At 34.1% G+C, this 72,089-nt stretch overlaps 1 protein-coding gene, 2 long non-coding RNA genes and 2 pseudogenes across 6 annotated transcripts; 2 read left to right on the forward strand and 3 right to left on the reverse strand.

The window, feature by feature from the left end:
• Positions 1-7,903: 7,903 nt before the first annotated feature.
• LOC143530219 (uncharacterized) lies at positions 7,904-12,279 on the reverse strand. The gene is made up of 6 exons (XM_077025823.1): positions 12,181-12,279; positions 11,965-12,056; positions 11,525-11,624; positions 10,567-11,428; positions 9,603-9,736; positions 7,904-8,841 (listed from the first exon to the last, which is right to left on the reverse strand). Exons 1-6 carry the CDS (start codon positions 12,258-12,260, stop codon positions 8,070-8,072), a joined length of 2,040 nt encoding a protein of 679 aa, XP_076881938.1. The 5' UTR covers positions 12,261-12,279; the 3' UTR covers positions 7,904-8,069.
• Positions 12,280-16,491: 4,212 nt separating this feature from the next.
• On the forward strand, positions 16,492-17,874 carry LOC143530208 (NADH dehydrogenase [ubiquinone] flavoprotein 1, mitochondrial pseudogene; annotated as a pseudogene).
• An 8,516-nt stretch (positions 17,875-26,390) lies between these two features.
• On the reverse strand, positions 26,391-28,209 carry LOC143530209 (uncharacterized). Of its 4 annotated transcripts, XR_013134812.1 has the most exons (6): positions 27,974-28,209; positions 27,797-27,861; positions 27,564-27,631; positions 27,244-27,487; positions 26,908-27,006; positions 26,391-26,800 (listed from the first exon to the last, which is right to left on the reverse strand). It is a non-coding gene; the product is annotated as an uncharacterized LOC143530209 (long non-coding RNA). The 4 variants fall into 4 exon arrangements; XR_013134813.1 differs by having other exon boundaries at positions 27,198-27,487; positions 27,797-28,058; XR_013134814.1 differs by having other exon boundaries at positions 27,595-27,631; positions 27,797-28,054.
• A 1,779-nt stretch (positions 28,210-29,988) lies between these two features.
• Positions 29,989-33,560, forward strand: LOC143530210 (uncharacterized). Its single transcript, XR_013134815.1, has 4 exons — positions 29,989-30,034; positions 30,110-30,185; positions 30,371-31,396; positions 33,024-33,560. It is a non-coding gene; the product is annotated as an uncharacterized LOC143530210 (long non-coding RNA).
• Positions 33,561-65,196: 31,636 nt separating this feature from the next.
• Positions 65,197-67,598, reverse strand: LOC143530215 (protein FAR1-RELATED SEQUENCE 5-like; annotated as a pseudogene).
• Positions 67,599-72,089: the final 4,491 nt, after the last annotated feature.

The following is a 72,089-nucleotide window of genomic DNA, read 5'->3' on the forward strand; positions in this document are numbered from 1 at the left end:
CCCAACTATATTCATCTACCCACTCCACTTACAAATTAGTGAAATTACTATTCAACACGACGCATCTTTGATTCTTTTCACAAGAATGAGACAATAATATAATATTAATTTTAATGTTCTCTTTTAACTTTATACACACACATATATATATATATATATATATATATATATATATATATATATATATTATCACAATACTATTATTTATCGTATTTTCCATCTAGCTAACTTTTATTATTGTATACTTATGCATAAACAAAACCAAAGTTTAAGCACGTTTTCGTTTCACTTACTCACAGCTTTATAAAATTAATGGTATTAATAACAAAACCCTCATCGTGCTTTAAGGAGTTGTTTACTTAAAAGTTTAAACCATCCCAAATAAGAAAACCCTAAAAAATCTAAGAATGTTCCTACTCAACTACCATATAAAAATGTTTATCCTTTAGAGCATTCATAATGAATTATCTATATCTTATTTGTCTTTAAATCTTAAAGAAGTATTTAGAAAAACCGGTAAAATTAATACTACATTAAGATTTCTAAAATAGAAAACAACTAGTTTTATACTTTATTGTCATGATAACATAATAATTTTTCTTTGTATTATACATAAAGCATTATTTGTTTAAAAATGGCTAGAATGTGTAAATACATGATAATATTAAAAACAAATACATAAAATTTGATCATAGTTTTAAACCAGTTTAATGTATGTCATTTAAAAGTGAAATTGAAAGCACCTTTCTCATATTAACAAAAAAAATTGTCACAAAATAATAAGTATCCAACTCTTTTTAGAACACAAATGGGTTGCTGTAAAAGCATTTTGATAATACACAATCCACTTCCCAAATCTAAAACCGAAGCACAAGATCATTTCATGTTTGCGTAATGTTACATAAAAGATTTCAAATAAAAAAACTCAAATCCCTCAACAAAATTGTCAAGCACCAAAACAAAGATGACACTAACAATAGTAAAAAAGACTTAAACATTGAGTTATAACACTTCTAGAGATTGTATGCATTGAAAATCTACTTTGAGATGATTTTCAACTCGTTCGCCTTTTAGCTAATTGCACAGCCAAAATTACAAGGAGATGGGCCAAATTTTCTACATCTATAAAAAACCATGAAGAAAAGAAAACCAACTACAATACTTGAATTTCAAAAGCCCAATCAGGTGATCACTGCCACATAAACTGCATTTAGGTATATTGTCTTTTATCGATCGACCCTTAAAATGGGCCACAATGGTTTATGACTAGATGATCTGCCACAATAACAAAACAAATATTAGCCCACATGGATATGTCATATTTTCTTAAACTAAAAAGTTTGCTTTTCATTTAAAGATTGTTTTATAAAAAAATAAAAACAGTACATATCACAAAGATTGCCATGACTATTCATACCGTCAAATAGATAATGTACTTTATTCCAAATCTAAAACACAATACATTAAAACAGAACAGATGATGAAAATTGTTACAATTATATATAGGAAAAAGACTAATTCGGGTTGACTAATAACAAAAATGAAATATAGATATTAAGACTGCTACTTAGAGATGTCTCTCATAAAGAGTCACGCTAGCATAAGATTACTGAAATCCATAAAATAAAGAACCAAAAGCATAAGATTTGTCTAATATATGAGACTAATACTTGAGGGCCACGGGATCGAATTAAACGAACAATAATACGTAAATAACAACAATTAACATAAACGAATCTTGTATTATTGATTTGTAATTGAAACGGATGATTTACAATGATGGTGGTCGGAGGTATTTATACCCACCGGCGGTTACAATATACCGTCACGATGGTTTGTATAAACGACGCAACCTTCGTTTATTTTCTAACTAATTACAACAATATACACCAACTATTAACTAATTACACTTTGTACCCTAACTATACTAACTGAATATTCTAACAGAGTTTATCTATTAATAATAAACTAACGAACTATTTTAACGGAACTTTAACGAGATCGATGATTAACCAATAATACTCACTTAAAAATAAGAACAATAATGGTTTATTTGTATAGTCTTTCATAGCGATTCCTTGATCATTGATGAAAACACTTGTTCATCAATATCTTTGTGAGACATGCACAAATTAAGATAATATTAGGGCTCAATTCTCGGCACGATCAGCCAACCAAGCAGTCGATCTTGGATATGATATTTTCAGTGAAGACCAAATAGCGGGAAGGTTCCCTAAGATTCGAAGACATCATTAAGAAGCAGCCGAAACAACAAATTCAAAAATAGTAAAGCTTACCGAAGAACCACCTGGTGCCGGCCTTAGCCAATGAGACTCAATCAACATCTTTCCTAAGCTAAGATCAATCCTCTCTCAGATCCATTGGCGGACATTTTTTCTTGAACGAAATTGAAGAAGAAACACTAAATAATAGGAAAAAAAAAAAGAATAAAGAACTACTATTTAATTGAATAGATAGATAAAGATATAGAGAATAAGATGTAAGAAGTTTTTAGAAGATGAATAAATTACAGGGAAGTGTTGCTTTTATCAAATTATAAAAAAATATATATATAGAAGCTAAAGTGAATACTTTTATAAACTCATCTAATAAAGAAATCCGGAAAAAAAATCTAAATAACATATTGACACTGTCAAATACAAAGTGTCAAGAAAACTGACAATTAACAGGTTAAGATGTCATTACGTCAAATAGAATATTTTAAGAACAAATAATGATGACACAATTATGTAAATAGTCCCTAATGTTTTTCTAAAGTAACAAGATTGAGACTTAAGGTTTAAAAGTCACATGTATATGTACTAAGGTTCTAATTTTGTAACAATATTATGTACTAACTTTAATTTCATTAATGTTAACAGAAATGATCGGCATATGTAAAAAACCGAGGGCATTATTGTCATTACACTTTCTCACTCAAATTGTCATACTAATCAGAACGTGAAATTGCTATACTATATATTTAGGACTGATATGTCGTGAAACTTAAATGCGAACATTGTAAAGTAAGAATGGTTTTTATCCATTTGTATTCTGAATATGACACTTTTTTCATATTGTATGTTGTACCGATTGCGAATAACGTACTGGTATCGTGATGAACATACATGATACTGACTGAACAACATTATACCATTATTGTTATTTTCGAAATCGGTACCAATATTCGTTTGTATAGTTTTTGATCAATTTAAAACACATTTTTATGGGTTCTTACTTACGTCAAGTAATGCTAATTTGATAAAATCGTTGAAAATAAACATTTTTAGCGTAAACAATATCACGTACAAGTACGTAACCCACGAGTTGTGTTCGAAATAATGAATTGTTTTTGGCTCGTAAACTATGCCAATTGCCAACGACAATGAATCAAGTAGAACTGATACTAACCGAACAATGTCGATATCGGTATTATTGGAACCAGTGCCATATTTGTTTTGTTTTTTATGGTTTCTGATTGAAGTGACAAATTTGATTTTTTTATATATAATGTTTAATAAAATTCAAAATAAATATTATTTTACTCTAAGTTTCGATATAAATTTTATTCAAAACCGAACCAACTTAGCGTACGGGCGTAACATACTCATTGAGAGTAAATGTTTAAATTAGGTTTTCTTGTTTTTAAAATAAAAACCAAATTAAATATATCTAAATTATTATTTACTAAGGTATTTTGATTGCAAAAAAGAAACCTTCAAATATATTTTTATTTAAAAAGAGTTTTAACATAAACAAACATATGTTTGACACAATTTTTTTTACTTTTAAAGATAAAACGACATTGTTTTTAACTCTCGTGATGTCCTTTTATTTTTGTTTTGGAATATTATGTCAAAAAACACAATAGATGATTATATACATGTAACACCGTGAAAATTTCGAGTTCAAAGTATCAACTTTCCAAAATTTAGGGACTAAAATTGCCAAATTCCAAACTTGAGGGTTAAAAACAAAAAATCTGATTTCTTGTCCTATCGCGCTACGCGATGGACAAAAGAATAAGCCCATCACGTACCGCGATGGGGCTTCTGACAAGTTGTGACACGTGTGTCACGTGGCACACGGTGGCACTAGGTGCTGCCACGTGTCACCACGTGGCAACACTGCTGACATGTGTCGCCACGTGGAGCGGGGACTGCCACGTGTCGACACATGGCAGGCCTATATGGGTGACTCACCTGGGCTACACCGCGGTACGCGATGGGTGCCTAGAAGCCCATCGCGTACCGCGATGGGATCCGATTTTTCGTCTATAAATAGCAAGGTCCGGATTCTCATTTTCCACACACCAAACTGAGTTCTCAACTCTCTCTCTCTAACATCTCACTAAAATCCCAAGTTCATATTAACGATCTGCCTCGATAAACGTGTCCTTAGCCCTCGTTTGTGTACCACCGTTTCCTCGAAGTTCGTGCCACCCTCCACCCTCATTCATCAAGAAGGTGTTGCTATAATGGCGAGGAATCTCGAGAATCGTCCCCTCAAGTGTTGAAGGTTTGGCGTTCCTCGAATAGCGTGTCGAGCAAAGTAAAGCGACGTTGGAGTGTTGCTCAAGTCCCTAGGAATTTCGGTACGCCACTAAGGTTAGGCGTAATATCGAATTCAATATAATTTAATATTATATTCAAGGCTTAGGCCTTAAGTCGAGGTTATACTTGATACCTCGATAAAAGAAAAGAAAAGAAAACATAACAAAGAAATGAATGAAAAAGTGAATGTTGAATATGTGATAACATATATATGTGTGTAAGTATATATATATATATATATATATATATATATATATATATATATATATTCGTTGTTATGAAAATATTATTTAATGAATAAAGAGTATTCTTAAATAATAAAAGATTACGTTTCTTGGAGAAGAAGAAACGTCGGGTTTTGAATATAAACTAAAGGTTTATAATTTACTTTTAAACAAGAGGTTTTCAAGTAAATAAAAATTTAACTAGAGGTTCAATCGAGGATTGAGATATAAGACTAAAGGTCTTAAGCCAGATCGTGTATCCGACTAACAAATATTTATACTCGTAACTATAGGTTCGAGATAAAGAAGGGGAAAGGCCCTTGGACGGTGAGTGAAGCCGATCCTAAAGAGATAAGGTGAATACGCCCCCAAACTTTTAAACTTGTTTTCAAAAGAGTCAACTTGTTATATGAAATTGTTTACAAGGAACTATGTGTTCCTAAAACCGTTATAACTATGGGTATAAACCTAGCCCTCAGGCTGTGGTATACATATGTCTGGATCCTTACATAGGTGGTACTATGCGATGTATGGGCATGATCGCACCACCCTTGGTCGTAGGACGCTCTCCTGCAGGGAGTACGACCGTATGTGTATATTTACGGGTACTTAATAAAGTCAAACGCTGCGGTGTTTGTGAGGTGACCTAGCGTAGAGGCTCTAGTCTATAATGTGTTATTTGACTTGATTATTCCTAAGCCACGTTGGGCCGAGGTAGACGTAGCCTCGAGGGTAATTAAGTAAAAGAAAGTATTTTTGCGTTAGCGTGTTCACCAGCATTCGTTGCTGACGTATTTTATTACATTTTGCATGTGAACAAGATTAGCACTTGGAATGTCGAAGTGCTATTGATATATCCAATGGCTTGGATTTCTTTTGTAAACTTAAATATATGGTGGTTTATAAAACATAAACAAGTAATCTTTTGTACAACTTAACGGGTGTATCTATAACTCCATCTTTTGATTGTAAATATAAATATTACATTTTCGATCCTAAAGTTTATAAGTCTTCCGCAATTAAACGTAACTCTGATTTATTTACAATCACGATACCAACTTATGGGTCATACTCCTAGGCCCTAGACGGGGGTGTGACAATACACTTCCTTCTAGGGGTGAGCAATTTAACCGTCATAACCGTTAATCGAACCATAACCGTCATAATCGAACCGATTTTAACCGATAACCGTCATAACCGGCGGGTCGGTTTTAATGAAGTTTAGAAAACCGCCAAATGCGGGTCGGTGTTGGTTATAGATACTTCCAAACCCGCCATAACCGAACCGACCCATTTATTTAACCAACAATATGTTTAGGATTTATTTTCAACAAACATATTGTCGGATTATACTATTTTGATGTGTTTGGTTCAACTTTTGTTATCAAATTAACTTAATTTTCATTGTTAGATTATATAATGTCATTTTTTCAACATTTGATATTAATATTATGGATTATATATTTTGTTGAATTATGTCAAGTCATTTTTTTTAATATTTGGTATCAAACTTTTAGGCCCAATTATGTTGTTTTGGTTACGGTTAACCAACCCATAACCGACTCGCTTTAATCTTCAAAACCGATTAACCGTAACCGTCATAACAAATCGTTTATGGTTTTGGTTATCCATTAACCGACATATCGGTTATGGTTATGGGTTTGGCTCAAAACCGCTTCAAACCGACCCATGCACACCCTTACTTCCTTCCATTCACTGTATGGAATTATATGGCAATTTCATGTTTTGATTAGTATCACAATTGTAAGAATGTGTAATGGCGGTAATGCTCATGCCTAACAACTATGTTAGCATTTAACGGAAGTTAAAGTTAGTGCCTAACATTGTTACAAAATTAAAACCTTAGTACACATATATGTGACTTTTAAGTCTCAATACCCAATCTTATTATTTTAGGAAAACTTTAGGGATTAATTACGGGTAATTGTTCAAAATGATTATTAAAAAAGTTGATGAGTTAACAAAAGTAGAGTTTTAATAGAACAAATTAAACTTTTTAAAGATTTTTATAAAAATATTTCTTCAAAGTCTGTGTTGTGTTTGTAAAGTACTTTACCAATTGCAAGTAATATGAAAAAACAAATAGAATAAATATTTATAAAATCAACTAATAACTTTACAAATAATGTTTTTATAAAGCAATTTAAACGCTTTAATGATTTTAGTAAACAAATCGAAAGTTTATGAAATTCTCTAAACATTTGCAAATTCCTTCATATTTTCATATATTAAGGGGTGTTTGGGATTTGCTTATTTCACCAACTTATAACTTATAAACTTTTTAAGAAGTAATAAGGTGTTTGGGATTGTTTAAATTGTGAGAGGAAAAGTTCCATAAGTTACACTTTTACAACTTATAAACTTAATGAAAAGTTATAAACAAGTAAAATAAAGAATCCCAAACATCCCCTAAAGTGTCTAGAGAAAGTGATAAACTTTTATAAATCCCTTCATACTTTCAAGTTTCAAGTAACTTAAATGATTCGATGAAATTGATTTTACTATAAACATTCAAGAAAACTCTTATGTAACAGTAACCAAGAACCTTTTATGAATTGATTGTTTAACTGTACGCTTTTGCCAACAATCCGACAGTTGGACCATACGTAACACCACTATCATCTTGTAAAAGATAAATACAGTAACTATGCACTCTGGAGTGCTTTTATTCTTTCTTTCATCTTAGACTGAGCTTGATTGTAAAACTATTAAACAAACATTTGTGCCGGTCATTACTACCATATTAACGAGATGGCAAAGGGTAGTCGACGTTGATATCTACCGATTTATGGATACCTTGGCACGACAGTGAAGAAACTCTTCACCGGGATTCAAAATTAACTTCAATAAGAGCAAAGTATATGGCGTTGGAGTTGACACGGAAGAAATCAACAGCAGTATGACATATATCAAAATTGTCCTTGTAAAAAGTGAAGATGTACTCGTTCGGTAGCAGGGTAACACCTGCAAAACCAGTATTGGGAAGCAATCCAGTATACTTGCTATCATCACAGTGAGGCCCTAAGTCATTGAAACATTGGGGAAGAAATGACACAAAATTAAACATCTGTTGGATATCAACGGATAAACCCACTAGTTATGGTATTAAAATAAAACCGACACGACTTGTATTGGTTTCATCTAAACCTGTTAAGTCTGTTGCCGTTCATTATCTATTATACAATCAAGTTCTTTGGGATCACAAACACGTCTTAATGAAGAAAGATGATACAAAGACAAACAAGTTCTAACCTTCTTCATTGAACAAAATCTAACAAGTATGTAACAAAATGTAAACACACAAAACCCAACAAGGAAGATGAACCATGCATATATAGATATAAGTGGCACTATTCCATGCCCATAAAGACTCCACCCAATACCAAAACTCAGCCAAACTAAACCCCTTTTCAAACTCAAACACGCTTTTCACCAGAAAAAATGTAACACCCGGAAACCCGACTACCAACAAACCTAAATTCAAAGCCGACTGAATTTTACGCGCCACCCGAAACGGTTTAACCATCAAACACGTTGGAACCAACAATAACGCCCCAATTTCAGCAGTTGCAAAGTTTATAACCGACATCAAACACAGCCCGATAAACGCAGCTGATACCGTGACTGATTTCAAAAGAGCCCAATGAATGGACAGGGCTTTAAAAAAGGAACCCAAAACAGTTAGGATAAAGACTGAGACGGAAGCCCAAATAAGAAGGCGAGATGTCGGTTGAGAGACTGGAATTTGATATATTAAATATGGGAGTAACGAGACGATGGCTCCCCACAAATGAACGAGAAACACGGTTTTTGTTGGGTAAACCCATTTCCATGATTTAAATTGTTCATTATTTTCGGATTTATTGGCATCGGAAAATAAAGAAGCAGCAAGAACGGGAAGAGGTGCAACAAGCAATAAAAAGGCGATCATGTAGACTCCAACGGATACGAATTTGTTCGATGATGTTAATAAGTATAAGAAAAAGGATTGGTGAAACTTTTCTAGTAGGTTATTAACCGATCGTATAACTCCTTCAATTAGCCTGCATTTAAGTAAAAAATTAGAAATAAGAGTCATGAACTTTCCATGATGTTTTCAACAAATATTATATTTCATGCAACTATTTTATCGCACAAACAGTCCTACATTTCACATATCGTTACCATCGTTTACATTAATGAATAACGTATTATGTATATATACATTATTCGTGAATAGTATGTTCCTGTGTCTATACTTGTACTTTTAGACGGGGCTCATTGAAAACATAAACGTAAACTAAATTAGTTATTAAGATAAATAATGTTGTTAAGAAAGTAAATGTAAAATATGGTAATCACTAGGCCTGCCAAACTGGGTGGGCAGGTGGGTTCGGATAACGGTTCAGAACAGGTTCTAAACAAAATAAGTTCGGGTCAAAACGAGTTTTAAGCAAAATGACTTCGGGTCAAAACAGGTCGTTTTAAAAAAAAATGGGGTTGAATTGAGTTTGTTTTAGAAAAAAAACATATATAAATATACAAGTGTTTAACATTTTTGCTTGATCATGTAATACTATTATACTCTATTTAGAATAAAACTGTGAATGTTAGTATTTTGTATCTCATGTTCTTTTATTTTGTATTTTGCATTTTGTGTTCAACCTTTTGTTCAATGAACTAAAAATGCAGGGATTCTGCCAATTTGTGAAAATATTGGCGTGTATGTATGTTTTATTCCATGTTCACTTCTATATGATTTGTTTAGAATTTAAAATGGTGTCAACTAAAAAGCAATTTTGTATGGCATAATAAAGACGCGCACCTGCCACTTCGAAACAAAATCTCTGTTTGTCTGCCTTTATTAGTAGAAAAAAGTTTGGATGAAATCTCCATAGTAATTGCATCAATTTGATAATCACGGAACGCACCATGGGAACCAGTCGGGACACCTAACGCCTAACACAACAAACCAAGAATAAGTTAAATCGAACAAAACTATTTATTTGTGTTATGCATTCATTTTATTTTCTTTCTTCATATGTTCAATGAACCGTTGGTGAACTTATCAGCGGGAAGTTCGTTTACATAATTAATGAACGAACTTGAACAAAAGTTCCTTTGGTTAAACGAACAAACATGAATGCATGTTCATTCGGTCATTTATGTTCGTGAACGTTCGTTCATTTAAATTCGTTTTATGTTCATTTATTTTCGTTACTTTACGTCTGTTTAAGTTCATTAATATGATAACTAAAATTTTTAGGTCTGTTACAATTTAGAATAGTTTTAATATATTTTGGGCCCAAAACATTGCTGTTCACAATAGCTTCTAATTAATTTTAGTTAGTTATGCCCATTCATGAACCGCTCGTTTATGTTGTTAACGAACGAGCATAAACGAACACAAACATGTTCATTTTCTAAACAAACGAACATGAACAGGAAAACCCTGCTCGTTTAATTGTTCATGTCCGATCGCTTGTGCGGTTAAAGTTAAACGATCATAAACAAACACGTTCATTTTCTTAACGAATGAACGTGAACAGAAAACTACTTTCATTTAACTGTTTGTGTTCGATTAAAGTTAAACGAACATGAGCACGTTCATTTTCTTCATGAGGAGCATGAACAGGAAACTCCATTCATTTAAATGTTAGCATTTGATTGTTTGTACAGCTAAAGTTAAACGAACCATCACGAACATGCTCCGTTCAGGTTCGTTCAGTTCGTTTACAAGCTGAAACTTGTTCTTTGTGTTAATATAGAAAGCGGACTCAAAAACTAACCTGGTTATAGAGTGAACTAAAAAGGGTAGCACTGCCTTCAACATACTCATTTACAGAAATACCAAATTTCCATTGAGGATTCAAGCTTCTAGAAACTTTCCCAACTGTCTCAAACACCTCACCAATAAAATTCAGCCACCTGGCATCAAGCAAAGACACAAGTTTCTCCACCTGCACTCGAAAGCCCTGACCATGCACTGCCAGATAACTCACAACATTAATAAGGTCAAGATTCGGCATTTGACCATTAGACGCCTCAGCATAAACGTTTAACACATCTTTCCCGCCCGCATCACCCGCGTTTGCAACCTTTATCACAAGCGCAGCAGTCATGGTTCCAGCTCGTTTCAGAGTATCTGACACTTGGGTTTCAATAATCATATCCAGCTTTGATTCATGCACATCATTGCTGTTATGACACATGTCACGATGTAGGTTCACAATACCACCAAATGAAGGCGTATGATAATCTTTTAACCAAGCAGATACCGAGTTATACTGTCCAAAACGCGAGTCTGCAGCTAGCCAGATAATATCTTTGGCTAGCCAAGTAACTCGAGTCAATAATGAGAAGACAGAGTATGCGATTCCTAAAGATGTAGCCTCGTTTTGAGTAAGATTTACAGGGTTGTAAGGGGTCACAAGCACAATAGATTCTTTACCATCGCCACGTGGCGCCCTGATAATTCCAACTGTGTTTGTAGCATGTTGTTCACAACTTTGATTCACACGGTTTGATTCTGCATTGGGACTTGTAAAAAAATGAAGAGGGTGGAATTTGTTTGGATGGTTTTGGAAGTTATGATAACTGACTTGTCCACCTAAGTTTGCCATGTGCAGTGCTATTAGTCTTGGAATTTCTCTGAGTTTATAGATAAAAAAAAACAAAATTTTGTTACTAGTTAGACTTAATTATAAGTTTATGTTGTAATAATGAAATGAATAAGGATTTAGATACATGCTACTCCTTTGAGAGTTTGATTTCAGGGTAGTTAGCTCATTGATGAATCTGCTTGCCCCAGAAACATCCTGATCAGTCATCATAGGACTTGCAGAACCTGTGAGATTAGGCTAGGGTCATTTAGTTACAGCGAAAACAAAAAATCAAATATACTAACTGACAACAGCGTTGTAAACAAACTTGTTTACGTATGTTTAGGTTAAACCAAACAAGCAATTGGGGTTTTGTTGTTTGTGCTTGCTCATTAAGAAAAAGAACATGTCCGTGTTCTCGCTTATGTTAGTTCATTAATTGTACAAGCGAGCGGTTCACAAACATAAACTAACGAGAATAACTGAACATATAAATTAAATGAACATAACTAAGCGAACACCAGTTAAAAGTAAACGTGTCTGTTGGGCCTAAAGTTAATAACTAAACAAGATTAAAGAACTGACCAGGCATTAGGGCATTTTCTGAGACGTAGGTTTTGTTGGCAAGAAGAGGTAAGAGTAAGAGAGCCAAAACTGCAGCTGTGCAGCAAACAACACTAGACACGCAATAATAATAATAATAATAATAATAATAATAATAAGCAGCATATCTACTACTAGTTTGTTAAATCTAAATCTAAATCTGAAAACAATATAATTGAAGTGAAGGAGCGTAGGTACCTGACTAGGAAGCTGTGAACAATTAGGAAGATACCGATACGGATAATGGGCCGGGGTTTGGGTTTCTCAGTTGACGCCATTGCTGACCTTCAATTCAGCGGTTTTCGGCTAATGCTTGGATCTCATTCAATTCAACTCCTTTGTTTGCCCTCCCTCCAATTACGAAACTACCCTGCTTTCTCAAACTCAATTACAATTACAAAACTACATGTCCATCATGTTTTTTTAATTAATTATTTACAATTATCTTTTATATAAAAAAATTGAAGTTTCTTTAATAACCTTTATATGCAAAACTTTTTGTTTCTTAACAATAAAGAACCGTCTATTTTTGTAAACTTTATATATAAAAAACTTAAATATAACTATAAACTTTCCAAGGTTTAGGTTATACCCTCGACTAGAATTTAAACTATGAGTTGAAATATCTTAAACATAATTCTTACCTTATGGACGAACGCAAAGTACTCAACTATACGTAGGGTGTCGGGGTATGGAATGCCGAAACTCTAGAGTGGCGTCAGGACTCCAATTCGGTGGCACGAACTTTGAGAAAGCGGAATTGATTAGGTGTTTGGGATGCCAAGAATGAAGAACCCATGCTCACTATTTATAGCCATCCCCGGTCGGACCGTCAATCACCACATGTCACTCTTTATAAAGACGCGCTAATCTATCCATTGAGAATGTTTCTTTCATTGGTAGGAAATGGGCATATTTTATTAATCTATCTATAATAACCCATATAGCACTGTTTTGACATGAAGTCATTGGAAGTTTAGTGATAAAATCAATGGTTATCATATCCCATTTCCTGACTGGTAATTCTGGTTGTTGCAATAAGCATGACGGCTTTTAATGTTTTGCTTTAACTTGTAAACAAGTCAAACATTTGGCAACATCAAAGCTATGTCTCTTTTCATTCCATTCCACTGGTAGTTTTCCTTAAGATTTTGATACATCTTATCACTATCTGGATGCTTCATATACTTAGACTTATGAGCTTCATTCATAATCTTCTCACGTAAGTCTCCTACAATTGGTACCCATATTCTATTCCTAAGTCTGAAGATATCATCTTTACCTTTGACTAATGAGTCAATGGTACCATTTCGTTTTTCTTCATCAATCTTGTTTTCTTCTATTGCTTGCTTTTGAGCATTATTCAGTTGTTCCATCAAATCAATCTGCAGTTCTAATCTTAATGCTCTAACCCTTTTGGGTTTCTCATGCTCTTTTCGACTTAATGCGCCTGCTACGACATTAGCCTTTCCTTCATGGGAGACTACTTCGCAGTCATAGTCATTTAAGGTCTCCATCCATCTTCTTTGACGTATATTTAATTCTTTCTGGTCAAAAATATGCCTTAATCTCTTATAATCAGTGTACACTATGAATCTTACTCCATAAAGATAGTGTCTCTATAATTTCAATACAAATATTGTGGCACCTAACTCCAGATCGTGAGTTGTATAATTCTTTTCGTGTACTTTCAGTTGTCGTGAAGCATAAGCTATGACTTTGTTTCTTGCATAAGAACACAACCCATACCTGTGTGAGAAGCGTCACTGTATACAACAAAGTCTTCGGTACCTTCTGGTAAAGCCAAGATTGGTGCATTTGGAAGTTTCTGTTTTAGCATGTCGAATACTTCTTGTTGTTCTGGTTCCCACTTGTATTTAATATTCTTACGAGTTAATGTAGTGAATGGGACTGCAATTCGGGAGAAATTCTCTACGTATCTTCTGTAATATCCTGCCAAACCTAAGAAACTCCTGACTTCGGTTGGTAACCTTGGGATCTCCCATTTAGCTATAGCTTCATTCTTTGCAGGATCTACTTGTATGCCACTTGCATTGACAACATGGCCAAGAAATTGTATTTCATGATGCCAAAATTCACACTTAGAGAATTTAGCATACAACTTATCGTTTCTAAGTAACTCAAGTAAACTTCTGAGATGAACTTTGTGATCTTCCTCTGATTTAGAATAAATAAGTATATCGTCGATAAAAATGTTTACAAATTTATCTAAATATGGTTTACAAATTATGTTCATCATATCCATGATGTGGTTGGAACATTAGTAAGTCCAAATGGTATTACCATAAACTCATAATGTCTATACCATGTTCTGAAGACTGTCTTGGGTATATATTCTTTTTGGACCTTAAACTGATGATATCTTGAACGTAAATATATTTTTGAAAAGAAACTCGTTCCTTGGAGCTGATCAAACAGATCGTCAATTCTAGGTAGCGGGTATCGATTCTTAATAGTTACTTTATTCAAAACTCTATAATCGATGCACATTCTCATTGACCCATTTTTCTTCTTAACAAATAAAATTGGAGCTCCCAAAGGTGAAGAACTTGGTCGAATGAATCATTTTTCTAACAGCTCGTCTAGTTGTTTCTTTAGCTCCTTCATTTCTGTCGGTGCTAGTCGGTATGCAGATTTAGCTATTGGAGCTGTTCCGGGCATCAGGTCAATTTTGAACTCAACTTCTCGGTTTGGTGGTATTCCTGGTAGCTATTCTGGAAATACATATGAAAATTCGGCTACTACTGATACATCATTGATTTCTTTCATTTTGGATTCTTCGGTTACATATGCCATAAATGCTAAACATCATTGGTTTATGCATTTGTTAGCTTTAATCATGAATATTGTGCTACCCTGATCGGCATCTTTATCTCCACCTCTTTGAACTATTTTTCCATCTGTTGCTCGAAGTTCTATGGTTTTTCTATTGCATATGATGCGGGCTTGGTTAGCCGATAACCAGTCCATACCTATGACTATATCAAAATCAGCCAATGTCATGGGTAACAATTGGACATGTATGACATATCCTGCTAACAAGATTTTACCATTTTCTAATACTTCATAAATTCCTACTAGGTCACCATTAGCCATTCCTACGTTTAAAGTTTTGTCTAATTTTGTTAAGGGTTTGTTTAATAGACTATAAAAGTTATAATCTATAAAACTCTGGTTTGCACCTGAATCAAGCAATACCCTAGCATTGACATTATTAACTAGAAAAGTATCGGTGATGGCATCTCGTATCTCTGCGGCTTGTTTGGTGTTGAGGAATTTAAAAAATTAAATGTTTCCGCCATCATTCATGTTCAAAATACTATATACAAAAAAATAAAAATAACAATAAACTTAACAAAAAGACAATGCCGAGATCAAAGACACATTGACGAAAATTAACAAAAGACATAATTATAACTAAAAAAACACAACAGATCGCAAAATATAGCACAATGTTGGGTAATATAACACAATATAAAGAAAAAAAACACAAGACACAAATAATGGCGAAAATAAACACAAAACACAATGATTATTTTCACTCACCATTGTATTTTTTTAGAATGAGAAATACGATGAAAACATTTTTGTGTTTTTACTTTTTTTAATTTTTAATTAAATTTTGAATTATGATTTTTTTTATTAATTTTTTAATGTTATTTTTTTGTGATTACAAATCTTTCACATCATTTTTATTTTTGTTACCCTTGCTATAGTAATTGAGTTGACCTCCATTTATGTGATGACATGTTTCCTCTAAACAACCCACCTGATAGAATTAGTTAGAAGTTGGCCCAATGGGCTCATTTTTCTAAAATGTGCACGGGTCAAAACAAACCTTTTAAAACGTGCCTTAAACTAGTTCCTCCCTTATGGCCTGCAAATCACTTAATTTGGCTTCTCATTTTTATTCTAAAATTTTCAATAATCATTTTTAGGTGTAATGTAATTCACGAGATGTCTCAAAAAGTACGATACGAAAATTATTAGATTGTGGTTTGTCATTCTAATTAATCCGTTAGCCCGTTTGAATTTAAAATACAAAATTCGTTTTATAAAGTTAACACACCAGCCCATTTGCCACTTGATTACAATTTACTACATATTAACTTTTTTTTTCTGAACGACAAACAACATATTAACTTAGTTGACACTTTTAGATTAATGAGTTACACAGGCAATGTCGTGTTCGTGTTATCCAATTTTAAGTGTGTTCGAGTTAAAGTTAATATCTTTGATTAAAATAAATTACACAATAGTTCAACAAACTCGACCCATCAACCTAAATCGGGACATGATTGACACTCACAATTTTCTTTTGAATATATGAAATGGATCTCATGGTTGTAGTATGATATTTGACTAGTTCATCACCATCCTTACAAACATTTGTCATGAAAAACGGATCAATAACTAAGCATTCCTATTTTGACACTTACTTTCACAATTCATACAAATATTATTTCCCATTCTCCTGTGACATCCATCATGAAGTGCATTCTTTCTCTACAAAAATCGTCACCACCATGGCGTCACACCAAAACTTGGAGACCGTTACCACCCACGAAAACCCAGTTCGGTAACTTAAGCGACTCAGATCGCATTTTCACAAAACTTTACGGGTTACACGACCCATACCTCAAGGGAGCCCGGAAACGAGGTGATTGGCATAGAACCAAAGACCTTGTTCTCAAAGGCACGGACTGGATCGTGGAAGAAATCAAGAAATCGGGTTTACGTGGTCGTGGAGGGGCCGGTTTCCCATCCGGGCTCAAGTGGTCGTTCATGCCCAAAGTCTCCGATGGTCGACCATCGCACCTTGTTGTCAATGCGGATGAAAGCGAGCCCGGGACATGCAAAGATCGTGAAATTATGCGACACGACCCGCATAAACTGTTGGAAGGTTGTTTAATTGCGGGCGTCGGGATGCGTGCTAGCGCGGCGTATATTTACACTCGGGGGGAGTATGTTAACGAGCGAATAAGCCTCGAGAAAGCAAGGCTCGAAGCCTACAAATCCGGGTTGTTGGGGAAAAACGCATGTGGTTCAGGGTACGATTTTGATGTGCATATACATTACGGTGCAGGCGCGTATATATGCGGTGAAGAAACCGCGCTTCTTGAGAGTCTTGAAGGGAAACAAGGCTAAAACCGCCTTTTCCAGCGAATACGGGCCTTTACGGGTGCCCGACGACGGTTACGAATGTGGAAACGGTTGCGGTTGCTCCGACGATTCTAAGACGTGGGCCCGAGTGGTTTGCGGTGGTTTGGGAGGAAGAACAACTCGGGAACGAAGCTGTTTTGTGTCTCGGGTCATGTTAACAAGCCGTGTACGGTGGAAGAGGAGATGAGTATACCGTTAAAGGAGTTGATAGAGCGGCATTGTGGCGGTGTTCGGGGCGGTTGGGATAACTTACTTGCGGTGATCCCTGGCGGTTCGTCGGTGCCTTTGATACCAAAGAGCGTCTGTGATGATGTTTTGATGGATTTTGACGCATTGAAAGACGTGCAAAGCGGGTTGGGGACAGCGGCAGTTATGGTGATGGATAAATCGACGGATGTTGTGGACGCGATTGCCAGGCTGGCGTATTTTTACAAGCACGAGAGTTGCGGTCAGTGTACACCGTGTCGGGAGGGTACGACATGGTTGTGGATGATTATGGAGAGGTTTAAAGTCGGGAACGCGAAATTAGAGGAAATCGATATGTTACAAGAGTTAACCAAACAGATCGAAGGGCACACGATATGCGCGCTAGGTGACGCCGCGGCTTGGCCCGTTCAGGGTCTCATTAGGCACTTTAGGCCCGAGCTCGAGAGACGGATCAAGGAGCGTGTTCATAGAGAGTTGAAACAAGTCAGTAATTGAACGTTGTTTATGTGATTATTATGTTATTAGAGGAAATCGATATGTTACAAGAGTTAACCAAACAGATCGAAGGGCACACGATATGCGCGCTAGGTGACGCCGCGGCGTGGCCCGTTCAGGGTCTCATTAGGCACTTTAGGCCCGAGCTCGAGAGACGGATCAAGGAGCGTGTTCATAGAGAGTTGAAACAAGTCAGTAATTGAACGTTGTTTATGTGATTATTATGTTATGTTTAAAGTTTAAACGTATGTAAGGAAGTGAAATAAGTGATTATTATTATTACTAGTTTTTAGCCCGCGTGTTACGCGTGTTTCTTTAGGTTTTTTTTTAATATTATTTTGAATGACTATGTTTAATACTAATTTTATGATTTAAGTATTCAGTTGAATACATATTTTTTTATATTATTTTAATTAACCGACATGGACCATGGATATCGCTTTTAATGTCATTTTGGATTTTTTAATTTCTTTTTTACCGAGATGGGGTATATTTGTTGTTGGAGGTGGAACTTAATTTTAAGTATACGCAATGAGTTAATGTTTGGTGTTTTTGTTAGTTGTATCATATGTTGTTTTGTTCTTTATAGTCGAGGTGATGTTTTTGTTTATCCGTTTTTCATTATTTTAGTTTTTGTTTAAGTATGTAGGGTTTCTGTTATGATGTACTTAGGTTTCATCTGAAACATAAACTTTGATGTGTACCTGTGTAGATCAATCAATGTTGTGAATGACGTTTAAGGATTTTTGTATTAAAATTAAATATTATAAAGTTAACAAATAAATTATATTTTGCTGGTTGTATCATGTTTTTTTATGTATTAAATTTTCTTTTTGATTTAATGTTTTGAGACTATATCTCATAATGAAGTTGTTTAAATGAGTTATATATTAGTATAATTTTATTATTATTATTTATTATTATCAGTGGCGGATCTAGAACTAAATTCCAGGGGTAACCTAAAATTTTTTGTTTTCATCATACATTCATGTAAAAAAAAGACGATAACAAATAAAGTTAACACACCTACTTAATAGATGATCTCTCCTCTTCGGCATTTAATAGATTGAAATCGGGCCATTACATCGTCTTCCGTTACTTTATTAAATGTTTCTCTTTCGACCGCACAAATTAGAGCATTGTTCAAATAATCGTCACCCATTCGATTGCGTAAATCCGTCTTGATAAGCTTCACTTTAGAAAAACATCTTTCAACGGTTGCGGTTGCAACCGGTAAAACCAACGCTAGCTTCAATATCCGATATACCAAAGGAAAAGAAAGATGTTTTCCGGTTTCCACCATTAGACGAGCAAGATCACTTATTCCATCCAGTTTTGCAAATCTTTCATCTTCTTTTACAGAGTGATAAAAGACATTAAGCTCACCCAAAAGACACCCTCTTTCTTTTGTAGTAAAATCTTTCTCATACATCTCAGAAAATGCAATTATCTTAGACGTGTCAAACTTAGAAAATCGGTCACAAGGATTTAAACCCGACATGTTTTCTAGCAAAGTAGTTGTTACCTCATTGAATCGATTTCCAAATTCTTGGATTTGCATATCCAAAACCATATTAAAAATGTCAACTTCAAAATGATGTCGATTAGTAATGACATTCTTTTGGTTTCTAGCCTTACCATACGTTTCCGTCATATCTAACATCTTGATGTTGTTTTTTACACAAAAAGATGTTACTTTTTCCAACATTGAAGCAAACCCGTTTTGCCTTAAATCATTCAATGCTCGTTTTGTTCCATTTATCAACTTAGCCGCTTCTAATAAATCTTGACTTTTTTTTAAGAAGTTTTGAAAGTACATTTGTGTGGCCTAAAACATCTTCCATCAAGTGCGCATAAAAAACAAAGTCAAGTTTTTTGAAATATGATAAAATACATTTTGCATGGGTTCGTTGTTCAGTGGCATCTCCTTCTTTTTAAAGAAGGGGCCGACGGTGGTGGCTGGTAATTGTTTGGTCTGGTCGTCTGGATATGGTGGGAGGCTGGGAGCAGATCGCAGATGGTAATTGTTTTATAACTTTATTATATTATTTTTTTGGTTTTATTTTATTTAAGTTGTGTGGGCTTTTAATTAATGTGTGGGCTTATCAAAATCTTTGAGGGGTAACCCAGTTTTCGTTTAGGGGTAACCCGATATATAAAACGACGAAAATAAAAAATTTTTTACACTACGGAATGGAAGTTGAGGGGTAACCCGGGTTACCCCTGCCTAAACCTTATGTCCGCCACTGATTATTATTATTAATGTATACTTAGTGTTTTTGCTTTAGATGTGTTTAAGTTTCAACTTAAACATAACTTTGAGCTGAAGTCCGAGGCGAATTATAGTTGGATAGGACTTGAGATGTGATAGATTTATAGATGAACTGGAGTTTAATTGTAGCTAGTGGGCTTTTGGGGGGCAAATTGACATCTCAAACAGCATATTTGTTGAGATATTGAAAGGCTAAAGCACAAAATACGAACCTGATTCAAAATAAGAATACCATCATGCTACATCACTTGTCGGAGTTCCTCATTAGTTGAACATAGATATTTAGACATGTTAATAACGTTGCTTTTAGTGACATTGACTTATCTTGGATTAAAAATATTGGGTAGATCAACTTGGAACTACGAAACGTTATAATTTATCGAATTAATACTTCTAACATATTGGAATTAAATAAACATGTAAAATAATATCAAGAACAGAGTAATGCTTGCTTAGAAATCTTGAGTCACACCTTAACCAAGTACTCAAAACTCTTTTGCTCTACTACACGAGGTTACACTTCATATCAAACATATTTATAATCTATCGAATATGCAAAGCAACTGAAAATCATTTTTATAATTAACTGAAGCCTTGAAGCATCACATTTTCAGTGTGATATATGTATACATGTTGCCATTTACGGGTGGAGCAATTGGATTCCTGATTACAATAATTAGAAGCTAATTCTGGAGTTGTTAATCAGATCGCCTCCTCTATTTGTTGGTATCTGCATATAATTAGAAGAGGTAAAAAATACTACCTTTATCTACAATCGCATATAAAAGTAGCATGTGTGATAAAAAAGAAACTAAGTTTTTGCAAACATAACATCTCGGGTGACGGTCTTCTTTATATCATGATTTTTGGAAGTGACGGTTTTCAGACATGGAGAACTACACAGATGAGTAGGGAAGTCAAGGTTAAAGTCAAACTTGAATTCAAAGTAACAATATTAAAGAAATGTTATATTTTTCAAGGATGGAGAGTGATATGTAAACTGTATTTTGAATCTAAAGCTGACATTTTTTTTCAAAATATAAATCTCTTTTAAGGCGGTTAAGGTTACAAAAATGAAGGTAAGTTTGCCTTGTCTATAGTAAGTTTGACTTAGAGTAGAGTTTGACCTCAAAATCCGAAATTGGTAAACTGCAAGCATGACAACGGTAACATTTAGGATGCCAAACTCCTCCTATGCATTGTCGTGTCCTGGTGTGTCAGATAAGGATAACAATCCAGCACTTTCGAGGCACCTTTGCTTGTTCTATGCCACTTGCCCACTTAACACGGTCATAAATGTATATCAAAGTAGTCCTCTTGTCAACAGAGTTAACGGGAAAAAATGGACCTCTCAGATTCCGGCTCGTGCCTACAAAATCACATACAATTATTACAACTATATTATTTTAGTAACAATCTATATCTATATATTGTATAAAACTGCCACTTTAGGGTCAGCAAGGAATCTAACAGTGGCAGCATTAATAGCATCTTGATTCTCAATTCTAGAACTTCTAGGGTTAGTTTCATTATTTATAAACCCCAAAAAATAATAACTCGGTAACTCGCTTCAAAATGGATAGTTATCTGAATCTGCGTACGGCAGTTTTAGGTTTAAAATACTTATAACTTAACAAACAATTACAATGAAAAGAAATGGAGAGTATGAAAAGGAAATACATTTCATGAATCTCTTTAAGGTTAGAGCGTAAAAAGTAACATTAGAAGTATTTTCTTACTGCAACATATCGATGTTATAAAAAATGTAATATTCTCTTTGTAATCTTTGACAAATATATCAGCTCGAACAATTATAGTCAAAACAACTTGTGATTCAGACTATGGTTTCTTTTCTTGTGGCCACATGGTATCAAGCAATATACAGTTTTTGAATCAATACAACTATATTTACAATGTATGGTCAACACACTAAAGGCAATCATTCTAAAACTTTATAGTGTTAGATAGAGGTGGGAAAATAAACCAGTTAATCGAACCGACCCGGAAATTGAACCGAAACAGAACCGGTTTGAAACCGGTTTTGGTGGAGAAAATTACAAACCGTTTCCGAACCTACGGTTTCAATCGGTTTCAGACCGGTTAATCGAACCGAAACCGTGCAAGACCGGTCAAAACCCGAACCGAAACCGGCCAAAACCCGAATCGAAACCGATCGTAACCTGGTCAAGAAATTGGTTTCAACCCGAACCGAAACCGATCATAAACCGGTTTTCACTTTTGTTGACCAAACCGAACTAGTTTCAGCCCAAACCGGTTTTGAGTTTTAAACCGATTTGTGCACCCTCTAGTGTTAGATACTATAATATAACAATAAAGTCAAGTGTGCGTAAAGAAGGTTGTTTACCTTTACGTGAACAGCTAAATCCAAAAATAAAGGTTCGTTTCCAAAGCTTACTAAAAGACATACAAAAATTACTAAATTCAATACTCACAAAATAACTTAATTAGAAAAAAAAATCAATACATATTTCCACTGACTAAAGACTAATAAAGTATCAAATTCAAACAACAAAGAAACCTAAAAGACTCAGGAGGAGTTTGGGATTAAAGCAACTATATAAATGGACATATCCAAATCTTATGCCCAGTTAAGGCAACTATTTAAAAGACTCAAGAGGTGTTTGGGATTTCTTATTTTACCCTACTTATAACACCCCCCTCATTATGTCTGACTAAACAGATTAGTTTGACCTAATTTATATAGGCATGTTTGACCCTAAAAAAACCGTTTTTCTTTGTCATGCCTCATGAACTAAACATGCCGCGTTTTCGTTTAAACTAACAAAGGTAGTGCAAAACTGAACATCTTTATTAACAGCTCATAGTTGTGCCATTTAATGTCATTTGACATATGAAAATGTTCCATTTGAACCATTTGGCTTTAAAAAGTCAACTGCAAGAAAATGTAAACCTAAAGCAATTTTTTTATATTGCATATAGCATTCTTCTGTAACTTTGCAGTTTGCAATTGAAAAGTAAATAACTTTGAATCAATTTTGACCATTAAAAGATAAGTTCGAAAATTTATCAATATGTGATTAACAAAAATTAGTAAACAGGTAAATCTCAAAGACCGGGTATAATAATGACAGTCACAATAAGTTGATCATATATTCTTTGTGTTAGGCCTGTAAATGACCCGAACGAACATAACGAAGCATGTTCGGGTTCGTTATTTAAGGATAAATGAACGGAAGGCTATACCAGCAATAGATTACTTGCACCTGGTCATATTCTTGAACGCAACCATAGAATCTCTATCTGCACAACACATCAAAATCAAGGGTGAGAAAAAAAAGCTAGTCCGATTTAAGGGTTTTTGTGAAAAAGCTTACCTACAATTGCATAACCATTTCCTGTGATACATTTTGTAACCTTCTTATTCATTGAGTTTGTTAATGTGTAGCTGCATCCACTCATTTTCCAATCAAATCCATCCGCTTCTTGTCTTCCCATTCATCTCCACCGCATTCACACTTACAAATAATACATATCTGATTAAATCAATGATAACAAACACACATACTCGGTTAAGAAAATAGAAGAACACGTATGCTCATTTTATTAAGTACCTGATGCTTTGAAACCCAACTTCATTTTATGAGTTTATATAGCAGTTAGTTGGCTAATTATAAGATTAGAAGATGCTATTGAAAAAGAAAGACAACCTAAATTCAAGGGAGGCGCGATACTACCCAGAAACGAACACATGCATCGCCACTAAAACGAATCATTAGCAGATCCACGAGAATACATGCATACCTAGAAACGGACACACACATAAACCTAAATAACCTCATTTTGCATCCAATATTTAAATCAATAAACCTATGTAACAAATCTTGTCTCTCTAGCAATCGGAAACATATACTTTCAAAACTCATTCGAAATTAAACATACAACACATAATCTCGAAACCATAATTTAACAATACAAAATCGAAATTAAGAAAACAAACCTTCTGATGAATAAAATCGACTCTAATTGCTAGACAAAGTGAAGAAGAGATTAACCTGATAAACCCACCGTCGATTTCACGGACTCTCTCTCAAATCACAACTAAGATTTGATTCATCTTCAGCTACTCATTCCCCTCTTTGCTCATTCGATTTCTGTAATTAATTCTCTCTTAATCCAAATTAGGTTACGGTGGCTTCTTTCTTGCCGATTTTCCCAACGATCATCCGACGAGTGAGGGAGTTAGGGTTTGAATCGAGTAGATATATGCAGACATTGAGAGGATTAATGAATGAGAATTAGTGGTGTCTAGTCGTGGTTTACGATAGAGGAAGAAAAGTTTGAACGGAGAAAATGTAACCCATTTATTCGATCCATACCCGTAAAAAAACCTAAAACGGGTCAAATGAATGAGAGAGCTTTCATATCAAGATCGGTATCAAACTAAAAATATCCAAAGCAACCAAAGAACCACAATCAATAAAATAATTCAACCATGAAACGCCCATAACAAAATGTACAAACTAATTATCAACAAAAGTTAGATCAAAAACAATGAAATATTAAGTGACGAATACTAAATCGATAAAAGAAACATTATAAACAATGAAAAGATCACTTGAAATACAATTAAATGCAAACAAAGATGTGTGGATCTAAATGATGTGTGGAGCTCCATTTAAAAATCAAGCAATCTGGTGGATCTAAATGATGTGTGGAGCGATGTGAGAGCGACACGTAGAATTTTATGGTAGGCAATTATATAGATAGTTAGATTATTATTATTAGGTTTATTTATAGACATATCAGGTTATAAGAGTTACTTTTATAATAATTTATTTTATAATCTTTGTTTGCATTTAATTGTATTTCAAGTGATCTTTTCATTGTTTATAATGTTTCTTTTATCGATTTAGTATTCGTCACTTAATATTTCATTGTTTTTTATCTAACTTTTGTTGATAATTAGTTTGTACATTTTGTTATGGGCGTTTCATGGTTGAATTATTTTATTGATTGTGGTTCTTTGGTTGCTTTGGATATTTTTAGTTTGATACCGATCTTGATATGAAAGGTCCACGATCTAACCGTGACATAAACCTTAACACCCTATTCAATATGTCACGATTTTTTGGAATTTTTGTAAACGTATTTACTTTTAACGCTAAGGGGATAATTTTTAAATTTCTAATATATTATATGTTTTTATTTTTCCTATAATAAAATAATGCATTTATAATTATTATCTATAATTCACCAACAATTTTTCTCTTACTAACTATTCACTAAAACTAGGTATCTTGCCCGGTGTGTTACGCCAGACATGTGTTGTTTAGCTGTTATATGTGGCAAATGCAGTTTGTGGGTTGCGGCGGTGAACTGGCATGATTTCGATTGGTATTGGGTTACGATACAGGGACAAAAAAAGGTAAATACACCAATACCCAAATACAACAAATTAACATATTTAAAACAAAAGAATGCGTTGCAACGACAAACATCATGAACTTAGTCGACACTAACAATAGCGGACAATACCTCGTGTGTTGCACCGTCGATGTGTATTCAGTCGGTATCAGGTTACGACATCAGAGCAAAAAAAACTCGTCAACGCCCAAATACAATAAATACGTATTTAAAACAAAAAAAATGTGTGTTGTGGAAGCAAACCAACACGAACTGGTTAGTATTAGTGGTAACAAAAAAACTAACTTACGACGGCGAACGGGCACAAATTCGGCACTAAATCATAAACGTATGATTGAAATAAGAAAGCAAAGAATGACAAAAGAAACAAAACTTATATTAACTCGTCGTGTTGCGTCGAAGCATAGACGCGAATTCGATTAGGGATCATTATTGGTAAAAACCCTTCATTTTGGGTGCAAATCGACTTCGCTTGATAAGGATTAGGCGCATGACAGTTTAATCAGTATTTGTTAGGTTCATGACGATACCGAAACTAAATCGTATATCAAATAAAAAGGAAAACTAATTAAAATATTCAAAAGATATAAACCATATAAAAAAATAAAAATAAAAATAAAAATAAAAATAAAAATGTCAAACTCAGGGTTTAAAAGCAAATAAACAATAATAAAAAAGAAATACCTTTGTGAGATGTTGGATCATAAAATCTAAAATTAAATTGCAAATAGAAAAAGGCACAGATGGATCGAACCCGGACAAGTAAGAAAAGAAACAAAATGAGAACTTGGAAATCAAAGGTGAGCCAATCAACCACACCAGACACTTATCAATTTGATCAAACTTATATTTAACTAGTAATTCGACCCCCGCGTTGCGGGGGTTGTGAAACCATAGCCGAAGTTCAATCGTTAATGGAAATATTGTTTATGAAAATATCGGACAATCTTATACAAAATACTAACCGACCACACCAAAGGATTACAAACATGAGTCTAAGCACCAAAACTTTTAACTTTATTAAAAAGAATGAATCAAGAATTCCACACAAAAGTCTCCAAAACAAATTGAATGAAAACTTATATTTACAATACCCATATTTAAGAATAAAGGGATCAAAATAAAGGGGTTCCAAATCTCCACATCCACTCACTCACTGAAGGTCCAGCACCACCATCATTGTCACACCCCAATAACGGATGTTGCAATCATCACCCGAACCTGTGGTGGTTTCCAATCTAATATCCTTAAATGCTGAAGATTAATAAAAGAAATTAGTTGGTATTTTCATTGTTATAAAGGAATTTCTCATGTAGCCAACCAATGACCCAAAACAAACAATAAAGTGAGCATATAATCACCTTCTTGCGTTAACATTAACGTAGTTCGTTGTTGCACTATTAGTATTTCGTCGAAGCGTTCCTGTTGACTCAAGTCTGCAATGACTTCGATTGCATCCCCTGCACCGAGTAAATAAGTATTATATGTTAGAAAACATACACATAGATGATCTAATCTAGTCATTTTAATGCATACTGTTATTTTATTTTAATAGTGTATATACAAATTTTCAAGAAAGTTTAAACTCTGAAGTATCAACAAAGATGCCATTTTCTTTTGTGACATTTATTGATCTTAATGTACAACTTACATGGCAGTCAATAAACAGATAACAGGGCTCTTTCTGTAATCCTTACTCGTATGAGTTGCGGTTTTGAGCGCGGGTTTATGTCATGTAGGCGTATCAGGGCCGACTCCTTTTCTAATGTTTTATGCGCAACTATATGCAGCAAAAAAGGAGCTACGTTGAGCTAAAAAATATGGAGAACTATGTTCTTCGTCTACATCTTTACAGTACCTACACCGCCTTCTGTCATCACCTCCACCAATCGTTGTTGACCTTTTATAAGGCGGCTACTTGTTCAGGAGACGCTCACCTTGCTGTTGAAAACGCAAATTAATTAGGTCAAAAAACAATTGCAACCGCTAATACATGTTAACTGTTATAAACTATTACCCAATAATAGGTGCTGCACTAAAGCTGTTACCTTTTTCTACTTGCTTCATGAAATATGAATGTGAAACCTGCACATTTTGTTAAGACAAATAAGGCATAAATACACTTTAAATTGCACCAAACATAATGGATAAATGACTGAATTCTATCAACTATAAGGACATAGATACTAAACTAATAAGTTGGTAAAATTGGCATAAAGTAATAATCAATCAAAATCATAAAAGGCTCACCTTTTCCATTGGCTTTAAAGGTCCTTGTTTGTTCTTGAATACTCGGTTGGTGAGGTTTCCAGTTACTTTTATTCAAAATGAAAAATATTAAAAATGATAAGTGATAGCATGATACTAATATATAAACTCAATAATTGGAAGCTTAAACATATATGAGACAGACTTGATTAGCCTCACCCGATTAACTATTCCTTGAAGATTAAAAATTCCTCGTGTTGATACGCACAGAAGATTGAACTGTCATTATCAATGATACTCCTACAAGAGAAAATTGAACTACCATCGTCAATGATACTCTAAAAATAAAACCATAAATTTAAAAAAAAAAACCCCTAGAATTATACTCGTATGAAAGCCTTTTTACATACAAAAGCAAGGATGAAATTAGGGTTACCCGTTGCTGCTCCGATTCACCAACCGTATACCTAAATTCAAAAAAACATACCTTATGTCAGTAAAATGACATAATAAATCCACAGAATTACATATTTAAAAATATAAACAAACACAAGGAGAAATCTCAGGGAATGAATTGTAGCTTGAATCGTAATGATGGTTTTTCATCAATCATGTAAGGAATATGTAAATAAAAGAGGAGGGCTGATGTCGTTAATAATCAATCAATACAAAATCAATGAAATCATACCTGATGAGAGAATAGAAAGGTGCGAGGGGGTGGGAGTGGCGTAAAGATGAATGAAGACGGAAGAAGACAACACCTGTAAAGTGGGACGTAACGTGTAAAAAGATGAAGATACTCTGCGTCATCAACATGCAATTTAAGCCCTAGAAAGGACCTGGGGTGGCAGTTTCAGTTTTCATGGTGGTTACCATTTATCTCATATTCACATGCGGTTATCAATTCACTTCAACTCAATTATGAACATAGGTTTCAATTTCAAATACCAGACCACCTTAGCACTCGATTCAAATAAGTAAACGAATCGTTGCAGGTGTTTGAGCCCTAAATTCAGGTAATTGAGCCCTAATTTATGTTAATTGAAATCATTATTTTGTTTTTCAATTTTCTCAAGCATCTTCACGATGATACACCACCATGGCTGATATACGACGACAACAGTTCAATTTTTCATTCGGCTAGGGTTCGCGGCCTGGATTTGTTTTGGAGTTGATTGAAGTCTATTGAAGGATTTTCATCTTCTATGAGGTAATTCCTAAATGCCTAATTTATGCCCACCATGTGTTTGATAAAAGTTCTATCAAAGAGGTACTTTAAAGCTAAAAAGAGGTACTTTTTATTTAATGGTTTAGAAATGAACGAACATACGTAATCTAATGGACAAAATTTAACAAACGTTCGTGAATATAAATGTGAGCGTTTGGTTCGTTTACATGCCTATTTGAGAGCCCTTTTGTTTTCATTTTGCAAGCTGTCTTCTCTTATATCCTTTTTGGTCATTTTATATTTAGTTAGTTTTAAAGAATAGAAGTTTATAAATTTTACAATCTCATTCAAATAAAATCAAAGCATTATAGTATTAACTGGAATTGATGATCCTTATGAACCACCACTGAAGTGTGAGGTACATAAATGCTTGATTTAAACCCCTGTTTTTCTCATTTGAACCCACTTATAACCCTATCAATCAACATTATTTGCAGATCAAAATTGAACTGAAGAATGGAGTGTGTACCACAATTGATTTTAAACCAGATTAAAAAAGAAATCAGTTTTTCAGTTCAAAACCGATTTCTTTTTTAACGGGTCAAAAACGGGTTCAGTTTAAAATCAATTGCTTGGTTGAAGGTAGGCTTGATCATTTCATTTGTTTTTACTTTTTATAACTTTTAATAGAAACAGCATTTATAATTAATTATCAGTTTGCTTTATTTTGTTTACTCTTTCGCTTTCAGGATTTTGTCACAGAGCTTTCAGTTACTTCTGGTCATCAAGCATCATCACCAACTGGTTTGGTGGGTGTTCCAAACGTATCACTTATGGCACGTGTATATTTGAAACTCGGAGTGTGGCAATGGGCTCTTACCCCTGCTCTTGATAATGAGTCTATACAAGGTAGGTTGCCACAAGTTTTAAGGATTTTAACATGAGATTTTGTTCTTATGATTTTTTTTAAATTCATTTTATTCTTATTTATTGTGTATCTTGTAGATATTCTTAGCTCATTCAGGCATGTGACTCATAGTGCCACAAGATGAGCAAAAGGACAACGAGCTCAAGTCAATTGAAAATTTCAAAATCTATAACACCAACAACTTGTGAGTTAGCTACGGATTGAACATGTTTCATTTTGGTAGTCGTTATTATTATTATTCACACTGTTAGTATTCCAGGTTAGTGAACTTGAATGCAATTAAAAGACTCGTGCAAGGCGATGGACTTAAGATGGATATTATTCCAAATCCAAAGGTACTTTCTGCGTCTTCAGCGTTTACATATTTAGGTACAATATTTAATAAATTGCACCAGTCACAAATACCATATTGTGATGTCTTCAACGCTATTTATATTGCTAACATTGTTAATCCTTCTTAACTACCTCAAGCACTGTTTTTTGTTGTTATCAAATTTAAGATTTTTATAATTTTTTGCAGGTTACCGGTTCCTGTTTTTGTTGTGCAAACAACCGAAGACTCTGTTGTAAATAGTGTTGTTGATCTTAACATATATTTACAAGGAGATGTGTCTGAGGTACTTTTTATTTTTATTAGTAAAAAATATAAGGTTTCTATAGTGTCTTGATTCAATTTTTTTACATTAATTTAGATTACCGGCACAACATACAATGTTGGTGCGACCTTAGTTGACGTAGATTTGTTTAACGATTGGAAGCATGTTCAATGTTCTATATGTCGTAAAAAAGTTAAGTTTCTTGACGCTACGTACTATTGTTCGAACTGTAAAAACAATGTGTCTACCTCTACTCCACGTCATGGGTACGTTTTATATACATAGTTATTGTGCATGAACCTTTTTTTATTTCAGATTACGCTTCCACAGTTACAGGTTGGTTGTTCGTTTTCTTGATACATATGATGATATTTTGTGTGTCATGTTCGATGAAGTTGCGTTGGTACTTCTTGGCATAAGTGCTGATGACTTGGTTGCTAAGAGTATAGCAGAAGTTTGTTATTGATGTTTAAGCAAATATACTTTTGTTTTTGTGATGGCTTATTATGTTTAACTATGTGTGTGTGTGTGTGTGTATTTGTGTATCTTCTAAGTTTATTTATTATTTGTTTGTATACTGAAATATAGATTTATTATGTAGTTTTGTAGGCTGGGGATGATAGTTTTTGGGTTCACAATTTTTTGCTTAATGCTTTATGTGCCTGAAGTGTCGTATTTAAGATTAAGATTACTGATTATAATGTGGCACCTATGAATTCACGAGAGTTTACCGTGTCAAAAGTACATTTGTGATATGCAGTTGGGATGCCAGAAAATTGCATCCCCGTTTGTTGCTTCAAATTCGCTTCCTTTGGATTCTTCGTATGAAGATATTGAATGACGATAATGAGTGGCTTTCAAAGATTACAGAGGATGAATGAGCGTTGGAAGATGAATCATTATGGGGTCCACCTATTCCATTAGAAATAGTCATAGCAACACCATAACTGGTATATATTTATTACTAGGTTAGGTACCCGTGTATAACATGGGTTTAATAATTTTTATTTTATAAGTCCAAAACCTTTAAGATATCAATAATAATAAGTCATGATAAATAACAAGTCATGATAATAATAAGTCCAAAACATGTAGTCTAGTGTTTATATTTTTATGAATTTTTAAGATGATGAACTTAACATAAATGATGAGTTGATTAAATAATTAATTAAAAAAAAGTTGTAAATGGTTACTTTTTAAACCAACCCGTGACCGAAACTCTTTCTAATCATAAACTGTTTTGACATTAACCAGTTTGATACTTTAAACAGTTAAAGAAACCTGCTTGTTTAAATTAACATAAAATCGTGAATACATCAATAGTGAATTTGTCTTTTAAAGGCTTGAAAGATAAAAAGTTGTAATTTAGTAAACAATCATAATTTTAAATTTAAGTTAATCTTGTCTCTTCATCTAATAATATCATTTCTTATAAAACCTTAATATTAATTAATTAATCTATAATAGATTTAAAACATTAATTTTTGCAATCATTATTCAAAATCAACACGCAAATTAGTTACTTATAAAAAGCTAATAGTAATAACCAATACAATATATTTTTATAAAACAAAATAACATATTTATGCTTGTATTAAATTTTTTAATTCAAGAAAAAGATTATTAAAATGAGAAAATGAAAGATTAAAAAGAAAAAAATAAAATTCAAAACAATTAATAAGAAGAAAAAATGTATTTAATATAAGAGAGATGAGGAAAAATTTTGTAAGAAACATTTTGGTGATAACATGTGACATTAGAAAGATTTATTGGCTTTATTGGTGAATTTGTCTTTTAAAGGCTTGAAAGATAAAAAGTTGCAATTCAGTAAACAATCATAATTTTAAATTTAAGTTAATTTTGTCTCTTCATCCAATAATATTATTTCTTATAAAACCTTAATATTAATCAATTAATCTATAATAGATTTAAAACATTATATTTGCAATCATTAGTCAAAATTAACGCGCAAATTGGTTACTTATAAGAACCTAATAGTAATAACCAATACAATACTCCCTTCGTCCCATTTTAAATGTCATGGGACCCAAAAAACACAAATTAAGAAATGTTTGATCATTTTATTTTATGAGCTATAAAATGACAATGATGTATTTTAAGTTATTATGGTTAAAAACCATTTTTTCTCCCTTATATGTAATAGTACGGGCACAATTGAAAATTGAATTTATATGTATAGAAATGACATTTAAATTGGGACAACAAAAAAAAAAGAAAAATGGACATTTAAAATGGGACGGAGGGAGTATATTTTTATAAAACCAAATAACAAATTTAGGCTGGTATTTAATTTTTTAATTCAAGAAAAAGATTATTAAAAAGAGAAAATAAAAGATTAAAAAGAAAAAAATAAAATTCAAAACAATTAATAAGAAAAAGAAATGCATTTAATATGAGAGAGATGAGAGAAAATTTTGTAAGAAACATTTAGATGATGACATGTGACATTAAAAAGCTTTATTTATTATATAGTATAGATTCATTTCTTTTTCATAAACATGTCTTATTTCTATACATTTTATGATTTTAAGACAACTATTCACTGAAAAAAAATAGGGAGCTCATGACAGCGGTCATACAAACAAAGGTGACGATTGTAGATACGATGGTGTAAATGATGATGGTACCGACCGCACAACACACGTGATTGGGAGTACTTTGGCATTGTTTTTCTCTCTTTTTTGTCATGTGTTTATTTCTTTCGTTACTTTTGTCGTTTCTTAAGTCAAATATTATTTCATAATAAGCAGCCAGATGACAAGACTAAACACGAGCACGAGTCTGACACATCCTTACGTAATGACACATCTCTGTCAGCACAACGACAGTTGAACATCCTACTGGTGAGTGTTGTGATCAACCAAGGCCTAAGAGAACACGTCGAAGGACACAACATATGAATGTTTGAATGCGTAGACAAGCTACTTTTTTAATTTGGTTTAGTAACCTTTAATTATTTCTTTATATTTCATGTATTTTTGTTGGATATTGTGTTCACTTCGCTTGCGTTGTTTGTTTTAGTGTTATCGGTTGTAACCACCGAAGAGTATTTATACTTTACTTTAGTGCATTTGCGTGTGTGATTTGTTTGGTGAAGGCATTACAAGTTTTGTTGAACTTAGTTTACAAGTTGTGTTGAAGGCATTATAACCGGAAGCTATTAAATATTATAGTAGATAATTTTTTGGTTTATTTGCAAGCAGCCGTTACATGTCAAAACATTTCTTGTGGAGATTAAAACTTATTTGGTTGCAAAACTGGTGTGGCAAAGTTGTAGATCGGTTATTTGTCTATCAAGGGTATTATGTGCATAAAGCTAAAATAAAAACACGAGGTTTATTTTCGGAAAAAAAAATCATAACTCTTTTTGGAGACGAATTCATTTTTTCTAGGGTTTTGACTTTTGAACTATTTATCCCTGGCCATCTAAATAGTTATTTTGTATTCCAAACATTAACAGTTTTTTAATTAATCATTCATCTATTATATTAACAACAAAAAAATACACGTTTGAACAATCCAATATACTGAACAAATAAGTAAATTACAACAGTTTATATAAATGATTTTTACCTGCTAGAAGGCGACAATAATCACTTCTTAACATTATGTTTCGACTCATATCATATGTATGTCACAATTAATATTAATTAAAAACCAAATTAATGTAGTCATCATATTCAAAAGTTGATATTCCTGTTCACCAGACGGGTCAACTACTAGTTTTATTAGGGACGATAAATACGATTTTTTTAGTGAACTCACAAAACTTATTGAAGTGAACCCATGACAACAAGTTCAAGGTGGTTGTAATGGTAAGCATCTTCTCCCATAGTTCCACTTTGTTGAATAGTCACTGGTTCGAATTCGGTCAGCTATGGTTAATTTATTTTTATTTTCTAACTTGCATTTGCCATATGTTATATAGAGGTGCACAAACAGGGTATTTTCAGAACCCGAAACCGGGTATGGTCAACAAAGGTCAAAAACTAGGTCAGGTAGGAACCGCGTTTGACGGTTTTTTTATTGGGTTTCGTTCGGGGTTTGACCGAGTATTGGTGGAACCAGTGCTGGCGAGTCCAGGTCAGTTCCGGTTCCGGGGAGAAACCGAGAAACCCAAAACCCGGTTCGTACCCGCGGGTCAGGTAGTGTCGGGTACGAAACCGGTTTCTTTTGTGCACATCTAAATGTTATATGCCCCTTATTAGAGGTGCACAAATCGGGTTTTTTCTAATACCCGAGTTCGAGTATGGACCGGTTTCGGGTATGATCGGGTATTGAGAGAAATCGGGTAGGGTTCGGGTAGGGTATTGAGGAGAAAAACTCAACCCTATGTACCCGGGTAGGGTATGATCGGGTTCGGGTATTGGAACCGGGTATGTGTCCGAGTACGACCGGGTATTAATGCCCGGTTTTGAATATGTAATTTTTTTATACAATTTTAGTTTGTTTAAAATCTAAATTTGCTTATTAATGTATAAAAATAATTAAACTATATTACAAAAACCATAAATCCACTTAATACAAATTATTTACTTAGTAGTATGCATTTTACAAAAACGTAAACATAAAAGTTGTGAAGTAAACATAAAAATATACTATAAAAACTCATGTATTATTTCGGGTATTAGAAAATTGGTATCGGGTATAACCGGGTATCGGGTATAGGGTATGACCAGGTCCGGGTATTTACGGGTATAAATCGGGTACGGTTTCGGGTACGAGTATTGACATCAAAATGCATACCCTACGGGTAGGGTCGGTTCTGGTTTCCGGTATAGAATACCTGGATATAAAAAAACCGGTTTCGGGTATTTTTTTCGGGTCCGATTCCGGGTACAGGTTTTTTGTGCACCTCTACCCCCTGTACCCGGAACCGGCCTTGTTTCCTTTATGGGCCTAAGGTCATACACGGCAACAAGTTTTCAACCCCTTTCTTTTTATGTGGGCTGATGATCATCATAATGGATTGGGTTGGGCTGCAAATAAAAATCAATTTAAATTTGGATAAACAAACCGAAGAAACACCAAGTAAAACAAAGGCGGTCAACTTTATATCTCATCATGCCTAACATTTCACTCTAATTGTTTTCATCGGATCTCTGTTAAGAAAATTAACACTGTCAATATATTTTTTCAAATTTCAAACTTATGTTTTTTTATCAGAATAAAAATACAAGTCGATGGATGCAAAACTTAACTCGAAGCGGTTCTTCAAACGACGAAACAATGCTTTAATTCAGGTGTTTAAACTTCCACTCAACAAAAATCAAGTAGTCTGGAGCACCGCTTCGATGTAAGTTTTACATCAATTCACACGTATCCTCATTCCAATCAAAAACTCTAAAAGTCTAAAACATTAATTTGAAAATCTGGAAAAAACTTAACGGCATTAAGTTTTTTTTTAACCGATGTTCAATGAAAACAATTAGTGTGAATAGGTGAGACCGATAACAACTATTTTCTAAGATAAGTGATTTATTGATTAACTGCAAAATTATAAGATTATTAAAATTCAATTTACCTTTTTTTTAAACATACTAGACTAGTCAATAAAATAATACAGTAATATAATTAAGCCATCAATGATGCTTGCAAGCTTATCTAATCCTTAACAACCAGGCATAATCTTGCATGTTATTCAACCCAACATAAATAATTGAGGTTCAAATTAAACATCAGATATCTGGATTTACATTATTTGTCTTCATAACCCCACCCTTTTTCAAAAACACCTCACCAACCCAACCCAAACCAAACTTACATGTGGTCTTGGTTCAAGTGCATGAACACGCCTTTTGTATCCATAAGTACTATCATTATTTCTATTTAATTTTTATGATGTCAAAACAAATCCTATCTTTGAATGCTATCACCTAGGCTTTTGGGTACGCATCAACCGCATTATATTTAGGTCGTAACTGAAACAAGTCCTTTTAAGCTACTTAAGATAAATTTGTTAACGTCTTGAATCAAAACAAATTCAAAATAAAAAACGGTCATGTCAATTAACTTTTTATATAAGTAAGCTGACTATAGTTTTGGTTTATTTAATAAGAAAAACTGTCTAGAGACCACTTTTATCGGTGACATGAGAATATTGTGACACTATTCAAAGGTTAAAAAATAGATAAAATCATTTTTCATACACAACCTAGGTTACAACCCACCAACTTAACATATGATCAATTTAATTTTCTTTTTTCTTTTCTTTTCTTTTCATACTATTTGTTTTATATATAATTTGATTTTTGTTTAACAATTTATATCATTTAACTTTTTTTTAAATCTAAAAACATGGTATTGTTTAGTTTATTTTTACAAACATTTCAATTATTAAAAATGGGGTACTTTTAAAAATATTATTTTTTAATATGAGTATGTATGTTTTGTCTTGTTAAAACTTGTAAAAGTTTAAGGTTTGGGTTACATGTTACAATAAATTTTATAGAATAAATTAAAACTTAAATAAGATATATGTCATAAAAAAATTAGTTTGGGTTAAATTATGAATAAAAGTGAAAAGTTAGGTTAGATTGAGTTGTATGTGTGATAAGAAAAAGATATATTTTTTAATTAAAAAAGATGGGTTAAGTTTGGATTGTGAATAAAGATAGCCTACAATAAGCCAATATTCACCTCAAAATCCATGGCAAAATGGAAAACTCATAAAACAAATGTTTGGAAATAACAAATGAGATAAAAACCACACAAGGTTCCAAAACTCAAAAAATAAGTATTTCACTTACTATATTGAAATTAGTTTTTATTCTCGTATTATTAGGGCTGTTTTATATTTTTTGTTTTTAATATTTATATTTTTCTGAATTTAAATTTTATTTATTATTAGGAAGTTGATACTTAAGATTTGATGATAAATTTGTTTCACAAATAAACTAGATGTTATAACCCGGTTTAAAAGCTATCTTGGTTTGGTGAGGCTCATGACTCGCTTATTTTTTTTACTATAAAGTTTTTTTAATTATAAATAATATCTTTTAAAAAAATATTAATTTTTAGTATATTCGTATTTTATAGCATTTTCATATTAATTATTTGGTGAGATTAATTTTTAATTTAGTGAGATTTTATAACCCGTTTAAGGGCACGTTAGCCTCACCACATAAGAGAGTTAATTTGATCACCGGAAAGTTGCTTCAGTTTATTTGGTTAGCCATTAGTTAATTGTTGGTTTTAAATATAAAATGAAAAAAAAACGTGAAATATAGCTACTATATTTCCATTATTTAATTGATGGAATAAGATTTCTTTAGTAATCGTTGATTTTATTCAATTGACCGACTAAACATCCATTTTTCCATTCCCTGACAAAAGTCTATTTCATTCCATCTATTATTCTTGTATATTCAACGCTACCTGGTCCTAGTTCTAAGATGGATTTATTTATTTTACTAATTTTTACTTTGATTATTTCGGTAACCCAAAGTTTAATATGCTACTATATTTTCTTATGATGTGAGTATTCCTATGAACCTAAGAATGCAAGTAAAGGAACAAAGGCTTGACGCCACTTCAAGATTCATGGCGTAAAGAAAGTCAATTTGTATGCTTAATATTTAGGATACATCAAATGCAATTATCTAATAAGTATAAAACTCAATGTTCTAAAAACCGATTTTTAACTCATACAAAATGATTGGGCTAAAAAACCGTACAATCGGTTGAACCGGGTATACCGGAAGGTTCAACCGAGTTGAATAATAAATACAATTTTAACTAGAAGATAACTTAAAAGTATATGATTTCATAACTAAATATAATTCAAAAGTCAATCCTTAATAAAATAATAATACAAAGGCACTCAATTTTCAAAAAATTAATTAAAAACTAAACTTGTTTCAATGCTTTCGCTAGCTCAAAAGTAAATTTTAAAAAAAATATGAGATGCATATTAAAAATCTTTTGGGCTTAAAACATGTATGCCGGTTTAAAACGACATTTTATATAAAAAAACGCCGGTTCGATGTTTTATAGTTTTAGCAAACCGCTCAAATATACCGAGCTCAATATACATGCTTGATAAGCGAGACCTTGTATTATTGGTTCAACTGGTCAACATGAACCGGTTTTAAAACACTGTATAAACACACAACTTTGGTGCCACAAAGATATAATTGGTTCAAGTGGTGACCCTTTATTAGGCCACTTAATTTTTTGGAAAATTGGTTTTAAATAATTCTAACTATGGTCTATTGGTAAATATCTATCCCAACTTTACACTTGCCTGCTGGCAGTACCAACTACATGTGCATTTGTTGTTTTTAACGGGCCGCAACTAACGGATGTTAACTCCGTTAGTCTTTGTCTGACGTGGCCATCCCAGCTGGCAAAAACTTGATTACATGGAACGCGACGTGGCGGCTGACTGTGTATTATTATTATTATTATTAATCACCATTTCAACTAATTTACATATTAGTATATTACCATACCTCTTCCAGACACCTATGACTACTATGACTACATAATAATCGGCGGCGGCACCACTGGGCGCCGGCTGTCCAACAGCCACCGCCCTAATCTCTATCCGACCCGGCGGTGATGGCTGGAACCTTACAAACCCTAACCCTAACTTTTATTTACCCACTTCATTGTGCAATACCCGATCAAAAATTATGGCATGAATTGGAAAATCAGATCTGGATCTGGATTTAAAAATCAGCTACGGATCTGGATCTGAAACTTTATTGCCGGAGTATTTAGTGTGGATATTAGAACTAGAAGGCCATGGAAGATTATTTTGATAAAGAAGTTGCAGGTTTGGAGAAGGTGTTGGTGGCTCGCCGGGGAAACGAGGGGGGTGGTGGTGGCTCGCCGGGGAAACGAGGGGGGTGGTGGTGGCTCGCCGGGAAACGAGGGGGGGTGGTGGTGGCTCGCCGGGAAACGGGGGGGGGGGGGGGTGGTGGTGGCTCGCTGGGAAACGAGGGGGGATGGTTGTGGTGGTACTGAACTAACAAAAAGGGGAGGGGGTATAATAATAATACACAGTCAGCCGCCACGTGTCGTTCCACGTAGGATGATTTTTGACAGCTGGGATGGCCACGTCAGATAAAGACTAACGGAGTTAATATCCGTTAGTCGCGGCCCGTTAAAAACAAACACATTAATAGTTGGTACTGCCAGCAGGCAAGTGTAAAGTTGGGATGAATATTTACCAATAGGCCATAGTTGGGATTATTTTAAACCAATTTTCCTAATTTTTTTTAGCTCCGGTGTTGTAGCAAAACGTTAATTTTGTTTTTGTTTTAGTTTCGATACTGAAACAGGCATAATAGACAACGGACGAGTTCGTGTAGACTTACCTCCTCAACATTTAGGATCGACAACATTCAAGTTTTATCACCGTTTAAGTTTTACCGACCTGCTCCGAAGCAACGTTTCTGTCAAAATACTATTTAGGTCGGAGGTACTCATGCCAAATGTGTCTTAATCAAAATTTGATGGATGTATATTTAAAAGATAATCAAAATGATTTTAAGTCTTAAATTTTTTTATAGAAACAAACTGATAAGGGGTATTGTTGTCCCACAATAGAGATGCATATGTAAGAGTATTCTCATCCCACCCTCTATCCATAAACCAAAAATTACACTAAAACTCACTACCTTTTCTCTCTTTATTTCAATTAAATAATACTTTTTATACCTTTTATCATTACATTTTCTATTTCCTTCACTCACAACCACTTTCAAAATATATTAAAAAATTATAGGGGGTGAACAGTAGCTTTTCAAATATACAAAAAAATCACTACTTTTTCTAAAATATAAAAACTCTTCACTCCCAACACTCTGAATCACTCTCTAAATTATAAAAATACCCCTCACATTAAATGAGGGGTTGGATGAGAATGCTCTAACATCACTATTAACTTTTTTTAGTGATGTGATGCTGAAAATTATTTTATTTTTCTAAATACGTCCTATTATTTAATATGATTATACATATAATTCATTTTGTTATAAACCATATAAGTTTTATACCATTATGAATCTTAAAAAAGTTAAGTTAAAGTTCATAGTTTTTTTTTTTTTTTTTTTTTTTTTTTTTTTTGTAAACTTAGCTTTTACAGAAAATTTTTGTTACTCTCAAAATTGTTCTACAATTTAACACATGTCTATCGTTGTGTGGAATAGCAACTTATTTATACAAATTACAAAAATTATTTATATACCTCCTTACAAAAGTTAATACAATAATATCATGTACCACTTATAATATAAGTTGAAAGTTATCTTTTAATGATTTTAGTGCTATCAAATATTTTTGGGAGCCTTTATACATCATAAGTTGTAAACATTGTTTTATCTTTTGCACAACACTATCCATTCTCTTTTGTTTATATATAGAGTTAGGTTTAAAATGAAACTTTAAAAAAGTGGGGAACTGAGAAACACTCTTTCAAACTCTTGATCATTTCCTCAAATTCTTATGGTATACTCTCAATCACCTACATTACATTATTTTTGTAAGAGAAAAAAAACCCCTCCAAAAAAATCAAAAAAACAATTAAAAAAAGTTATAAAACAAAAAAAAGTAAAAAAACCAAAATGTTTATCTAACATCCTTCGTTAATATATATATATATATATATATATATATATTTGGTTTAGCCTTTGGGTTTAGTTTAGCTTTTAGGGAATCTAGGTTTTTTTAGCTTGTTGGGGGGGGGGGGGGATAACATTTTATGTAAAACAACAATTCTTTAAGATTTTACATGATGAATAAGACTTTCCGTTAACATGTTACACGTAAAACAACAAATCTTATTAATATTTACATGTAAAACAACAATTTTTTAAGATTCTACATGTAAAAATTAATACTTGTAAAATACCACTTTTCATTAACATTTTATACGTAAAACAACAAATCTCTTTAACATAACAACAAATCTCATTAACATTTTACATGTAAAACAACACGCTTCATTATAATTTGAATGTAAATTCAATATATATATATATATATATATATAGAAAAGGGTTCAAATAAGAATAAAGAGTTTCCTAAAAATGGTAAGAACCAACAAAAAATTGACATTTGACATTACAAATGATGGTGAAAGAACAATTATAGGAAACTATGTCGGTTATAATGATAAAAGAGTAATTCTAAAAAACTATGTCGGTTATTGGTAATATTAAATCTCAACCATTGATTAACATGATCCAATGACTATGATTTATTTCTGGTCTTCCTATAAAACTCTTTATTTTAGGATAACCCTCCCCTATATATATATATATATATATATAAATTATATTAAGAACTTTAATAACTAATATTAACCACTCATTTTTATCTAATCTTAAAACCATAAAAATAATATAAAAGGGTACAATTGTAACTCACCAGTTGTTTCTCTTTCTAATTAATTAACTGATTTCCACCTATTTCTTCTTCTTCTTTTTTTTTCTAACCAATTCTCAAGATTTAGAATAATAATGATTAAATATTTTTTTAATACAAATTTATATAAGTATTAGTTTATTCAAATAATGTGATTCTCTATTTATTTGTATCTTACTAATCATACTGATAGTTTATTTACATATCTTAAAATATTACTAATCATACTGATAGTTTATTTACATATCTTAAAATATTCATAATCATCATCGTTTCTTAAACTTTACATGTAATGTAATTCTTCATGTTAATCATTCATGTTTATGTACATAAATGTAAATTTTAATATTTCTCATGCTTTTCAAAGTGAATTCAACATAACGTGTAAATCTTTTACATATGTGTTAATATTATAAATCATATGTGTTTATTTACATAAATGTAAATCTTCATATTACTCATGTTTCTCAAAGTAATCATTAGCATAATGTGTAAATCTTTAACACATGTGTTAATATTTTACACATTTGTTTGTAATTAAAAACATAGTTTTATGAAAAAAACAACAACGAATATATATGTCTCTCATATCAAAGCTTATTACCCAGGCATATTTTATGGTGTCTAATTAATTGTCTATTAACATATGTTCAATCAACTATAGCTAATCAAGCATACATGTTTTATCTTATATACGTAACAAGCAATTTATGTAAAAAAAATCTTCATTGATTCACTGAAACATGACTCAAATCTACATTTACATGCATGCAAAATATTTTTAGAGTAGGTAAAAAACAATTAGATGTCAACAACTTAACACATGTGCAAACTCGAACCATTCAAAAAATAAAATCTATATTAAAATCTAATTATAATATATGCTACACATTAAACGGTTACAAGTCGTAAGAACTGGTTAAAAACCTATTGAGAACATTTAAAAAATTTAATATATAAATATCTACATCATTTAGAATGATAACGAGTTATTGACACATGTGTTAATAATTACAATAGAATTTCATACATTAATGTTATTTAAATGACTCTTAAAAATTCTTCCCATATTATCTTTGGCACGTAACCGTTGGTTGTTTGACAATGCAATAAATTAGGAGATTTATGTGGAAAAATTATACATCGGCAGTTCCCATAATGCCCTTTTTTTGTTTTGTCAAAATGTCTCTAAGAGTTCATCTATTTACCAACATGCCATTATTATGTAAACCATTGATCAAATGATTAAGGGTTGTGATTAGTTCTTAAAGTTCTTATAAAAAACTATAGTTCTTAAATGATACTAACTCTATATATATAGGGTTAGTATCATTTAAAAACTCTAAAAAAGTTAAGAACTCTCAGGAACTCTAAACAATAAAACATTTTTTTAATTTTTTTTACATCTTAACATTTTTTAATATTAGTTTTATCATATTTTATATAAAAATTTTTGATTACATATATTAATCACAAGTTTACATATGTGTAAAATTTATGTACTAACAATTTACATAGGTGTAAAACAAAACATAGATATGTATAAAAACTAATTTTTAAAATTGTAATCGTACATATAGATATAAAAAAATGATAAAACTACATTCAAATAACATTAACATACAAAATTTTTTATAAAAAACGTTAGTTTTCAAGGGTTCCTTCAAGTTCTTAAATAATTTAACAGTTCTGTAATGATACTCATCATATATATAAGAACTCTAAAAAAGTTAAGAACTCTTAGGAACTCTAAACAACAAAATATTATTTTAATTTTTTACATCTTAACATTATTTATGATTAGTTTTATCATATTTTATATAAAATTTTTTGATTACATATAAAAATCACAAGTTTACATATGTGTAAAATTTATGTACTAACAATTTACATAGGTGTAAAACAAAACATAGATATGTATAAATACTAATTTTCAAAATTGTAATCGTACATAGAGATATAAAAAAATGATAAAACTACATTCAAATAATATTAACATACAAAATTTTTTTTTATAAAAAACGTTAGTTTTCAAGGGTTCATTCAAGTTCTTAAATAATCTAACAGTTCTGTAATGATACTCATCATATATATATATATATATATATATATATATGGAAAGGTTAAAATAAAAACCCACTCAAGTTGAGAAAATCATGTAAACCCTCTCTAAACCATTGATCTCCTATAATGTATGGCTGAGATTAAATGTGAATTATCAACACATTATTTATGTTAAAAAAACATATTATAATTGCAAAAGGATAATAAAGACAATTCACATACCATTGCTTTATGTCTAATCAACCACCAGCTAATCAAACCCCTGCTTCATCTCACTACACTAAAAACAATCGTTCAAATTTTGAAACACATATTCCAACACAAATTATCATCATCACTTCATCTCCTTCGTCTTCCATAGCCGATGAACAATAACAAATCACTGAGAGATATCAGGCGACGTTGACTAAATTATCGGTACGTTTACTTTCTTTTTGGTTGAACAGATGTTAATAAAAACGTTAGGTTTACTTTTTTAACATTTTCCGTTGATCTATTGAGTCATCTGGTTTTTATCATTTTCCGGTTATCTGCTTGTTAACATTTTGGGGTTATCTTTATATAGTGATCTAAGTGATGTGTGAAAACCGTATATAATATTAAAAACCAAGTTTTACCGAATTCACCTAAAGAACCACACACAATCGGCAAGTGCACCGGAAGCAATTTAGCTAGCAAGTAAGAACGGATATCGAACCTTGGACACCATTGGTAAAATCTTATTATCAGACCTAAAAGATTACTAACCTCGACTTTCTTTTGATTTTTTATAATTTTTTATATTAATTAAACTAATAAAACTAGACTAATTATAAATTAACTATATAAAAATTGGGTTTAAAACAAATATGAGAAACGACTACCTAGGTAATGGAATCTTACTAGTTAAATTAATAGTTAACGAACTTAACTTAGTTGAAAAACAATATCTTTAAAAAATATGACACTAGAAACCATTAATATACGCTAGATCGCCTCCCCAATTATATTATATATTCTTCGTTTGACTTTCCGTAAACAGTAGCCGGCTCCAACTTTTTGATGGCAGTAGGGTTATTTCTTTTCTATTGATTCCCCCCTCTAGCTTTTGTCAAAACTCCACTTAATATATTGTTTTTTTACTCTGCCGACATAATTCCCTTGTAACCGACATGGGGCTCCTAGGCCTTCTTGACTGGGCTGATACAAACTTAATTAACCAGCCTAATAGTCTTGAGAATTAGTGTTTCCTCTTTTTAGCCCATATTATTTTTCCAACGTAACCAACTCCACCAATTAATTCCATTTAATTGCCTTCAGTGAACTCTTGATGTGTGGCTTATTTGTTAGCCTGTTTAGGATATGAATAAACAAAAAGTAACTAACAAATATTTCATGAACGGTTAACGCAATATGAAACTAAATCACATTTTTTCTTTTTTTTTTCCTCAAAAGTTAAATGTATTATTTAGATAAATATATTAAGCCAATTCCTACGAGAACCATAATATATAACTTCTTTAATGTAGTATTCATTGGTCTCAAATTTTGTACAAATACTCGGTTTTAGCTCGTTGTCTCTCAAAACATTAAAATTCAATTATGAGCCAAATAGAAATATATTCAATAACAAACTTGCTCAAAATACTTGAAAGTGTAGGAAATATTTATATAATAACATGTATCTTTTAGGCCATATCAAATATCTCCACACTTAAACCTTTTTCGTCCCCGAAATATATATATATTGCAATGGAATCAGAATTCAAGACTAGTTTTCAAAACATATAGGTTATCTTTTAAGCACAGATAAACGCAAAAACCACGATTGCCGATATTGTTGTCCACTTAAGCCCAACCACCAGCCTATCAAGCCCCCAATTGCATTAAGCGCTTTAAGTTCAAAAACCACGGCTACACCTACCCCATCTCAGACAAAGAGAGCTAGAAAAAACTAGAGTCAAAGCAAACAGGTTTGACAAATCACCATAAGCCAATGACTCGTTGATGATACTAATTAGACGCACTCGGTGAAATTTGATGGATGAATGGTCTTGTGGAGGTCGTACGAGCTATTCCTAAATATTATTGGACTTTGTCCTATAAATTCCTAATTTGATATTTATTGACTAAGAACCTTCGAGCCCCAATAGTGTATCCTCAGAGTCACTATCCCATTGGTAACACGTAAACTCTAAGCCCCGTCTAGTATGTGCAACTTTGGCCTCTTTTACTAACTTTGAGAATGCTTTTTTGGCATTTTTCATTACATAACTTTCTCACGGTCATTTGCTTTTCGGACCAACTTTTCACAATACACTTTCAAAACATACTTCTCTTTTTTTTTTCTCTTTTTTTTCCTTTTTTTCTTTCTTTTATTTTCTTTTTATTTTTTTTCTTTTTTCTTTTTATATCACCCTAAAGTATATAACTATTTCTAAGCTCGTAAAAAGATGGACATGTGGTGGTGTGATGCTGGTTTTGAGTGCATCTAAGTATAACCATCTCAAAGTTTTTAGATTATGGTAATCCTCCCTAAGCATCGAAATTCGGTTTCACCGTTTTTCAAATTATTAGATATATAAAACTTGCTATAGAGGACTATCAAAACTAGTTGGACCCACCGACACATCCCATGTTTAGTACGTTATCTTTTATTTAATCTCATATATAATAGTAGTTTTAAAAACCAATATCAAATTTTTCTATCATTTTCCATTATTTGCAAAAAATTTCATTAAAATTTCGGGACATTTTTTTTATTTTATATTTTATATTTTTTTTCTTTTTTTTAATCAAAAGAAAACGTCAGTTCCCATCCCCACACTTAAAATATACATTGTCCCCAATGTAGGAATAGTAAAAGACAGAAAATAAAGTTGAATAAAAAATGTAAGCAAATAAAACAATACATTGGAACAGACTCCCCTGGTAATAATGCAGTTATCTTCACAAGTCTTGTTCTAAGGCGACCGTATAACATTTCATTCGCGCCCGCAACTTCTGGGTGTCCTCTACAATATGATAGGCTCAGAAAAATCCTCATCCGAATGGAGATTGAGTACGAACAAGAAAATCCAATCCTGCAAAACAAAACTCAAAACAACCCAAGGCAGACATCAAACAGACTCTAAGGACTAAAAAGACTCAAATAAAAATAAAATAAAGCAGAAAACAAATAAAAATAAAAGAAAATAATGCAACTAAGTTTTATATTTATACAAACTATACAACTCGGGCAAGGTCCCGAGTGTGCTCTCCTCATCTACTCTCCAGGAAGATCAAGGTAGATCGCCTCCTCCTCGCGATCACCAAGTGGACCTCCAACATAATGCTTCAGTCTATGCCCATTCACTTTCCAAGAATGTCTATCATCAGCCTCTATCTCAACCGTTCTATACGGAAATGCCTCTTTCACTACAAACGGGTCAGCCCATCGGGATTTCAATTTACCCGGAAACAACTTCAACCGGGAATTATACAGAAGCACCTTATCCCCACACTTAAACTCTTTGGGCCCCTTAATATGTTTATCATGACGTTCCTTTGTCCGCTCCTTATACCCCCAACTTCTTTCATATGCCTCGTTTCGTAGCTCCTCAACCTCATGAATCTGAAGAAAACGACTTTTTCCCGCCACAGATAAATCAAGATTTACGGCTCTTAAAGCCCAATACGCACGATGTTCTAATTCAACAGGGAGATGACACGCTTTTCCATAAACTAGCCGAAAGGGAGTGGTCCCGATAGGCGTTTTGAATGCAGTACGAAAGGCCCAAAGTGCATCATCTAGCTTTTCAGCCCAGTCTCCGCGACTGTTCCCTACTGTTTTCTCTAAGATCCTCTTAATGCCACGATTGATGTTTTCCACTTGACCGCTAGTCTGAGGATGGTAGGCCGTAGAAAGTCGATGGGTGACCCCATAACGTTTCAGAACCTTATCCATCTGAGCATTACAAAAGTGGGTACCCCGATCACTGATCGAGGCCTTAGGAGTACCAAATCGAGCAAAGAGTTTTCAAAGGAATCCCACTACAACTCACGCGTCATTTCTAGGTAAGGCTTGAGCCTCTACCCATTTGGACACGTAGTCGATAGCAACGAGGATGTATCTGTTCCCTCTAGACATAGGGAATGGACCCATAAAATCAATGCCCCATATATCGAAGATCTCAACCACCTGGATGGGGTTTTGGGCATCTCATTTCGGGATGAGATGTTACCGACTCTCTGACACGCGTCACATGAACGAAAAAACTTATGCGCATCACGAAAAATAGTCGGCCAATAGAATTCCGCATCAAACACGCGTTTGGCGGTATAAGTCGCACCAAAATGGCCACCAGTCGGGCCCTCATGAAAATGTCGAAGAATACTACGAGCTTCATCACCAAAAACACATCTTCGAATCTCTTGATCTGCGCCAACACGGAATAAGTATGGATCCTCCCAAATGTAGAACTTGATATCTGCAAAGAACTTCTTCTTTTGCTGATACGTCAGTCTAGGCACTAACTCACCAGAGGATAGATAATTAGCAAGATCAGCAAACCATGGAAACCCCTCTTCAATCGCCTTTACATACAATAGGGTCTCACCCGGGAAATCATCACCAATTCCCTGTTCCCGGGTCTTGTCAATGTCGGAATTTTCTAGTCGTGACAAGTGGTCGGCGGCGACATTTTCAGCTCCTCTTTTATCTTTAATTTCTATATCGAACTCTTGAAGCAAAAGGATCCATCGAATAAGCCTCGGCTTCGCATCTTTCTTAGCGAACAGGTACCGCAGAGCCGCATGATCAGAAAAATGATAGTCTTAGAAAGCACGAGATAGGAACGGAATTTATCGCACGCGAAAACAACCGCAAGAAGCTCCTTCTCTGTCGTGGTGTAATTCTCCTGAGCATCGTTAAGGGTTTTTCTAGCATAATAGATGGGATGGAAATGTTTCTCTCTACGCTGCCCTAACACGGCTCCAATAGCAAAATCGCTCGCATCGCACATGATCTCAAACGGAAGATTCCAATCGGGAGCAACAAGAATAGGAGCACTCACTAACCTCTCCTTAATCAACTCAAAGGCCCTCAAACACTCCTCATTAAAATCAAACGACCTATCTTTCTCTAGAAGCTGGGTCATCGGACGGGAAATTTTCGAGAAATCTTTTATAAATCGGCGGTAGAATCCTGCTTGACCTAAAAAACTACGAATAGACTTCACGGAAGTGGGTGGTGGAAGTTTGGAAATGGTGTCTACCTTAGCTCTATCTACCTCAATCCCCGCACTAGAAATCTTATGACATAAAACGATACCCTCACGAACCATAAAATGACATTTCTCCCAATTAAGCATAAGGTTCGTCTCTTCACATCTTGCGAACACTCGATCTAAGTTACGCAGACAATCATCGAAGGAATTCCCAAAGACAGAAAAATCATCCATAAAGACTTCCATGGAATCCTCGATTAACTCATGGAAAATGGCCACCATGCACAGCTGAAATGTAGCTGGAGCGTTACACAATCCAAATGGCATACGTCGATACACGAATGTGCCAAAGGGACATGTAAATGTGGTCTTCTCCTGATCACCTGGGGCGATGGGGATCTGGAAATAACCGGAAAAGCCGTCAAGAAAACAATAGAACTGTTGTCCTGACAAACGCTCAAGCATCTGATCGATGAATGGAAGCGGAAAGTGATCCTTTCGTGTGGCCTCGTTAAGTCTGCGTTAGTCGATGCAAACTTGCCAGCCTGTTACAGTCTGTTTCGGTATGAGCTCATTCTTTTCATTCGTGATAACTGTCATACCGCCCTTTTTAGGGACCACCTGGACTGGGCTGACCCATGCGGATTCGGAGATCGGAAAAATCAAACCAGCATCGAGCAACTTAATAACCTCCTTCTTGACAACCTCCTGCATGTTCGGGTTAAGCCTCCTCTGCGGCTGAACCACAGGTTTAAACTCGTCTTCCATAAAGATTTTATGTGTGCAGAATGATGGGTTTACACCTTTGATATCCATAAGCTTCCAAGCGATGGCATGCTTATGAGATTTCAGGACCACCATCAACTTCTCCTTCCCCTTCATCTCCAAACTCGAAGAGATGATGACGGGAAGTTGAGACCCCTCCCCTAAACACGCATACTCGAGGTGAGATGGTAAATCTTTTAGCTTTAAAGATGGGGGGTTCTCAACACATGGTTTTTCAATCGGAAACTCTCGCTCTTCAACCGCAAGGACATTAGAAAAGATTTGGGAACTCATGATCGGCTCGTGCCCTCCTGTCACAGGTAACTGTTGCTCCTCCTTCTCCTGCAACTCAAAATCAAATTGTGTCATCTCGAATGACTGATTCTCCACATAGATGATCTGAGTGTCAGACGTGTCTCTCTGGCAAAACTTCGTAAGATAGTCTCCTACATGCATCATGAAAGTGTCGATGAAGTAGAGAGTGTCATCCTGCTGCTGAGTATGCCTCATGGATTTCTGCACGTCGAATGTGACCGTGTCATCATGAACTCGAAGAGTTAATTTTCCATCGGCAACATCAATGAGAGCGCGTGCAGTGGCTAAGAATGGACGACCGAGGATGAACGGAACGTTCGAGTCCTCATCCATATCGAGAATGACAAAGTCGATCGGAAAAATGAATTTGTCCACCTGCACCAACATGTTCTCCACAATGCCCCTTGGGAACTTCACAGATCGGTCTGCCAGCTGGATACTCATTCGGGTGGGAAGCAGCTCTCCTATGTTAAGTTTGGCAAACACAGAATAGGGCATGAGGTTAATGCTTGCATCGAGGTCGGCCAAAGCATTTCTAACATGAAGATTACCAATCAAGCAAGGAATGGTAAAGCTGCCCGGATCTGTCATCTTCCTAGGAAGCTTATTCTGTACGGCGGCAAAACACTCCTCATTAAGAGTAACAGTCGAAAGCTCCTCAAGTTTCTTTTTATTAGTGAGCAAATCTTTCAGAATCTTGGCGTGTTTTGGCATGTTCGCAAGAGCTTCAATAAACGGAATGTTCACATGGAGCTTCTTAAGCATGTCGAGAAACCTAGAGTACTGCTCCGAATCATTCTTCTTCACCAGACGACCGGGATATGGCGGTTTTGGCTTATAGACGCGCACTGGTTCCTGCTCAACTTGCTTCTCCTTCTCAACTGACGCACCACCTGACCGTGAGGTACTTGCTGGGCCTCGCCTTTTATTCACCTTATCAGGCGGTGTCTCCATCTCCATCTCCTCATCAACTTCCTCCTCCTCACTTCGTGTATCTCTAACGACACCTCGCCCACTTCGGGTGGTCACTGCCTTGGCCTGAGCATTTTGAAATGGTTTAGAATAGGTAGGACAGGGATTAGGGACGCTGTTACTTGGAAGACTCCCCGAGGTTCGTTGATCAATCTTTGCGGACAACTCACCAAACTTAGCCTCGAGATTCTGAAATGCGACATGCTGTCCCTTCATAAACGTCTCATGCTGCAAAAGAGTGGATTTGGTGTTGGTATCATTTTGTAAGAGCTGATTTAACAATTGAGATTGGTTAGCCAACATCTCCTCGATCTTAGAAGTACTATTCGGTACAGGAGCAGGTTCGGGGGCGGGTTCTTGGAACAGATTCTGGCGTTGCTGATAACCGGTGTTACGTGCCCGCCAATTAGAGTTAGAATTATTGTTTCGCCACCCAGAATTGAAGTTACGGTTTTGATTAGCAAGAAAATCTACCTCCTCCTGAGAATCAACGGGACAATCGGCTGTCTCGTGATTTCCATGACATATCTCGCACCTACGAGCTTGCAAATTAAGCTCTTTGACTTCCCTCTTCAGTGCCTCCACATCTGCCGACACACTCGTATTCTGATCAACATGATGCACTCCACGTGATGCTGAGATGGCAGCGGCCTTGGCAACCGAGACGAACCTTCTACTCGGTGTATGCTGATCCCCTAATGCAATGCTCTCGAATATTTCTTCAGCCTCCTCTATGGTGAGTTTATCGAGCATGTTTCCTCTGGCGGTGGTATTGAACCGCTGTTGGGTTTCGGGAGTAAGACCGTTATAGAATTTTTCAACCACAGCCCAATCGTTTAGGCCATGCTAAGGACAACAACTTATAAGAGTTTGGAAATGCTCCCACGCGGAATAGTAGGACTCATCGGGGTCCATATGAAAAGAACGGATTTGCTCGCGTAGACGGCCGACCTTCGATGGAGGGAAATACTTCCTAAGGAACTTGGACTGCAAGTCGGGCCATGTGGCGATTGAGGCATTCGGAAGAGAGTCAAACCATGTAGCAGCACGACCGGAAAGTGAGAATGGGAATAACTTAAGATGAATGACGTCAGACGTGATATTATTAACATTGAAAGTTTCGCAGATCCGCACGAATCGGGACAGGTGTCCCGGAGCATCTTCGTCATCCAAGCCGTGATACTGAGCAGAATTGGTGATACAATTCATGACGTGAGAGGGAATTTGCCAGCTTTGGGTATTAGTCGCAGCAGGTCGGATAATTGCAGATCGGGCTCCCACGATGCCATCGTTGGCTCTAGCATAAACGGTTTGTCTCGGTGGTGGAACGGCGTTGCCCATATCTATTTTTATTATTTTATTTATTTATTTTTTTAAGGAAAACTAAACCTAAAGACACAAATAGCAAGCAAAGGAACCTAAAGGAAAAATGACAACTAAATAAAAAAAACAAATAAACAAATAAATAGATCAGATAATTAACTCGGTTTAAACAAAGAATTTGTCAGTGTCCTCGGCAACGGCGCCAAAAACTTGATGTGTGAAAACTGTATATAATATTAAAAACCAAGTTTTACCGAATTCACCTAAAGAACCACACACAATGGCAAGTATACCGGACGCAATGTAGCTAGCAAGTAAGAACGGATATCGAACCTTGGACACTATTGGTAAAATCTTATTATCAAAACTAAAAGATTACTAACCTCGACTTTCTTTTGATTTTTTATAATTTTTTATTTTAATTAAACTAATAAAACTTAACTAATTATAAATTAACTAAAATTAAAAATAAAACTATATAAAAATTGGGTTTAAAACAGATATGAGAAACGACTACCTAGGTAATGGAATCTTAATAGTTAATTAATAGTTAACGAACTTGACTTGGTTGAAAAAAAATATCTTAAAAAATATGACACTATAGACCACTAAAATACGCTAGATCGCCTCCCCAATTATATTATATATTCTTCGTTTGACTTTCCGTAAACAGTAGCCGGCTCCAACTTTTTGATGGCAGTAGGATTCTTTTCTATTGATTCCCCCCTCTAGCTTTTGTCAAAACTCCACTTAATATATTGTTTTTTTACTCTGCCGACATAATTCCCTTGTAACCGACATGGGGCTCCTAGGCCTTCTTGACTGGGCTGATACAAACTTAATTAACCAGCCCAATAGTCTTTTGAGAATTAGTGTTTCCTTTTTTTAGCCCATATTATTTTTCGAACGTACTCCACCAATTAATTCCTTTTAATTGCCTTCAGTGAACTCTTAGGGTCTGTTTGGTATGAGGTAATGAATTGGACGACGGAATGGAATGAACGTGGTAATGGAATGGACAAAGGAATGGAATGAATTATTACCATTCCAATAAAATGTTTGGTTACCACATGGGAATGAAATGAATCATTACTTTATATTAATTGGTAGGTAGGAAAAAAAGAAAAAAAAAAAATTAAAATGGTAGTGAGTGGTGGTGGTGGGAGGTAGGTGGCAGTCGTGCATTGGTGGACGGTGATGGTGGTTGGCGGTAACAGTGGAGGTGGTGGTGGGCGGGTCGGGTGTAATGGTGGGGGGATGGTTGATGGATACGACGGGTGGTTGGCACTGATGGTGATGGTGGTGGACAGCGATGGTGGTGGTTGGTGGCAGTGGCGGCGGTGGTGGACAGCGGTGATAGTGGGCGGCTGGCGGTGCTGGTTGGCACTGATGGCGATGGTTGGTGGAGGTTGGTGGTGGCGATGGTAGGTGGTGGTGGTGGTGGGTGTTGATGGTGGGTGGTGGTGGAAGGGTGATGAAGGTGATGTAGGGTGAAAGAGGGAATGGAATGAAAAAAAACATGGGGGTATGGAGGGAATGAAATTGGGGTATTTTAGAGGGAATGGAATGGAGTAGGTAATGGGTCATTCTATTCCTTTGATCAACCAAACACATTTTTCTCCATTCCCTCACAATGGGTCATTCCATTCCATCCTTCATTCTTGCATATCAAACGCTACCTTGATGTGTGGCTTATTTGTTAGCCTGTTTAGGATATGAATAAACAAAAAGTAACTAACAAATATTTCATGAACGGTTAATGCAATATGAAACTAAATCAAATTTTCTCTTTTTTTTCTCAAAAGTTAAATGTATTATTTAGATAAATATATTAAGCCAATTCCTACGAGAACCATAATATATAACTTCTTTAATGTAGTATTCATTGGTCTCAAGTTTGGTACTCGGTTTTAGCTCGTTGTCTCTTAAAACATTAAAATTCAATTATGAGCCAAATAGAAATATATTCAATAACAAACTTTCTCAAAATACTTGAAAGTGTAGGAAATATTTATATAATAACATGTATCTTTTAGGCCATATCAAATATCCCCACACTTAAACCTTTTTCGTCCCCGAAATATATATATATATATATATATATATATATATATATATATATATATATATATATATATATATATGCAATGGAATCAGAATTCAAGACTAGTTTTCAGAACATATAGGTTATCTTTTAAGAACAGATAAACGCAAAAACCGCGATTGCCGATATTGTTGTCCACTTAAACCCTGCCACCAGCCTATGAAGCCCCCAATTGCATTAAGCGCTTTAAGTTCAAAAACCACGGCTACACCTACCCCATCTCAAACAAAGAGAGCTAGAAAAAACTAGAGTCAAAGCAAACGGGTTTGACAAATCACCATAAGCCAAGGACTCGTTGATTAAACTAATTAGATGCACTTGGTGAAATTTGATGGATGAATGGTCTTGTGGAGGTTGTACGAGCTATTCCTAAATATTATTGGACTTTGTCCTATAAATTCCTAATTTGATATTTATTGACTAAGAACCTTCGAGCCCCAATAGTGTATCCTCAGAGTCACTATCTCCTTGGTAACACGTAAACTCTAAGTCCCATCTAGTATGTTCAACTTTGGCCTCTTTTACTAACTTTGAGAATGCTTCTTTGGCATTTTTCATTACATAACTTTCTCACGGTCATTTGCTTTTCGGACCAACTTTTCACAATACACTTTCAAAACATACTTCTCTTTTTTTTTTCTCTTTTTTTCTTTTTTTTTCTTTTTTCTTTTTATATCACCCTAAAGTATATAACTATTTCTAAGCTCGTAAAAAGATGGACATGTGGTGGTGTGATGCTGGTTTTGAGTGCATATAAGTATAACCATTTCAAAGTTTTTAGATTATGGTAATCCTCCCTAAGCATCGAAATTCGGTTTCACCGTCTTTCAAATTATTAGATATATAAAACTTGCTAAAGAGGACTATCAAAACTAGTTGGGCCTACCTACACATCACATGTTTAGTACGTTATCTTTTATTTAATCTCATATATAATAGTAGTTTTAAAAACCAATATCAAATTTTTCTATCATTTTCCATTATTTGCGAAAAAATTCATTAAAATTTCGGGACATTTTTTTTATTTTATATTTTATATTTTTTTTCTTTTTTTTAATCAAAAGAAAACGTCAGTTCCCATCCCCACACTTAAAATCTAAATTGTTCCCAATGTAGGAATAGAAAAAGACAGAAATTAAAGCTAAATAAACAAATGTAAGCAAATAAAGCAATACATTGGAACAGACTCCCCTGGTAATAATGCAGTTATCTAAGGAGACCGCATCACATTTCATTCGCGGCCGCAGCTTCTGGGTGTCCTCTACAATATGATAGGCTCAGAAAAATCCTAATCCGAATGGAGATTGAGTACGAACAAGAAAATCCAATCATGCAAAACAAAACTCAAAACAACCCAAGGCAGACATCAAACAGACTCTAAGGACTAAAAAGACTCAAATAAAAATAAAATAATGCAGAAAACAAATAAAAATAAAAGAAAATAATGCAACTAAGTTTTATATTTATACAAACTATACAACTCGGGCAAGGTCCCAAGTGTGCTCTCCTCATCTACTCTCCAGGCAGATCAAGGTAGATCTGTAAAATAATTATTAGGGTTTTTTGGGTCGAGTATAAACTCGCCTCACACGGTTAATGTAAAAAATAGCTTTTGATTTTATTCAATGTTTGGAAGCAAACACATGTGTTGAATACTTTTTTGGATTACTTGTAGAAAATGAAAGAAAGCACTTCCAAGAAGAAGTACTTTTTTATTGACAGAAGGAGTAGAAGCATCTCTAAAAAAACCAAAAAAGAACTTGAAAACACATTAAGTAACCCAATATATGTGAAGAGCTCAAAGAAGAGAGAATGTGGCAGGGCTGAGCTTGGAACAAAAGGTAAATGAAAAATTTAAGGTTACAATAAGTTACATATATTTTTGGGTACTTACATTTTAGGTAAATCATAGTTTAACTTTGTTTTGTTGTATTAAATCAGAAACTGCAAAAAAACGGTTTAGGAACACAATTAGAAATCCGATCTTCATAGACTCAACCGACAAGAAGAAGAGTCAGAAGAAAATAAAATATAAAGAAAAACAAAAACAGGTACTTTTAAGTTAAAAATGTAGCATGTATAAGATTAATAATGATATTCATGTTTTTCATGATTATAAACTATTTAAAAAATATAGAATATAAATCTATTATTGAATGAAAAGATTCTGATGGGAGTGAGTACGAAGAGGATACTACACCAAAACATTGGAAGGGGCATAAACAAAAACAATGTGAAGAAGATTCAGAATCAGGTATGAGTAAACCTTTATTTTATGTGATATGTGAAGTAAATTAAATATGGAGTATTCGTTTGGAGCAGATTTAGCAGGAAGTGAAGAACAGGGATCCGAAGAGATGAATTATCCAAGAACCAATACTAAGAGAGGTGGCAAAAGGAAGTTGAAGAAAAATAGGCTTTCAGGTAAAAAAAAGATTTTGTCTAGTATAAAATGTTTTGATAGAATAAAGTTGATGAGGGTGAAAATTAAATTGTTTTGATAGAATAAAGTTAGAACATATGTTATTTATGAACTAAAACATACGTTAAAACATATATTTTTGATAATTACAATGTAAATTGATGATATTTTTTGTTTAACAAATAATAGCATTAACGAAACAAAAAGCTTTTGGGGGCAGAAAAGACATATAAAGATCTGCTGTAGTAGAATTAAAACTCATTAAATATATTTAGAATACATCTGATACTAAACTTGTTGCTAATACAATAGATTCAGACAGCCAGGAGATCGACACAAAGAGGCAACGCAAGGTGGTGAAGAAAAAAAACAGGTAACTAGTAGCAAGTGTAGTTGAACAAAGTGTTTGTAAGCATTTGCCAGAATTTGAAAAATAAATTAATGAGCTTGTTAATACTAACAGGATATGATGAAACAGATTCACAGGGGGGATACGCAGACAAGAAGGAAACAGGTATGTGTTGTTGGATATCAAACAAAAAAAGTTTGTGAAGTGTAGGCCATGTTTGTTAAAATTAAGTAAACTTAATTAAAAAATAGGTGACAAGATCCAGTGGTCAAGGCAAAGTTTTTGGGGAAACTAAAAAGAGAGGGTAAAAAAGATAGGGCAGAAATGACGGTTGATGAGAAGAAGCAAAAGTGGCACGGAATATGAACAAGGTCATCGCCGTCTTAATTATGCATGTGCATAAAGGAGTTAAGAAAGAATCAAAGGAAAGGAGTAAAGAAAATGGGTTTTGGGAGAATGCTGCACTTTAATGTTGACGGGATACCGGCCAAGTTAGCACATTTCGTTATGGACAGGTTCGATCCAGAAACAATGACAATTGAGGCTGAGACAGGGAGTATTAAGGTAACCAAAAAGGCAGTAAGGAGATTGTTTGGAATACCATGTGAGGGTGAGAAAATTGAGAATCTCAAATATCATGAATAATATACCAATAGTGTGGCAGAATGGAGGGAGAGATATCGTGGACCACATGTTGCGCCAACAGAAATTGTGGCAAAAATAAGGGAAGCTGAAGACAAAGATACATTCATGTTCCGTCTTGACTTTTTAATGTTGTTTTTGTGCATCATGGGGGACTGCAAAACCCAAGGAAGATGTAGAGAGGAAGTGTTGAACTATATAAGTTGCAAAATGGATTTCAAGAAAATTGATTGGGGTTCTTACATTATCGAATGCTTTAAAACATGTAAGCTTGGATGGGAAAGATGTAATGTAAGCAAATACTTCAGCGGGCCACTTACACTTTTAACGGTAATTTGTTAGTTAGTTTAATAATGTTTGAAAGTATAAACACATTAACTGGTAGAAGCTAGTAACGTGTTAGTTTTTTGTTTACAGATTTTATATGTTGAAAGCATGGACTTCAAAGAAGTTAGTTTAGATGAGAATACAAACCCAATCAAGTTTTGGAGTAAGGAGTTGCTTATATCAAGAGATAGAAAAGAAAGGTTAGCAGGAGGATTCGGAGTTTGGGAGAAAAAGAAAATAAGGAAATGGGTCAAGGAGGATAAAGGTGACGAAAAAGAAGAACTTTTTCATGTTAGAAGATACAAATTTAAAACATATGTTATTTGTAAAAATAAAAAAATATGTTAATTTGTATTTTGTTATCCTTGTAACAAAGGCTAAGTTGAATGAAGCAGAGGAATATCTTGAAGAGTTTGAGAGTGCAAAGAAACAAATGGATAAAGTGATAAGAAAGCTAGAAAAAAAGAACCTAGAGTATGAGGAATTTGAAAAACTACGCAACCGTTACAGAAGTGCGTTAACGTTAAAGGTAGTGCATGGAACAAATGGTGACGAAGATGATACTGGTAAGTTAATTAATAATGTTTTGGATGACCTAAATTGTGAAGGTAAGATATAACAAACTTAATTTATTCGCTCACAACATCAATATTAATATTGTTTTTTAAAACATTTGAATTAAAAAAGAGTATTATGAGAAGGGATCAGATGTCCAAGAAGAGGGAAATCCAAGAGACGCAACAGAAGTAAGCTTAGACAACGACCAAGAAGAAGATAATGTTAGCGGTGGAGGTTTGTGAAAACAAAAAAATACATCGAAAAAAAAGATTAGCATATAACATAAGGGATATGATATATATAGTCTTTGTCAAATCAATTTATTGCAGAAGAAAAAAAGGGAGAGGATAAGGAAAGCGAAGAGGATGACATGGGAGAGGATGAGATAGGAGGCAAGATTGACGATGTGGCAGAATTGGAAGACACAAACACCAAAGATGACGTATAGGTTGATGAACAAAACAAAGAAATTGGTTTGAGTGAAGATGAAAACATAGACGACATGAATATATTTGAGAAATCGGAAGATGAAAGTAAGTTGTCATTTGTGTTAAAGAAAAAAGAATTGTAACTTCACAATACATAAATGTAGGAGTAATTCACGTTGTGTACTTTTTAAAAAATTGTGACAGGTGGAAAAAATGATGTGGACAACATGGAAGTCGAAGACTTGGAAGCCAATCAGGATGGGAAAACAAGAGATGAGGGTGCTAGGGATGATGATGTTAGGTTGCCGGAAGTTGAAACCGGAGAACGACAACGGGCTAACGAAGGAAGAACAAAAAGGGAAGCCGCCCGTAAACAAAAGACATTAGGTAAAGCCCAAAAAATACATAGCTGTTGATTACATTTACAAATTCAAGTTTTCAAGTTTTTTTAATGTTTTTGAATGTTGTAGAAAATGAAGATTTTGGAGCCGATGCACCTTCTTTCGGTCTAGGGGTTTCACAGATTGGTAATAAATTATGTTTATTTGTTAGTTAGTGATTTTTTAAAAAGTGTAAATTAAAACGATATTACAAACATATATGACGTCATCATTATATCTTGCAGCAACACCAAAAAATGAGTAACAAAACTGATTATCCGGCTCAAAGAGAAAAAGAGGATGACAAGACAGGTATTGAAAAATATATTGTTGTAACGAGTAATTGTAAACTGTGATAGTAACTATTTGTCTCAAATGTCGTAGACACACAAAAAAAAACAAAGAAAATTGTGGATGTCCAAACACCGTCGCCAAATAAAGTATCACAGGAAGAAACAAAAGGTATTAAAGACAAAGTCCATATGTTTCCAATTTCGTTTTACTGTCAACTGGAAATTAAAAAGTATTAAAACAACCTAATTTTGGTGTTATATATGTGTGTGGTAGGCACAACAAGAAAGAAAAATGTTAACGTAGGAAGCTCATCGCATCAACCGGTGAAAGATGAACAAAGGAGAGGTATTAAATAAGCAGTTATAAAAAAAGTTACAAAAGTCATTTTCATATGTTATTTTTTTTGGAAAACATACGTTATATATTGTTGACAGAGTGTGCTATATGTAGTTGAGCCAATGAAAAGGGAATTAGATCCAAGGGGAGTTGTTTCGGAAATCGAGAAAAATAAGACGACAGTGAACGCAGGGGTGGTTGGAGGGAAAGATGAAAAAATTACAACAATGAGTGGGCCGTTGGATATTGAAAGAACGACAACGAACTTGGAAAATAGAATATCGGAGTACGTGATGGGTGAAGACAGATACAGTGAAGAAACAAATCGGTAAGTCACTACAAAATAGTGATGCCGGTTTTAATAACTCCAATGTTAACGAATTACAGAAAATGAGTTTTTTTATTGTGTTCTTCATATTTTGTATAACGTAAGTACTGAAAAAAATTATTAACATGTAGGAAAATACTATTCTCAACGACTGAAAGCGGATGTGGAGGTGATTAGGAGTTTGAACTACGAGGAAAGGGTTGACAAGAATGTGGTGAACATGTGGTCGGCTGTTTTGAATGAGAACATAATTTGGGAAACACAAAAAACACAGAGAAGATACTTCCTAAACACAGAGATGATGGTAAGTGCGTAATTGTTTAAAGATATTTATTACATGTTGGTTAAAAAATTATAGGGAAATCTAAAACAATACGTAATGATATGAAAAACAGGGGGAGGGTTTGATAGGGGCAGAGAAATGGGACAAGATTGTGAGAGACGCAAAGTTTGCCCAGAATGTGTACATGTCAATAAGGTCAGACCTGTGTATATGTAGTTTCAAAGACATAGACTTGGTCTTTTCTCAGTAATGGAAAACGACGAATATTTTTTGGTGGTGTTTAATCTTAAGAAGCCGTCAATTTTCACAATTGACCATTTCCCTAACTTGTTTCCGTTGGCAACGGTACGGGACAATGACGAGTTCGAATTAAAAGACACCGCGTACAAACTGGTAAGAATCTGCTTAATTAGAAAGTAAATATGATAATTAATTTAGTAAAATGAAACAAAAAATGGCAAATATGTTTATTAGTTTGTTAACGGATTTACAGAAGGACATGTTTGTGAGATATTTGGAGCCATGGAATCATCCAAAGAGTCAGGAGATAAAGGAGAGTAAGGTTGAAAGAATTCAAGTGAAGTGGGAAATCACAAACCCCACGACAGAAGGTGGAGTGGTGTTGATGAGGCATATGGAGACTTTCATGGGTGAGGGAGAAAAATTCGAAGCTGGGTTTGCTAGACAAGGCATGAAGAAAAAAAGTCAGCTTAAAAGTTTAAGGAAAAAAATATTATCAAGAATTCTTTTGTCTGACTTAAACACTATAAAGAAAGAAGTTCTGATGGAGGTAGGAGGTTTTGGAGGTAAGTGAAAAAATCCCACGAACTCAGTGTGCTTTTGATTAAACTTGTAGTTTTTGTTGGGTAAAATTTTTTTAGTATGGGGTACCCTGGGGTAGGGTACTGTAATGTCTGAACATGATTTAACTGGGCATGGACCAAAAGAAGTTACGGATGTGACTTCTGTTTTGTGGTATGGACCAAAAGTATGTAGTGGGCCCTTATACTTTAGTTTTAGAATATGACGGTGGCAGGTAGTAATTGTGGGACCTTAAATTATTATGTTAATTTGTGGACAAAAAGTATTTTTGGAAATAGAGATTAGGTGGCTCCTGTAGGGAATTCCAAGGAAGATAAATATTTAAAAGTAGCCTATAGTACAAAAGTACAAAAGTATAACATGTACAAAAGATAATATCTTAAGTAGCCATATGTAGTGGAAAATGAAACAAAAGCAGTCAAACGTGGGGGAAAAGACTTGCGTTAGTTGAACACGTGAGGATTAGCCAAAAGGTATGGTTGGTTGACTTAGGTATCACAAAAAGTTTTTATTTGATTGTGAAAAAAGAATTAAAATATTGGTAACCTAGTTGTTAAAATTCTAGTATGTTGTTAAAGTATTTGTAACCTAGTTGTTGTCATCATTAACGAAAGCCTTTATTTGATTGTGAAAAAGAATTAAAATTCTAGTATGTTAAAATATTTATTGTTTACGTGGAATCGTAGGTGTGACACTTGCGTAGTTGTACTGTAGTTGATTGTACATGTGGAACAGGAAAACAAACAGTTACAGATATATAAGTCGGGGGACCATTTATAAAATCAATAAAAGATGTTGTTGGTGGGGGGGGGGGGGGGGAGTACACTTACTTTCTGAACACGTGACAATTTAGAGAACATTCGAAAAAAATAAAAATGTTAGTTTGACCAACAGATATGCTAGTTTGGCAATACGATTGCGGGACAATGACCATACGATTTATTATATACAAAATGTGAAGTCTGTTTACATAACATATCAATGTTAACATATGTTTTAAGATACCGTAAAACATATGTTACCAAATTAACTTATGTTTTCAATTACAACCTAACATATGTTATCCATGTTACCGAACTTGAACCATTGTTACAAAACATATGTTCACACTTTCTCCAAACATGGCATGGTCGAGTGGTGAATGGAAAAAAATAAGCTAAAAAGCATATAGCTTGCATTCGAAAACATAGTTAAAAGCATATAGTTAGTAGAAAAGTTGTAGACTTAAAGGTCAGTTTATGTGGGATCCGTTTTTATGCTAAGTGAAATTAAAGATTAATTTATTGTAACAACTACGAACAACCCATTAGTAAAAAACCATATAGCTTGCATTTCGAAAACATAGTTACAAAAAAATATATACCCAAAATAACGAACAAAAAAAGGAAAACACGCTTTATAAAACACGTATATAGATGCTACAAAAAGTACACATGATGTTAAAAAAAAATAAATGTTTTTTAAAGCATATTGTACTATGTTGTACTTTTATAAGTTAGATCATATTGTTTTCAACCTAGTACTTTTGGTAGGGTCACATTTACCTCGTAATATATACTATGTAGGATAATAAGACAGCTCCCTGATAAGGCATATCAGCTAAAGATAAAGCTAGTTAAGTAGGATAAGACAACTAGGAATGACAACTAAAAGCATGTACAATACACTTTAATACTTGATAAAGTAAGCTATCTAAGTAACCAAACCAAACTAGGGTCCCAACCAAACTAAAAAACTAAATAAAAAATAAGAGAACCAAAAACAACCAAAAAAAAGTTAACACGACAATAAGAATGTCCCTAACGCGTATTTGATGTCGCAAAACATTAACATCATCTTCAAGCTTGTTTTTTGATTTCAACAACCCAGGAATGATTTGCTTAGAACGGTTACACATAGGCTGATCTAGCCAAACAAAATAACCACACTTGTTCTCCTGCATTTTAAAAAAACAAAAAAGGAAAATGAAAATTACAAAAATATAGTGTATTTAACAGAATTGTATACCATATGAGGACATGAATAAACACGACGTTCAGGATTCAAATCGGTCCAAGACGTACGTAAGGTGGCAACCTTATGGCAATAGCAGACATACATACTGATGAGACTGATTTTATGAATGTGGTTTTTCAAGGCAGCCGTGTGGAATGACTTGGTGAGTGTTGGATGGGTATTTAACAACAACTGAGCGGGTGGAGATAAAAATGTTAACGTAATAAAAGAAAATAAATGCAAGAGAATATGGTAGGAGGGGAAAGTTGTACGACAATTAATGGGTCCTTGAACTAGTACAACTGTCACGTGGACTATGGGAGGACATGAGGGGAAACAACTGTCACGTGAACTATGGGTCATTGACACAATTCCCAATATAGTAAAAATAAGTAGCAACCAAACACAAAGTCACGTGAACTAGTACATTTAATTCCAAGAAAATAAAATCTAACCATAGTACACATACATTGGGAAAACACTTAAAAAACCACCTAATACATTAAGGGTGGTAGATACAACATGGGATCCCGTTCCCAGATACATTTAGCATAAATAAAAACTAAAAACATCCCTTAAACAACATAACAAAGAGTACATACTTTCAGAAAGTGAACATCTAAACTGATGGGGTCACAAAACTAACGAACAAAGTAGAACGTTTGCAACAGTGACAGAAGTCAAAAGATGGGGTTGGGTATGGAAAAAGAGTGGTGATGTTAGGGAGGGGATTGTAAAAATTATAGTAAAACATCCATTCGTCATCATGATGTTGACCGCAGGGACTTAAATTTCTTATGCAACTTTGCTCAACTTTGGGCCTCTCAACCTTCGGGGTTTTGTACTTAAAATCTTCAACTTTAGGTTCAAAGAAATTTGGGTGAATTTTGAAGGAAGGTAGGTTCTCTCTTTTGACCACAGGTTTATAGTGCATTCTGGAAGATGACTCTATTTTAATCTTAGAAAGAGGAACTAATCTACGTCGAGGTGCAGACATGATAAAAATTGGAAAAAGGGATGTTGAAGAAAACAAGAGTTTAACTATCTCCTTATCCTTTATATAATGAAAAAAGGTGAGGGAGGTTAGATGAAGATTTGATATGTTAATAAATATGGTGGTAAATTTAAGTCCAAAGGGCAAATGGTTGGTTGTTAAGTCCCAAATGTTGGTTATGTCCTTCCTTTTTTAAGAAATTTATTAAAAAAGAAAAAGTAAAAAAAAAGGAAGTTGCAAAAAACAAAAAAAATTAAACGGGATAACCATTAAACAAACTTGCAAATGTCATACATGATCCTTAGGTAGTAATTAGGAAAGAGCATGCTAAAATATTATAACAAAATAAGAATCAAAAACTAAACATGCCTTCCTATGAAATTTATTTATTAACCCCACCATGAACAAACCTAAACATTGTCGCTGCTTTCTGGCTCTGCCAAAGAATTTTTCTTCTTGTTCTTGGGATTTAAAGGACAATTACGAAATCATGATGAACATACTCACCACAAGTACGACATAACCTTGCGACTTTACCTGCCTTCTCGAAAATTTTCTCCGAGTCACCCATCACTCGACGAACCTTGCCACATCCTTTTGTGCGAACAACATCCGGATTCTTAATAAAATCATCACCTTCATTGACATTCCCAATAATTTCTTCAAAAACAGATTCGTTATCATATACGGCATTCACATTTCTAATACTTTTTTCAAAGAACAAAGACTTTAACTCTTTTATCTTCATAGCAAAAGAGTTTAGACCTTCAGAGTCAGCCCTCAACATGTCAACACACTGACTTACCATCTCCAAAATCTCAAAACGTAAAACACTTTGAGGATTGGAATCCACACTAAAATGATTTGAAATTGGGAAAACACTTCTAGGTAGAACATCTCGTTTCCACATATCACTTACATACTTCAACGGGATCTTGTCAACTTTTTTAATTCTATAAACACAAAACACATGGCGGCATAAAAAACCAATACGAGTAAATCCCATACAAGAAAAAGAGGCCGAGTTGTCAGCAAGATCAAAGTTAACCTGTACGATAAAATAAAATGTATGACCATAACATATGTTAACGTAGACTTCACTTATAACATATGTTTTTAGGTAAACGTATAACATATGTTAAAAACAATAATTATGTTAAAGTGACGAAACTTGATCCTTAACGTACCAGAAAATGTTGGTTATGTCCTTCCTTTTGTCCAAGTGAGTCACGGAATATAAAAAATGAGAATCAACGGATTCAGTATGTGTAACATAACAACAATACTTCCCTTTCATTATCTCCCTTCTAACTTCATTAAAGATGGCTTGAGTGTACAACTCAAATGCATGTCTCTCTATTTCTTCACTAGTAGTACTTTTAAATGAAACAGATGAAGTCTTGTACTCACAACTTCTTTGAGATTAACGTTGACTGTCTAGTCTAGACTCCATACATCGCATAAATTGGACAAGAGTGTTAGCGCTAGTTGAGTTGACTTTAAATGTTGCATTAGAGCTTTCACAACGAGATGTAGTCTTCATCAAACAACAAAAATGGATCTCTCAAAAATAAGCAGGAACCCAACGATCACGGATCTCAAACATATCATTCAACCACTCGTTGTCTTGTAAACCAAACTTCTCAATAAGATAGTGCCATCTGGACTCAAATGTATCAGGGGTGATAAACATATTCCAAACCAAACGATGTATTCTAGAACCAACATTGGTATTCTCAATAACATCACCAGATACCTAATGTAAAAAGAAACAAAAACATATCAAAAAAACAAAACACAGATGCGAAGCCTATGACGTGACTCAGAAAATACCTTGTCCGACAATTTCTTCATTATGTGCCACATGCAAAACCTATGACTTGACTAAAAAAATAACTGGACTACTGCTTGCCGCATAGAAGGATCCTGATCACTTAAAACTAGCTTGGGTTGTTGGCCATGACAATTAAGAAAGGATTGAAGCAACCATTTGTAAGAGTCGATAGTCTCACTACTGATCAAGGCAGCTCCAAAAGTAACCCATTTTTTGTGGTGATCTACACCAGTAAAAGGAACAAATATCATTTTGTACATGGAAAAGTAAAGTGAAAAAACACTTAAAACATATGTTTTATTGATAAAGGTAAATAAGATAAGTGAAAAAACAAAACCTGAAATCAAATGACTAACCTATTAGTCTAATAGGTGGCATCAAAAGCCAAAACGTGACCAAAAGCTTTGTAATTCAATTTGGATATCTCATCAGCCCAAAAGATAGATCTTAACTTGCCATTTTCAACTGTAAAAATCAAAAAAGAATTCGGGGCAACACTCATAATGATCTTTCAACCGGTCAATAACTAACTGTGAATCCCTATCACCTATGAAAATCCTCATTCCATTATAAAAGTTCTTGAAATCAATAGGTGTACCTCTAACGTTATGATGGCCACCCTTTATTGAGACAAGTAAACGATGAGAAACAGTAGGACCAACTCTATATATCTTAGTCTGGTGGATAAATTTTTTGGTTGAGAATGAAAGCTTTCTAGATATCTTAGTCAAGTCACGGTTAAAAGTGTCAACAAGACAATGATTGTGATCTTCTACAAACTTAGACAAAATAAAGTTACAAGTTTCACGACAAAATGAAACACCTATGTGAGCCTTGCAATCAGTTACGGTAAATGTCTTCTGCCTGACATACATTGACGGTTCAGACAAGGAATCAAAAGAACGTTTGCTTTGGGGGGGGGGGGGGGTACCGTACTTATTACACCTCAAATACTTGTGTGTAACGACCCCTTTCCATATCTTAGTGTGGCCTTTGCTGACCGAAAAACCAGATTCTTTAGCGTACTTATAATACATAGTAACAACATCTTCCCATGATTTAAAAATAATGCCTTCAACATGTTTTAAATTGTTATCAATCTTTGGACGCCAAAACTTCGAACCATTAGGAGAATAATAAACATAATAGGCATCCTCTTCTTGAAGAATTGTTGGTTCTATGGAAACGGGAGATACCACATCATTTTGGCCTAAGGATGTTTGGTTGCTAAAGACATTCTCTAAAAAATAAAAAAAATCATTTAAATATAGTAGACATATGAAAAAATAATGCTTCAAAAATAAAGGATTTTAAGTTATAAAAGCATGGGAATAAAAACATTAAAACAAATGGAAACCACCTGGAGCCCTTAAAACAAAAACATTTATAAAACAAATGGATTAGAGGTCCCTGGATTAGCGTACTACAAACTAGACTTAACAACATTAATATGACTTAATGAAACACTACCTTAACTGGTGGGACTAACTAAGTGGTTCAGGAAATTATTTGAAGTAGACTGATCAAAAGGTATGCTAAAAACTTGACTGCTTGGAGTAGTTAATGTGATATCATCATTGTAGCCGGCTGGGACATCCATCGCAATAAAGGAAGAGTGGGTGAAGGAAGGTGGCTAACATTAAAGGTGAGTCTTAAAATTGTGTTTATATAAGAAAAAATAAACATAATATAGGGGGGAGAAGTATGACAAGATAAGAAAGTACAAGAAAATATAAAAAAGATCTTCCAACTATAAAAAAAATAAATTAAAATAAATGGGGTAGGGTACAAAGGGGGACTTCAATCAAAAGTGTTTGTAGAAATAAATAACAGGTGTCATCAACCAAACTCACACCAACATCCCATTCAGATTTAAAGTAATACCTTTTACTCTACCACACCACAAAAACATATACAAAAAATGTATCCCGCCCCAAGTACACCTCCAGAGGATGTTATTGAAAACAAAAGGATTTTTGCACTAAACCCTACTAACAATGTGGTTGACACGGCTAACCAGCAAGTAGATACTGGAATCGTGCAAGTTGAACCGAATGGTGGGGTTAACAATCAGCCACAAGTACACGGGAACCCACATGAAGACGACCACCCTCCACCTCCACCTCCTCTTACTCTTCGACCCACACAAATTGTACCTGATTGGGCGGAAGGGTACGGAACAGATCCCAGGGCGGAATACGAACCACCATTACACTATCCTCCACCTCCAAAACCAGAACCAGATGGTTACGAGTCTGAACCTAACCCCTTTTACTATGTTAGTGATTCTAACGAGTCATGGGACTACTACAGTTGGGGAGAAAATAGGCTGTCTAATATTTAATTATGTTGTATTTTTATTTTAGGTTTACCGTTTGTTTAGTGTAGGTTGAATTATGTACGTTTGTTTAATTATGTAGAAGAATAGTCTAATGTTTATTTAAGTTTAATGATGTAACTCGACTCAAAGTTTGGTCTGTTTTATTATTTGGTAACCTGGTTTTACATTAAACCACAATTTACCATAACGAGAAAAAAACATAAAACAATATACAAAAAAGTCATATGTTAATAATCGTGCTAAAACATATGTTATCAGGTAGAAGACATATGTTATCATTTGAAGTCCCTTGAAGGACAAGTCAAAACATACTTAATAAAAACATGAGTTATCAAGTTATCATAATATAAATGTCATACAACATATAAAGACCATACTAGAAAAATGTGACACACAGATAGGGGAATACATAAAAATAGAAAGAAAAACACACACACAACTAGAAAACAAGCACCAGATTAAAACTTTCATTTGAGAAAAGACTAACACAAACAAGCATTCCTCACCCATAAAATCTTTATATTAGGAGTGTAATGACCAAAAAGGTTATAAGGTACTAAGACTAAAGCACACTGCCAGAATAAGCATTCATCACCACCCATCAAACTTGGATAAGAGTGATAATCATCACAAAAAAAAACAAAAACAAATTTCTTGGGGATCAGGAATTGGAGAACTAGATATAACCGAAGCTGTAACTTCATCAGCAACTTGATAAACATCGAGATGGTTGACTGCGGCGACCGGATTAACTTGATGAACAACTGGAGCAACGTCAACAGCTACAGGTACGCTAGGTGCTGGATTAACTTGATGAACAACTGAAACAACGTCAACAGCTCCAGGTACGCCAGGTGTTGGATTCACTTGATGAATAATAGGAAAAACATCAACGCACACGACGGAGTCAACACTGGAATGATTAAAATCTAAAGAATCGAATGCTGTTAGTTGATGTTGTCTCTTTGAAGGAGAAAAGGCTGAAAAATCTAAGAATCGCTTTGCTTTGGGAGACATACTTGAAAACCGGTAACCTGGAAGGAATCAATTTGAAATTTTCTGATGATGTTAACATATATGAAAGCACCTCAACAATCGGTTATTTGACAAGATTAAAAATATTAAAGAACGGAACACAAAAAGACTAAAATACCCTTCTACTTAAAAACAATTAAATATATCCAGTGAACACATGACAACACCATAACCACTCATTTGAGTTTCCAGGGTTTTCTCAACTGGAATAGGTTTTATTCTTATACATTCCCTATATATATATATATGGTGGGTTAACGTACAATAATGGCTTATCGTACATTACGTACGCGACCTTCCAGAGCGTTAGATTATAAAACACGCCGTTGCAATTTCGTAAATAACCCAACAGTAGTTCGCGATCAAAATTCGCCAATTACAAATTGACACTGATCCAAATTCGGAACTCGTCGCTCAGTCTAATCCAATTTCTAAACTCTAATCACAGCTTAAAGTATGAAATCTCTAAAGTCAAAAACCAAATCAAAATCGAACGTCGTTGAACATCAAGAAATCTTCAAAATTGATCAAAAAATGATGATTTAATCAATCGAATTGATGTGTAGAAGTATTTAGATTCATCAATCGATTACGGAATTGCAGAAACAATGCACTCAATCGAGCTCTGATTAGGGTTCAAATATTACGTTTAAACGTTATGAAACAAACTGAACATCTTTAAACGTTCTAATACGTTCAAATAAGTTCTGACTAAAAAAGAACATCTTTAAACCATCTGAAACAAAACTGAACATCTTTAAACGTTCTAATACGTTCAAAGAAATTCTGACAAAAAAAGAACATCTTTAAACGTTCTGACAAAAAATGAGCGTCTTTAAACGTTCTAATACGTTCAAAGAAGTTTAGAACTTCTAATCTAACAAAAAAGTACAGAAACACTTATACGTTCAGACCTTTAAACGAACACCTTTAAGCGTTCATAAGTTCATATATAAAATTATACACCTGTAACAAGAAATTGAACACTTAAATCACTTCATATAATCTCGTAATCATCAAACAATTATCAATCAGCTGTCAATTTGATCATCGATTCGATCATATGAACAAAATATGGAACGTCCGCAATTAGGTTAAATCAACTGAAATGTGTGTCTGCAAATGACGCCGGTGACGCTGGTTGAATCGATGCAACGGTTAATTAGGATGTAAATGATTTGAGACAATTTACAAATTTGCCATCGCGTGTTTTTTGAAATCTAGGGTTGAGGGTGTCGCGTTGTAACACCCCGTAACCGCAGCGGAAACGTACACGGGATGCAACAGACACATCTGATATCAACAGCATTGCTTATAAAGAAAATACCACTACATTAATTTATAACATATTACATTGTTGCGAGTTTCATTACTGTCTAGGTGTTACACACATATTTTACCGATAAGACATTAATAAATTCGTTACAAAACAAAGAGCAGCAAGCTTCCAACAGGTAGCACAGATAGTTAAGCAAACATCAATCAATCCAACTTGGGCATACCTAGAAAACATGTAAAGAAAACGGGTCAACTACGAATAGTTGGTGAGTTTCACTAATTTAAATAAACACTGACAAATCATTTTAATAATCATTTATTAACAATATAATCATGCTGGGAACTTTGTTACCCCAAAACATTTCCAATAACTTTCTGGGAACTATGTTACCCCAGAACAATAAATACCCCTGGGAACTATGTTACCCCAGAACAATAACAACCCCTGGGAACTATGTTACCCCAGAATAATAAATACCCCTGGGAACTATGTTACCCCAGAACAATAACAACCCCTGGGAACTAGGTTACCCCAGAATAATAATAACCCCTGGGAACTATGTTACCCCAGAACAACAATAACCCCTGGGAACTATGTTACCCCAGAACAATAATAACCCCTGGGAACTATGTTACCCCAGAACAATAAATACCCCTGGGAACTATGTTACCCCAGAACAATAAATACCCCTGGGAACTATGTTACCCCAGAACAATAATAACCCCTGGGAACTATGTTACCCCAGAACAATAACACATTATAAACATTTTATATATTCTATGCATCAGCCCATATATATATAAATGTACAAGTATTTCCATACGATCGGTATGTACTTAAATACTTTAAATAAGACATGTTTTCCGCCCCGGG

This window comes from Bidens hawaiensis, unplaced genomic scaffold (assembly GCF_021521415.1).
Source record: "Bidens hawaiensis isolate Kalapana, Puna unplaced genomic scaffold, B.hawaiensis_p1.1 tig00008861_1, whole genome shotgun sequence".
NCBI lineage: Eukaryota > Viridiplantae > Streptophyta > Magnoliopsida > Asterales > Asteraceae > Bidens > Bidens hawaiensis.

Bases quoted from the DNA above. Each gene is read 5' to 3' on its own strand.
- LOC143530219 (XM_077025823.1), bottom strand. From the start codon at position 12,260: ATGGCGTCAACTGAGAAACCCAAACCCCGGCCCATTATCCGTATCGGT. The intron at 11,625-11,964 runs GTCAGTTCTTTA...CTAATCTCACAG, and splicing joins AGAAAATGCCCTAATGCCTG to GTTCTGCAAGTCCTATGATG. The intron at 11,429-11,524 runs GTATCTAAATCC...CTATAAACTCAG, and splicing joins AACTCTCAAAGGAGTAGCAT to AGAAATTCCAAGACTAATAG.